The sequence below is a fragment of the Platalea leucorodia genome, assembly GCF_965183815.1.
Source record: "Platalea leucorodia genome assembly, chromosome: 2".
NCBI classification, from domain to species: Eukaryota; Metazoa; Chordata; class Aves; order Pelecaniformes; family Threskiornithidae; genus Platalea; species Platalea leucorodia.
Window position 1 is genome coordinate 12,298,067 of NC_138824.1, and position 72,089 is coordinate 12,370,155.

General features: G+C 44.2%; 1 protein-coding gene across 2 annotated transcripts; it reads right to left on the minus strand.

Annotated features, from left to right (window-relative positions):
- Window positions 1–9,219: 9,219 nt before the first annotated feature.
- Window positions 9,220–19,056, minus strand: SESN3 (sestrin 3; the record flags this gene model as incomplete). 2 transcript variants are annotated; one of them, XM_082304453.1, is made up of 8 exons in its annotated part: window positions 18,859–19,056; window positions 17,921–18,103; window positions 17,297–17,533; window positions 15,608–15,755; window positions 13,250–13,365; window positions 10,651–10,841; window positions 10,090–10,234; window positions 9,220–9,306 (listed from the first exon to the last, which is right to left on the minus strand). In XM_082304453.1, exons 1-8 carry the CDS (start codon window positions 19,051–19,053, stop codon window positions 9,220–9,222), a joined length of 1,302 nt encoding a protein of 433 aa, XP_082160579.1. In that variant the 5' UTR covers window positions 19,054–19,056. The 2 variants fall into 2 exon arrangements, with proteins under 2 accessions (XP_082160579.1, XP_082160580.1); XM_082304454.1 differs by having other exon boundaries at window positions 13,250–13,387; window positions 15,570–15,755.
- Window positions 19,057–72,089: the final 53,033 nt, after the last annotated feature.

Here is a 72,089-nt window from a genome sequence, read left to right on the forward strand (position 1 = left end):
AGGGCTGGGCTCGCTCGAGGAGGGCACCGACCTTCCCTGCTGCTCGCCCGTTCTGTGGGACCTTTAGGAAGTAAAGCAGGAACTCCACAGCAGCCCCTGGCTTTGAGGAATGTTGCAAGTTTTTTCTCTTTTTCACGATGGTGCTGGCAACACGATTAATCTCCCTCCAGTCCAGAGCTGCACCAGTGCCTGGAGGCAACATCCACAGCGGCTGTAAGGGGACGGGAAGCTTGCCTGGACCCAAGATGATAGATATTTTCAGTATTTTGAAACTTCCACTGAAAGCAAATATATAAGCACCTTACATATTTACGGATCTACCTTTTTTATTGTGATAAGTACACTTTTCAGGGCAGGGTGAAGCTGAACCAGCCGAAGATGCCAGTAGGTAATGGCTGTGCTGTGACAGCCCTCGGTCACAGCCCTCCTTGGGGCACACACAACATCTAACAGAACTGGAAACGGGCTTTCTGGGTGTTTTGGGGGTTATTTCCATTGCAGGGCAAGGCGAGGACAGGCCAGCTGAGCACCCAGCAGCTGGAGGGTAAGATACACCCAAAACACCCCAGGTCCCCAGCTTGTGTTAATGAGTTTTGTCTCTTTGGAGGGGAGATGAGCACCTCTCCCAGGACAAACCCCCTGGCGATCCCTCAGCACTACCCTTCCCTGGGGGCTGGACAGGGCAGAGGGCAGGACCGCGGGGGCCTGGGGGCAATTCGGCCCCTCGATCAGCTTGGCGTAGCCCCGAGCCAGCACCCTTGGCACACAGTACCTCTCTTCTTCGTGTTTCCTTCATGGTTTTATGGCTCTCACCCAGTTCTGCTCTGAGGCCCGCTCCAGGCTCCCTGGCAGAGGGAGCAGCTCCTGGTGCATCCCCCTGCCCGTGGCTTTCACAAAACACATTTCTACGGGGAAGGTGACTAGTCCCGTGTCAAGAGCGAACGTCACGATGCCATCGCCCCATCCCTCATCACTGACAACTGCCCGTTTAGAAGACATCCCCTTTGGCAAGCGCTATACATTTTTCAGGACCTATGTTCACACAGATTAAATAGAATTATTATCTATCTCTATCTATGTATAGATTAAATAATCTATATATTAAATAATACCTGGATTAAAAACCAGGACAAGGACACGGAGGGGAAGGACACTTCCAGGACCAGATCTCATCCCGAAACACAGGATGCTCTGCTCCAGAGACGTGTTTCCCAGCACGTGGCAAATGATGGCTCGAACAGGACACAGGTTTTATCCATTTTATTTAACCAATGAAATTCCTACTGATAACAATGAAAGTAATTTCAGCAAGTATAAATGCGATACAGTTTTAAACAAACCCCATTGTTCCGTACCTATAAATAGATTTTTCAAAACCTCATAAAAAGTGCAGATTTATGAATTGCTGTTAAAATGTTAATACATGATTCCTTTGTTTAAAAATGCGTTTTTGTCTCTTAACTCACAAAAAAAAAGTTCCTTCTGCATCTGTTCAGATAAATTCAAGTCGGGTAACTTAAAAACTAACAAAAGTGACACACACACAAAAAAAAAATCCATTCTACTAGGTCAGTCTGTCCTCTGCAAAAAAAAAACAAAACAACAACCAACAAAAAAAACCCCAACCAGCAACAACAGAAAAAAAATAAAAATGATAAAAGCTGCTGTGGAAACCCACAGTGAGCTCCTAGCAGCTGCCTCACCTTGCAGGCAAACCCCCGGCGAAAGCGCGGAGCCCGTGGCCTGCCTCCGGAGCTCAGGGCAGGCGGTGGCCCGGGAGGCAGGCCAGGTGCCGTGCCACCCGCCCGGGGGATGCTGTAGGGACCGTGGCACCCACAGGGCTACGACGCTTCCCCACTTCGTGGTGGTGGGAGGGAGCAGCAGGATCAGAGCTTTGTCCTCAATCCGCCATCCCGAAACACCTGCGGGGCCGCGGCGGGAGGAGGCAAGAAGCTGAGAGCTGCCGGGCTGGGGCTGGGTACAATTTATCCCCTCTCCAGAGGGTGAGAGGTGGGAGATGCAATGAAACGCCACCTGCCCTGCCCTGCCCTGCCCTGCCCTGCCTGCCGCCCCGGCCTGCGGGCAAGGGGGCTCAGACCCACAGCCCCAAATGGGGAGCCAACGCCGCTTCTTACCCCCGACGTGCCGGGTTCTGCAGACAGCAAATCAAGGGCTAATTTTTGCACTCAAGAGAGGCTTGGAAGCTTTTCAGCTGCAGAACCACCGTGCCCCTGTTTTCGGTCCAGCGGCTGGTCTGTCCATCCCTCCCACGCCAGCAAGGCTCGTGTTTCCCCCCCGCACCGGTGAGTGGACGGCGGGGGGCAGCCAGTGGCAGGCTTATGGGCACCGGGGGCCGAAACACACGCCAGACCCCGGCCTTCCCGGCGTTTGGGTCCAAATGCGGCCAAACGCAGGGCGGCCGTGCAGCTCGGACCGTGCTTTTCGCAGAGAGGGGCTCAGCTCACCCATGGTCAAGAGCGGTCTGCCGGCATGCCTCCCTGTATCTACAGTGGTATTTTATCTACAGCAGGGTCTGTTTAGCAAGAGCAGTTTAAAGTGGCTATGTTTATCAAGTTTGCTACTTTATGAATTAAAAAAAAAACAACAACAAAACAAAAAACCAAACCCCAACAACTATAAATACAAAGACTCTCACACACCAGACACTTGCAGCCTGCGTGACTCATAAACCGCATCAATATTCTGTTAAAAAGCTTATTCTACTTAAATCTATACATAGTACAAGAGACCGAAAAGTGGCAGTCGTGTACGGGCACGCTGCCTGCCCCAGGGTGGCCCACAGTCAGGTGCTTCCTAAAAAATCAAGGAGTTACAGTAACACGGCACAGGACTGCAAAGCCGATCACAGCTTCTGCTTACACTGCATACGAAGTACCAAGGGGAACACAAAAAAGAACTGGTGTTAATACTGATGGATTAAAGAGTAACTATAAAGATCAAAACAGACGTTCACAGCATGCTACATATATTGCTCACAAACTTTTCTTTTTTTTTAAAAAAAAGGCTAATACAAAACAAGGAGTTGGCAGTCTGATTTTCAGTTATGTCGGATAGAAAGATAAAGCATATACATTCATCGTGTGGCTTTCCAGCAAAAGGAGAAAAGGGTAAAACCGAGAGATTTCAAGTTTACAAAATTCCTGTTTTTTTAAGCTACAGTTTATATCCAGTTCCGGTCACAGTCGTGAAAAGATTTCTGACTGTGTCGCCTTGCAGAGTCCAAGGGCTGTAGCCTAATTATTATTATTTTTCCCCTAAAAGCGGCCATGTCCCCACCACCCCGAGCAGGCTGCTCCTGCAGCCACCCGGGCACGGGGCAGCCGGGCTGGAGGGAAGAGGTTTGGGTCTGGCGGCACGACAGGAGCGTGAAGCGAGGAATGAGGAACAGTTTTGAACCGTGCATGCTTGGACCTGCTGCTGTCGCTGCCCCCCAGACCCCTCAGCTGGAGACACAATGCTCGGTGATTCACCCATTTTGTCTGAAAACTCCCTTCGAAGGGCTGATGGGGGCAAGAAAATGTAATTCAACAGCAGCACATTTTTCTGGGGCAGAAGTGAATGGTTCCCTTCCCCTGCTCCATCCGTGGAGTAAGGAAAAGGTCCTGGCTCTTGCCCTACAGAAGCCCTCTGGACACCTGGGAAGGATGCATCTCCCACCATCTCCCCTAGCGCAGACATACACAAGAACCTCTTGGACACAACGGTGAAGTTTCTTCAACTGACCAACGTGCCAACCCCTCCTGTGCTGGCTGTGTCCCCTCGAGAGCGCCTGCGGCCTGTACCTTCTGGTGCCGACAGCGTGGCTTGCTCCCCACAATTAGTATATTAACTGGCATCTTCGATACCACCTCAAACTACTGTCGGGAACAAGAGCGGAATCCTGATTTCTATTTTCCACGAGCCCTGATGATGCTCAGTACCCATAACAACACCCAACCCTGCCTATGTCTCCAGCAGCCACTCCATGGCGTGCATTTGGATTTATCCCATAGATAAGGAAAAACCCAAATCCACTTGTTCCAGAGGCTGGCTGTGGTCTGCCCGGCTGCAAGGCACCCGAGGAGCTGCCGACCCAATAAGAGGACCTCAAAACCCCCATTAGATGTCCCTCAAAGAAACCTGCACGGCTGAACAGCTCAAGCACGGGGAGTTTTACCAAAGAAAGCATTTCTTTAGTGGATCCACTGGATTATTACTGTAACTCCAGAGACAGGATCTGACATGCTACTGGCAAATGCTACCGAAATGTTGTAAGCAAGTACTGAGTGTCATCCTTTCAAGACAGATTTAGAATTTTCCTGCCCAGAAATAACCTAATATGGCAATTAAGTGTTTCTGAACATGAGAAAGACCCTCTGAACTCAACAGCAAACAGTGATACAGAAACCTAGCATTATTTTACAAGGTTAAGGCTAGGAGGTTGTCCCTGCATGACTGCAGGGGTTGTGAGTTGGGAAAATAGGAAGCACTTGATGCAGCGTGGTGGCGGCGGCAGGTTGGAAAATGACAATTTTTGCGCCGGTGAGCAGCAGAAGGATTAAATGTTTGCAAGAGAGATCTGCTGTGTGTTGGGGGAGCAGCAGCATGACTGCATGCCAGGACATGTGCTCTAAGAGATAAATTAACACTGATCAAGATGCTCCTAAAGTTTCCTCATGCTACTGTTCTCTCTCCATCTCCCACACCTGTGATGTATGTACTAGGTATGAAATGCTAAGTTCATTTTCATTGAGATAAAAATTTTAATTTACAGTTCCCAAATGTGGAAAAGCTGGTGGATGCATCTCTTCAGACAAACATAGGGCTGGGGGACATTAGGGAGAAGAAATCTGAAGTTCAGATACTGAAAACTGACATTTTTGTCCAGCTCTTGGAATGATCGCTAATGGCAAACCAATTCTACAGCTTTATATTCAGATCAGCTCTGGGAAAGTTCATTTACAATGAATCCACCCCCCTCTTCCTCCATTTTGTGCAACATCACCCCTTATTTATGGGAGAAGGATCCAAACCTCTAAGGAAAGTAACTGAAAGAACATCACTTGAAATCAACATTTGGAGTATTTCTTTCTGCCCAAAATATTTTAGTCTGTGCACAAGCTATCCACTTGCTACTGTCAATAAATCTTTTCTGCAAGTAGAGGTTAAATAATCCAGCTCTTCTAAAAGGGAGTCCAAACTCTGGAACATGAGCCTGAAATGCATGCCTATGTTCATGGAAAACACACATGCATGAGAAACGTCGAGAACCTGTTCTGCAAGAGCAGCAGCTTACAGTTTAACTGCTTTGGGAAAGATTTCTCTAATCCTATATTAAGTCCCCAAAACAACCCATTTCATTAACAATCGCTGCAAATCACATGGATCTGCTACAGAGATTTCTTTTAATCTCTATGGAAACTGATTTTATTCTATTGAATTTAGGTGACTAAGTATGTTTAAAAACCTGACTCAAAAATGCAAGTGGGTGCCTTGTAGGATTTTGCTAAGTGCCTAGGAGCTTAAATTCCCATTGAAATTTAGGCAACTAGCTGCTTTTTCCAAATCCCATGAAAACATCTATCAGTATCACTACGAACAAAAATACTTTTGAAGAATTTGGTGCTTTGACCTTCTGCACTCAAGTAACAGAGAAGCAAAATGTTTTCCTTTTTGTTCTATTCTAAATTTATAGAGACCTACATTTATAATTGTTTACAACCACTGATTTTCCTGTCCTTAAAGTTTTTTTAATACATAGGAAGAGCTCATAGTGGTAATTCTTTAACTCTTAAAGCAGAAAGTACATCCTTTTCATTTTAATGAAGGCTCTAGGACGAAGAATTTATGTTTCAGTTCAGTCTTGATGAAAATAAATCCATTTACAGCTCACCAAAATTCTCATAGGATACCACAACACTAGCTTTAGTAGCTATCTGCACAAACTGTAGCCTCATTTAAAATGATTTCTGTTCCTGTATGATGGCACTCTTGCGATGTTCGGCTGCAGGCAGTGTTCTGGGAAATGCAACTGCTTTCTCCAATTGGCACCTTTTTCACTTCTCTTCATTACCAAAAAAAATGGAGCAATTTCAGCAAGAACGTACTCTATCGCCACACACATTTTGAAGCAATTCTGCAATGATAAGAAACTGTCCATGCTCACAAGCTCTGTTCCCTACTTAGAGCATTCCCTGTGCTAGCTGGTTAATTTGTACCTACCAAGCTCTCTCTTCAGTAGACAGGAGACTGCACACTTTGCTTTTATGTTGGTCATGGCTGGGATTTTGTGGACTAACATTAACGCTGGTAAACATCAATTCCAATAAAGGAACACAGAGGGAGAGCATCTACACTTCCAAAGATTACGGTACTCCTAAGAATAATATTAATGGACAAAGTGTGAAGATTCACATTCATGAGTGCTTTAAAAATGCAAAAAATCCAAGAACACTTGCACATTAAAATTTGGCACAGTGTGAGCCTAAAGCGTGCGTAAAGTGTATGGTAGAGTTGTCTGACTTTAAACACCTATTCTGAACAAACATCTATTAAAAATCATAAATTTGAGTATAAAAACTAGGCTATAAGTTGTTACACTGTAAATGCAATACTTTGAAAAAAAAAAATGCCACGTGGAAAACATTTCCAGAAGTTTCAAGTTTGCATTTAATATTAAAAAAAAAAGAGAAATAGCAAACTAGTTGTACAATGACATTTCCTACGGTGGAATGTCTTGCAGGCCATATGTGACTTCATATGGCACCTTAAAAAAAAAAAAAAAAGAGAAATCACTGGTTTACTACAAATTTTATGAAGCAATCCATTTATGGTTTCTGTATTTCAAATCTGCTCATGTACTTTGCTCAGAAGGCATTTGAGCTGGCAAGTATATTTCATAAGGAAAGAAGTAAAGGCACTCATGTTTCCAAACGTAAAACTCAACTTACTCTAAGAGTCTTTGCATTCCTGAAGAGAAACCAAGCTGTCATATTAGTTACCCAAATCTAGTTTCACCTCCTTTCCAGAGCTCAACTGTGCTTCTTGAGAACTACTTGACTTTTCAAAGCAAAGGAATTTAAAGTAGTACTGTACAGTTCCCATCACTTGAAAAAAGCAAAAGTATTGCATGAAAACTTCTCTCAGCAGAGCTGTTTTATGCACAAAAGCCATTAGGTATGGCCATTACAGTCACAAGAGGGAGGAAAAAGGATCATAACAACTTAGAAAGTTAATCTAAGTTCATACATATGAGCATCTCAACACTTCTGAGAAATCTTTGCAGTTAGCTACACAAGATAAATAAATCTGATGTTTTACCCAATGCTTTCTCTAGAAGAGAGTCCAATGCTGTCTATTGGGTATTTTTCTAAATAGCCAACGTTACGTTAAAAGAAAAAAAAATTACTGATTTCTTCCTCAAAAGGTTTTCACATGCAGAGTCTGCAGTCTGAAAGTGCAGAAAAGTGTACAATCATTTAGCTTTCCGATCTGGAACAGATAGATAAAGCGAAAAAACCAACATGCGAAGTCACAGCAAGGTATCAGGAAAAGGGAAGAAAAGAGAAAACTAACTTTAGTAGCGTACTGGTCCATGATTTTGTCAATGAAAAGTGTTAAAATATGACTGACAGTATTTTTTTAAACTATTCTGCAATCACAAATGGAAAAAAATCCTGTATTAGCTTCTACAATCCAATGGAACATTAAAAATAAACCTATCCACTTAGTTTTGAATGTATGCAACAGAAATAAAGGTCACCCTCCTCAGAAAAATACGAAAAGTCCAAACCAACAGACAGAAGTTGAAGCAGTGACAACTTGCATCCTACCGGGTAAGTTTAAGCATCTCTTTAGGCACTTCACTGGTTCATTAAATGCAATACAAAATAAAGCTATAAATATCAACATTTTGTGCTCTTAAAAATTAGTCAAAGCAACAGAAAACAGCACAAAAGTGTGACATTTTTGGCAGCTTATTTCTTCCCTTCCCCAATATTACTGGTTGTCCAAGAATGCTTTGTTTTGGGGATGCTTTGGCATCTCAGTATCAGGTTGTCTTAAGCCGTAAAAGCTAAAACAAAACTGCTAGGCCTTAGACAATAAAGAAATTTGGTTTTAAAATTTCTTTATGGCTATATAAGAAGGACACTTTAGCAGTGGCATGATAGGGAAAAAAGCTTGCTTTCTTTTTAAATATTGCACTTTTCTTTTGTTCACTCACACTAATGCATAGAAACTTTTTAAACTTTGAATATTAAAATTTCATGCTATGAAAAAGTTATGGGAAATACATTTCTATACATCCAATATGAAAGAACAGATATGCTAGCCTTCCTTTACTTTCCTTAGTTAAAACATTGAGAAAGAAGAGAGTGCAAAAAAACCCACAACCCTATTTTTGGTCAGCCTATGTATTAACTTTATAGGTGCCAACTAAGCAAATTGCAACATGTGATGAGCATGGATATTGTAAGGACAACTGAGGGTGACTGTCAGTAAAACAAGAGTATGCATGATCGAAACACAGTAAGTGTGGCTGAAATGGCAAATAGTGAGGCCTCTTCTCTTGGGAAGGGGCATGACAAAGCAGATGAATTTTGCACTTCAGTAGCATGCTGTAGGATTTATCATGATTAATTTCACATTAAAGTGTGCTCAATGTTTGCATCCACATCTCGCATCACCTTCAATTGCTGTAGTAAGACAGTGACTGGCAAGCAGTCTCCAGGAGACACAGAAGAATCCAGTGGGCAACTCAATGCAACGCAGCCCGCGCGTCTCTGTCACGAGTCACGACGTGGTGGTACGTTCTCAGGACAAGCAGAACCGATCTCCTGCTGGACTCCACTAATCTGAAAAATGATTGCTTGGAAAAAGAAGTCTCTAAGCACTTCACTCCGGTGCTTAAAGAACAAAGCGCTAGGATTGGATATAATAAAAATAGTTTCAGGATCCTGACCACTGCGCAGAAATCCAGCCAGAAACAATGCAGAGTAGTGCTCCTCAGTGTTACTTTTGTTATCATTAGTAATGTTAAGCATCAAGAAAATAAAACACGTCATTGCACATTACAGCCGTCAAGAAGCACGGCTAAACTTTGACACTAGAGAATTGAATAACCTGATGCTACATCACAAACAGCTTCTGGTGTGTATCTATTTCAAAAGGTCTTTACATACTCAGTAAAAACTCCTTTACTCCTGCCCAGCGAATGCTTCAGGTTAAGTGACGAGTTATGGCACGAAGGGCATACAGAAGTTCGGCTTGCATACGAGCTTCCATTAGAAGTAGATTGACATGAACCTGTTAAAAATTAAATCAGCCATTTAGTTCACCTCTGAATGCAACATCATTTATTCATTTAGGGTAAAATTTCTAACCTTTAGTAAAGTATCACTGCAAGAAACTATGTCCTTTCTCCCTGTACCCTGCTGCAGGACTCCAGGTCCTCTTGAGACAGCTGTGTGGTATGCCAATATTAGACAACATCCTAGGACTGCAGGGAACTAGCCTCAACTGCTGCTTTAAGCAATCTTCCATCTGAGAAGTCCCAATAAAACCATTTGTGTATCCTACGGGTATTAGCTCTTTATGAATTATATTTTTTCTTTACTACTACCTGTGACTGCTATATAGGAGCACAGAATAAGGAACCCTTGTCCGGAAGCATTTAACTTGGATATCTGAAGACACGTTGACATTTTTATTGATGAAAAACACCACGGAGATTACATATATATATATATGTATATGAGTTAAGGTCTTTTTTGATCCCCAAATCCCAAGTATTGGCATACTTGACCAGTTCTGCATTCCCACGTTTATCCACTTTTCTTTTACAGTTGTCAGTTCAATTTTATGGAGAAGTCACTCAAAATAATAATAAAAAAGAATCAGTATTTCCAGTACACTAAGAAGTATTTTTGTAAAATTGGTATCTAACACTCAATGAATGAAACTCATTTGTTTTTCTCTGGTTAAAAACAGTTCGTTTGACAGATACTGCCATTTTTAGGTGTCACCATATTTTCATTTTTAAACAGCACGGGGGTCTCTGTGAAGCCAGTTTGGCTTTGAAATACGTACCTTCTCCGAGTGCTTGAACTGACGCCAGTAACTATCGTACATGCGCTTGGTAGTTCTCTCTGGGTAGCAGGTCACTGTCTTTATGTAAACCTTCAGGCTGCGTTCAAGTAACTGATTAACTTCTCCATAATCATAGTCATCATACCTAAATAACACAGGCAATCACTCTGTTGGATATAAGTTTTTAAAAGCATGGTCTTTTGCAGCATTATGTGCTTAAGTTTGGGAACTGGAGCATTTATTATACACGCTAGAAAACCACTTGCTAACAGAGGATCTGAAAGGCTTAGTACTAGGATGTTGTCTTTTCTGAACAAAGGATACAGGCTGGCTTCAGAGAGGACATTTCTGCAATAATTTCCATCCTGATTCATAACCATTTTCTCCACTAGAAGCAAAAGTTGTGCTGATATGCCAGCAAAACCACTCTAACTTCCAGACTGAGGTACCATCTCCACTTTAACACCCGGAGTCTAAAACCATGTTTTTCACATGGTTCATTTTTCATTCTGTTTACACAGTTTAAAATGCACTCCTAAGCCAGGGGATTTTCGTCCATACCTGATTCCATACATACAGTGGACATAGTTAAATAAAGCTCTTCTTAGCGTAGTTGTATCAACATCTTCATGTGTTGCCATAGTGTTATACGTGAGGTTATATACCATCCGAAACTTCTCATCGAGGAGATGCCCAATATCAGAATAAAGCCTGTTTACAAGGGAAAAGCCATGATTTTCCCAAGTATAGTCCTGCGGGAAGGGAAGGAAATATATAAATGTACAAATGAAGTGAAGTCCCTGTCTGATCCTCTCTATAGCTCAATAGTTTTTGTTGTCTGCTAGTTATAACTTTATTCTCTTCAAAAAATTTGCATTTTGAATCCTTCATCCCTATCACCTGCTCCATTCCCCCAGGCTTCCTGGCAATGAATATCATGTTGCAACACCCCACCTCCAGCTGGATATCGTTAGCCTACAGGAGAAAAAATCCCAAGCTTCTCTTAAAGTGTTGAGGCAATTTCCCTCTGTCTGCTGTGCCACTCTGACCACTGTCATTCTATGTGGGATGGGCCTGTAAGTTTAAAACTTGTTCCCCTTGGAGGCTTTGATGCTTAGCTCTAAGCAGAGATGGAGTATTTACTTCCACCGAGAATGTACACTCATTGGGTAAAGTGCTGAACTGTCCTTGAACAAACTAATAAAATCCAGGCTGCTTTGGTCTTAGACATGCACCTGGACTGCAAGGATAAAAGCTTGCCTGCTTGCCTGCTCAGGAATGAGAAATCTTTGCAGAGCGGTGGCACAGCATCAGCAGCGGATAACGACCCTGCTTCAGAGCAGCGTGCAACCGCTCTCCATGCTGCGGTTATACGCAAAACGTTAGTGTGCCCACAGCCTTGGCAAGTGTCCAGTCATTCAGTCACTGATGCCATCCTTACAACGGAGGGCATCATCTCCACGTCCTTCCTGTGCCTGGCTGTTTTCAAAAGGTACTGCTGGGCCAGGGTCCTCACCAGGCGCTTTAGAGCACGTCTGCTGGACTGGCCTCCTGATTAGGATAGCGGGGAAGAGTATGTAGGACAATATCCAGCTGCCTAACAGAGGCATTCGGTGACATCTGAAAACGCACCACAACATCACATTTGGCCTCCAGCTGCCAGTCCAAAACACTGTAAAGCTTGTGAGAAACATGCCATACCTACCAGCCCTGTGAAGGTGTCCAGGACACCTCGGGCATCACAAAAGCCTCTGAAAACAAGAAGCCTCAGGAGGGGGAAAGCACTGTTTACTAACAGCAGTTAATCCATACTAACAATGAAAAAGGGAAAAAAAAATTAAAGACATTCTCTGTGTATGAAATACCTTTCCTGTTACTAAATTTAAACCCACAGAGACAAAGGCAGTCTTCTTTTATCAGAATGAGGATTGGATCTATCGCGGGGTTTTGGGATGTTACTGCAATTTAAATAGCATTAACAGCAGAGCATTTGGGAGGCTGTGGGTAGATACATCTAACTGCTTAAGAGTAGGACGTACTAATATAGTTAAATTATCAAGGTGACTTCTTTGAATGTAGGCCAGAAGCTGTCCTGTTTATTTAAGAGCAGAGATGCTTTAGTTCCAATTTCAACGTCTGTATAGCTTTTTTCCGTGGGAGCCTGCTGCTCCTAAAGTAGTTAAGCAGAATGTTTGATTTACAGGCACTGACTCTGCCTTATTCTTTTTGGCAATATCTACCTACTTTAGGCTTATATAAAGACCGCAGAGTAAATTATCCAGATCAGCAGAGACTGCTATATAGCTAAATACATTTCCTGAGACTGATCATGGATTCTTTATTTTACAGTCTTAGATACATCTTCTGACCATGAAGTTTTCCTGCACCCACTGTTTTTTTAATTTAAGTTCTCTGATTTGGTTTAAGATTTCTTCTATTGCTTACAATTTATTATTACAGACTGCTGATTAATCTACTCTATAAGCTGGAACAGAACCACCTGTAATGTCCCTCCTGTTATATATATCTCATGAAGAAGTTCATGAGTCTGGTCATGGAAAAAGATGCCAAGATGTAAGGCAATGTACAGGCAAAATGTACATGCAACAGCGCTAAAAAAATATATTCAAATATAGCCAAAACCTTCAGTAATCATATTTAAGAACTCCCTTTTCTTTTCTGACATTCAAAGTCCAGTGATTTGGTGCATATATGAGAACGATACTCACGAAATCGTTCTCACAGACATGTATACAACTATGTATTGATAACCACTGGACAGAGAATACTTGATAAAACAACAGAAATAAAGAGTTCTTCCAGTGAATTTTTTCTACAACATCCGGAGGGACAGAAAAGAAAGTCTTTCTTTTCTGCCTTTCACTTTTATTCCAGATTTAGTGATACGCTTTACAGTTTTCAAGCATTAATTCTGGTAATAATTGGAATAGGACTGAAAGCAAAGTATTCCCTTGTCTGAGATTTACAAATAGTAAAAGACATCTCAGGTAGATTTATGGAAGCTTGCGAGTTATTTAATGGATCAGAAGAAGAAAAGGAGCATGCAACAAACATGCCCTGTACAACCGTTTTACACTATTTGCCCTGTCATGAGATATACAAACATTCTTTGAGTGAATGTACTTTAAAGAGATGGTACCTGAGCTCTGAATGTTGGCAGATGGTCTTCTCCTCGCCTTGCAAAGTCTTTGTACCCAAACCCAGGATCTTCAATGTAGCGGGAGACATCCGTAGGAACTATTTCATCATCAAATGCTGTCAATAAAACAGCAAAATGCTTTGCTTTAGGCAAGCACATGAATTAGTGCTGACTTCCAACTACCACTCTACTACAGGACCAGAGAACAATTTTAGAAGTTGTGCAAAGGAAGAGAGCGGTACGAAGGAAAGAAACATTGCAATCCCAATCTGCTTGTATGGGATCCATCCCTTTCGTTGAGCCAACTAAATGTCAGCCTACACCAGATACCTAACGTACTTCTACAAAATGGGAAGAGATGGGCTAAACTTCTGTCTGGAGGTGTGCTGTTATCTCTGTTGACTTCTGAGGGAGGGTAGGTACCTTAAATCAGGAAGATGAACCCTGTTAGTAAAGTCATTGTGCTAGGATAAGACACACAAAAATGTACCCTTGACAACAGGATTGCTATGCTGAGCAGGTATGGTGTCAGGAATTACACCAGCTCTGTTCTCTAACTCACAGTATGAGCAACCAGAAAGCAATGCAGCACTCCACTTGTAAATATCAGTTGAAGATTATATGAAAGCAAAGAGCTCTACAGTACATCACGCTGAAATTCTGCCAGAAGCTTTAGTAACTAAGCATCTTCAAAGAGCTCCAAAACGTGTCACTAAGCAAGCGCAGGTTCTCTATCAGGAATCAGTCTTTCCCTCCTGAATAAACAGGTGGCTGGATTGTGTAACTACCTCTGCAGAAGTTGACTACTGCACAGCTGACTGCATTTGACCCTGATGTTAAAATCCTGGCTTGCTTCCATGTGCATTGACAGAACAGTTGCCATATGTCCACTGTTAGCACCTTGAAAAGTCAGTTAATCTAAGAATTGCAGAAGTGCTTTATCTCCTCTTTGCCTCATTAAACAATCAAAACATAACTGCGTAGGAAGAAGCTCACACAGCATCTGCTACAGCAAATCCTCAGCAAAGAATAAAAAACGTGCATACACACTCTCCTCTCCCAAGGACTGAATTTCACGAAAGGGTAAAGGGCCAACACATACAGACTCCTCAACTCAAACCAGCAAAGGGCAAAGAGGGAGGAAAGTCAAAAAAACTATCAGCAACCACATCAAAAACCCCCTTCTGTCCCAAACAACACCTCTTCCTTATACACCTGAAGTTGCAGAGACTCATGGAAGTCCTGATTTGATAATGAAACTGCAATGGGTGTCAGTTTATCTGCACTGTTGATGCTGTCTGACCAAAGAAAAATAGAGCAAGAATGGACTATGTCCATTTCTTAAAATCCAGCCATGATGTTGCTGGATATATCTCAGTGATTTTGCATGTTCCTAGAGAGCCACAAAACAATCTCTTTGCCAATCCACAATATATTCTTCTTCCCTTTTGGGCTCAGGGCACAAAAACTTAGATACCTTCAAACATGTTTGGTCTGAAGCTACCAAGATCTAAATTCACAAAGAACAGTTTCAGTAAAATGTGAAGCATTTTATGGGTCACACCTTAAAAAGACACCAGCTATCAAGTAGGCTCTACTATGAGGAAACAGTTGGAGATTCTGGTTGTCTTAATAGTATTCTTTCTTCAAACACTTTCTTTGGAAAAAAAACCCAACACCTTCCTGTCTACAGGAAACAGATTTCATTGTATGGTTTGTTAGAGATGAAGGCCTCCAGGGCATCTGAAGAATACTGGAAAATAAGCTTTCAGCTCAGAATTTTGAACATTATTTAAGAATAAAAAAAAATGCTAAGAATCTCTATCACAACACAGGCAGTGGAACAGCACAGCAGCATGATCACTCAGAACGGTAAGTTAGAAAAGTCCTTTCCAGGTGGGCAGTAAATGGGAAAGAAGTTAAGTCTCATCCCAATCTATTTCCTGAACTAAACGTCGTATCTGAAGCCTACTTATGAGTGTCATTGAAGTTCTAAGCACTGTAGAACCTAAACCTGTGAAATGTTACTGGATGTTTACATGAATGAATTAATTTGAAGATATAAAGCATATAAAGAAAGAGAAGTTTACACCAATCTTTTAAAAGAACCCTACAGGCTTTTTTTTTTTTTTTTAATATACAAAAGGTAAATTTCAAGTAGCAAAAAGGATGGTGTTATTTGCCAATCAAGAAACCTTAAGCAGATGAAGCAAGTGACAGGACAACCCTTACTACACTCCTACTAGACCAAGAGCTAGAATAAAGAAACGGACAGAAAAAGTTGTAGTCACTGAACTGGCCTCGAGTGTTTAGTCCTTACAGAGTACAAACAAAAGGGAACTGGAAAAGCACAAATACCTCCACTAATTACTAGCAGACTCTCCTTCTTCTCCTTTTCAAAGCGAGTTGCCATTTCTTCCTGAGAGGCTTCTTCGTCCTCTTTATCTTCTTGTAGCCTCTTCATCCTTTCCATTAAGGCCTCCAGCTCACTTAAAGAATCTGCAATCTGCAAAAACACCATGACATTCTGCAAAATTAGAAGATAGACAACGTGTGTCATCTTCAGATTTCATGCTCGACAACAAACGTTCTCAAAAACAGATAGCAGCAGCAAACATGAAAACTCATGCCAGGATGCATTTTGTCACATACAGCGTAGACAAACAGCTTTCAGACAGCTAGAAGAAGGGAGCTGGGAAGTGTTACTCTAACCTACCGCAGTAATCTACTGCAGTGGGATTAACAGCGGAAGAGGTGGTGTTTGAATGTGGAAACCATAGTTGCTTATAATATATATTCCACCATGTAGATGGCTCAGGAAAAGCCATCTGCGTGCCCTATGTGTATCAGAAAACAACTTTTAATATTAAGGTAACTTTTTTTCAGTCCATTAGTAATGCAAAATATGTTTCTGAAGAGATACAGTGCAACACTGCAATGCAGGAACACAACCTGAGACAGCAAATCAGTTTTTTCTTTTTCTTTTCATTACATGGGATTGTTGGTTTTGTGAGGAAAACAGGCCTCTTTGCTAGAAATACACCAAAGTTTGGGGTTCTGTGATCTGTACTTATCATTCAGATTTTCCATAAGATAAATTGTTTGGTTTTTCTTTTCCATCATCTTTTCCTTTTGATTCTGTTCTTCTGCCCATAGCTACAATTGTTTTCTAGTACGCTACTCACTGCTTAATAGGCAGCACAGAGTCAGCAGCAGCCCAGTGGGCAAACCACTACAAATGGAGACTAAGGCACCCTGGTGATTTGAGCTAGCATGTCTTTCAGTCCAGAAATTTAAGATACAGCAACTGAACTGACTGATTACATGTTCACATTGTACTGCTAATTTTTAAAAATATATCTAGTGACTCTGCTCATAATCCTGATCTTCCATCAAAGGCGATGAGTCTAATTCATCAATCGGCGTTAATTCAAGGACATGTCTTCAAAGCATTATAGAACCACTTTCCGAAAAAAAAAAAAAAAATCCACATTTAAGTTAATTAACTAGTCATCAAAGTTCTCTGTTGGTTGATTCAAGACTGGAACACAAGCATGAGGAATTAAGTAACTTTATTTCAGACATTTCCTCCCATCTACATGCAAGTGTTTCAGAATTGACCTGTTTTGTGATTGTACGCCTTGAAGTCAAAATTATTATTATGACTTCTCGGTTTTTTCCCCCGATTCTTTTTTCATTCCACATGTTAGGAATATGGATGACACAATGCTCCAGTCAGTGACACACTATCTGAAGAAACTGGGACTTTAAGCTTTCAGCTGAAAGCAAAGTTTTAGTCTTGCCAAATGGGTTGTGAGATTAACTATGAAAATCACATTGCTCTGACTACCATCTGCCGTTATAAAGTGGCTTTCAATAGATTACACTGCAAACTGCTAGAGCTAACACAAGGGTTACCAGACTCAAGCATTCCTGTAAAGTAGACAAAAACTTTCAAACTACCCTGAAATTTAAACAGGAAAGAATGGAAGAAAGTTTTCTAATGCAAAACAGAGGCAAGCAGAAGAATCTTCTTGCGACACTAACCCCAAAGTTGCTACTTGTGAGGGATGCATTTTCTATGTTGTTGTCATTGGTGAGATCACAGACACAGAAGTTGTTGACTGCTATAAGTCTGACTCCATTAGATGTATCCGGATCTCTCTCTGGATTAATGCCACTACCAAACACAAAACTGGCCAAGGCATGATAATGTGCCAACAGGACAACAGCATGCACCAGTTCAGGAAGAGACCAATTATTTTCCCCAGTCTTGACAAGTTTCTGAAATGAGAATAAAAGAAGTGTAAATATAAAAATTCTTTCGGCCCCCAGTTTTACTATAAAATGCTATGTATTTTAAAAAGGGATCAATTCCTTTCTTCCAATAATACCATATTCCTCTTGCACACAAACTCTCACTGGATAAAAAAAGAGACATCTAATATATTGCGTCTTTTCTTTTGGGGTTATTTTAGCCAATGCTGTTCCTAAAAAATAAATCTTGTTGGCTTTGTCACACAGAATAATTTATTGGCTTATTCAGTGCTCTAGTACTTCCCTGAATTTTTTAACTCAAGGTAATGAAGCCTAACCAGACACTTGCGTAGTTCTTAGCAGGTCTAACTACCGGACATTTACTGCTATTACAGGGCACGACTTCACAGGTACCTGAATGTGCTCTTTCGTGATTAGCCAGGGCCGGTGTGCAAGGAGTTTGTTTATTTCGTTCAGATTTTTCAGTCTTTGAGGAATGTATTCTAAACCGTTCAACCACTCTGCAATCCCGCCAGTCTTCAAAAACTCATCAACGTGCATATTTATTAGGTAGGAACACTGATGTCTGGCCGCTGCCTGGAATCATTAAACACAGAGGGACAAGGGCAGCACATTAGCGTGTAATCTGATTTTGCTGCAGGTGGAAGACAGGTTACTAACACAAAACAAAAATACAATTTCATTCCACGGGCCATGTTTTATATTGCAATGTATTTCTATACAGTATGGAGGATTCTCCAATAAAAATACGTTCAATTACTTTACTCTGAATCGCAGAATCTAATTTAGGTTGGAAGAGATCTCTAGAGGAGATCTGGTCCAAACCCCTGCTCACAGTAGGGCTGACTTAGATCAGGTTGCTTGAAGCCTTGTCCAGACAAGATCTCCATCCTTGGAGATCACACAACCTCTCTTGGCCACTGTTGCAATGTCTCAACATACTCATGGTAAAAATTGTTTTTCTAGTGTCCACCTGGAACTTGCTGTGACTTGAATCCACTGCATCTCATCCTGCTGCTGCATGCAGATGGTTAAATATCCAGAAATAAGGGTAGACAGTTCTAACTGCTCTCTGTAAAACCTCACTCTTGTGGGCATGTGAGAAGTGTATTGCTGTGGGAAACAGGGACCCATGTACGTTGCCAATTCTTCCTTCTCACTGAAAATCTTCTGGGTAGGCAAGCTTTATTCTGATGAAAATCAACTACGAAAATTCACCCACTGTCAAAACATCACACTAGTCTCTCCTTTCTAAAGTCTTCTTTTTTTCCTCTTTTTTAAATACACAAGTCAAGGTTGCAGGAGAAAATATATAGCCTGTTGGTACATACCATTATAGCAATGTAGTGCCTATAGGGCAAAGGAAGGGGCCCATCCATGCGCAGCATATAGAACTGGCTGCGGAGGAAAGACTCCAGGTACTGAGTATGGATACTCATGACTTGCGTGATGTTGTCCAGGCGCCCAGACGTAGAGTACTCTTCCACAAGAAGATTAGTACGTTCATCCAAACCATTTGCTTGCATAACCTTAAAAACAAGATGGCCAGACTTAACAAAGAAAGAGATTTTCTCTAGCTTTAGCCCTGGAGAGAAACATATTGTGGTATGAAAGGTGTGCTTGTGTACAAACTTAAAGGCAATGCTGGAGATCTGGATGTGTATTTGTAAATATACATGCTTGCACGCGTGTGAATATACACATACAGATGTTACTTCTATACTGAGAACTGAAGAGCACTTTACATTGTACCTCTGTTACTTTAATATGTTTCCACATAAACCAAAAACATTCTTCTGTAGATCTTTCCGAAACGGCTAAACTCGCAGATGCTTACAGTCAAATCTGTACAGAGAGCTGGAAGTAAGCAAGAGCTAAATGGAAAGTGAAGTGTTTATGGAAGTCAGCCTGTATAGACACATACCACCTGAGCATTCAGCCCTAAAACCAATTTCAAAATTAATGGTGAGGAACTGGGTTATGTAACCAAATTATAGAAACAGCCTGGCAATCTACCCCTTCTGTGCTTGTATAATTGAAGAGGAGATCAAATGCTAATTTGTCCATAACATTCAAGTATTATTTAGAATAGGAATTTAATGCTTTCTTTAAACAAAAGCTGTTCTTTAATTATTCCAACCAATCCAAACCTTGGGCACAAGATGAAATGAAACAGCAAAAGAGTAAGTAGCTCTTGCATTGCAAGCCCTGACACAGTGTTAGTGCTATTACTCAGTGTTTATCACCAAGAACAGCCATTCTCAACATGTTCACCACTGAAGGTACAAGCACAAGACTAGAATACCCAGTATTTATTGTGAAGCTGCACAGTATTAAACCAGCCAGCTTACTATTGCAAACACCATAAAATGAGAAAACATTTTAGCTGGTTTAATGCACATGAAGATAGAAAGTGCCTAAAACCAAGACGACACAATGCTTTTGCTGAAATACTCTATTTAAAATATGTTTTCCTTCTTTATGATGGGCTGATGAACGGACTGTGCCTCAAATATTTTTCCATCAAATCTTATATAAAAGTTACATACAAACAAACACGAACAACATACTTCATTTACTTCTCAAGAATTCACTTCTCACCACTGTACTTCCCTGTTTTAATTTGTGGGCCCGGAAAGAAAGGGAAGCAGCAACTAAGCAGTTAGGCAGCTCCATCATTTTTACATGTGTAGCTCTTCACTATGACAGCTTTTCTGTGTTTTGTACCCAAAATGATGCCTCCTCAGTTTTCTTTAAGCATGTTTTTACCATCGGAAGCTTATTCACACATTAGAGATCATTTTATCTCACTTATTACGGTCTATCACTCGCTCCACTCCAAGGAGCCCTGCTTATTCTTCAGCAAGTGTATCGCCCATGTATTTAAGAGATCTTTATTTCATTTAGTAGTTTCTTGGGGAAATCATACTTTTCTGTCTCTGGAAAGGTTACTAATCTTCTCCAACTTGTCAGGAGTTTTCCTTGTAACAGTACAAGTTATGGAGAAGAAATTCTGCTGATAAAATTGAAATATAATCCTGTAGGACTGCACTGTTGCTATGTTAGGTATAGCAATATGCAGCATTATTGCTTCTGAGATTTATCTCCACCTATATTACTATCCTCTTCATACTGTATATGTACTTCCTCCTGATTTATTACCATCCATGGATCCACAAACATGTTTTTTTATTCTGCTTGTAAAGCCTTATGGCACCTTAACAGGAATCTTTCTTTACAATTAAGTTGTTATTGCTCTGTCCATATTCCTTCCATTATGACAATAAAGCAGGCTTTGACACGAGCAGTGTTATTATCAAGATTTGCGAGACATTCAGCGTGTTACTAATCTCTAACTACCTCCTTCCTATCCACTGTATTATTTCATGCCAAGGAACCGGGGAAAAAAGTAGTCATTTGCTTAACAAACAATATTTAACATTTGTTCGTGATACTGAATAGCTGTTTTATCCATACAGGTGGAGGTTCCCTGCTTGTACTGGGTAACCGCTGGGGTTACTCCTTTCTGAGAGCTACTCAGTGATTCCTCCTGCAGCCGTGGCTAGCACCTTTACCAAGTGTATCAGCTGTGAAATAAATTCATTAACAATTCTCTCAAAATATGTTATCATTTTAACTACATTTATTTTTCTACTTTTTATACAATTATTGACTTTATAAGAAAAATTAAGTCATTACAAAGTTTGGCATCTCAATTTCATCTCGTATTTCATACAAAAGGGAAGCTCTCTTCACAAGTTTGGCTGGCTGGAACACATTTTGCTCCCCTCTTCCCAAGTCTAAAAGACTCTTTTTGACCTCTCTTCCTTTTTGCTTCATTATGTTTTCCTGTTGCCAGCCTTTACACTCTCTCTGTTTGTTTTTAGAGTCAAACCTTGCCGGTGTATAAATGGAGACAGACTCAGAGAACAGCAGCTATCTCGTCTTTCAAAATGCCTTTTTGGCCCTTCTAACATGAATGATCTGCCTTTAGCAACTACTTAAAACAAAAAAAAAGGTCCTGGTTTTATAGTCGCCGATCCCAAATAATTAATTGATCAATAAATAAAACTCTGTGAAGACTGAGATCGCTGGAGAACACCACCATAGCAAAGTTTCTACTTACTGCAGCAAGCTGCAAATCAAGGCTTAAGTTGAATGTTAAGTCATGGGCAGAAATCTTGAGTTTGAAGTCAAAGCGTACCTTTCAACCATAAATTCTCTCAAGAGCCACAGTTACAGTGTAAGGAGTTAGTCATATTTTCAGGTTCTCTCAAACTGAAGGTCAGACACTGCTCTGAGAGCTATATAATCATATCGCTGCAATACTGCACAGGCCTCCCCTTAGGCCTGGCATTAAGAGCAATAAGTGATCATCCCCCACGAGAAGAGCAGAGCTGGCACTCACAGCTGTCTCCAGGAGTGCTGGCAATGGAAAAGATGTCAAACGGTACCACTTGTGTGACCGGGCAGGGTAGTTCTTACCCACTGGAGCCTGCTCCAGAGAAACCATTGCTTTTGCTCACAGAGGAGTTCATCTGGGTACCACTGGGCAAGCAGGATCATAAACCCATCCTTCAGTATTTCCATTTTAAAAGCTACCACCCGCCTGGTGCAGCTAACTGCAAACTTACTTCGTTCTCTGGTATAAAGGCACTTGGTCCTCTTGTCAATGGCGGGGAGACTTGTACTCTTTTTTCCTGCAAAACAGTCACATAATTTGGTCAGCGTCAGGAATATCATATTAAATCGCTTTATCTCGCAAGATGAGATCTTCAAGGCCTGGATTAGGTTCTCTTCCCAAGGCCACCTGGGTGTTCTACAGCCCATTGAGGAGATGAAGCCATCACGCCACGGTGGTCAGATCAGCTTTGCATCCTCTGTACTTTGCACGAATGAACGGCACTAATTTTGGCAAGGGATTAAGACAGAAAAAAATCACAAATCTAATCCTGATTGGTTTATAGACCAGCTTGAGGATATATAGACAAGAGCAATAAAACAGTTGGCATGATGCTAAAATTAGCCTTTTGCCGGACTGAATGGAAGTTCAGAAAGCGGAGGGGAAGAAAAGCCACACTTGGGAAATTATAAGCAAGATGCTGCTTTCTTCAGTATCAGCAACTAATGAGATCCTCACTGTGGACAAGAGTGAAAGCACTTTGTGTGCCAAATATTGTCATGAAAAGCATAGTCCACGCAAACCAGCAAGACCCAATTAAAGACTTGTTCTAGAAACGTGATGAAATGGCCGCCTTGCTCAGCTGCTGAGCCTGGAGGAGAACACCACACGTGGCACAAGCCCTGGTGCGCAAACCCCAGCTACGAGTCATGAAACACCCTTTGAGGATGATATATTTAGTACAGAACAGGCTGATAGTGTAACAAGAGCCAGAGGACTTTTTTGATTTATTAGGGATAAGAAATTGAACTAAGATAAACTATGGAGGCTTTCACAGCATGGCCGCTGACAGCCAGAGAGGTGAAGGGGACCCTTGGGGAGGCTGCCTGCTCCTCTGGTTCACCAGGGGCAGGACCAGCACTGTCCACATCATTCTTGAACCAACGTTGGTCCAACCTCCTCTTAAAGACCCTCCTGGAGGTTCCTCCATCTCTCCAGGTCATCTAGTTCCTCAGATCTTTAGAAAGTTTTCCTCATGTCTAACCTGAATTTCCCTTGCAGTAATTTAAAGCCGTTCCTTCTTGTCTTTTCTTCTTTTCCTCTTTAAGGTTATATTCCACCTATCTAGAAACTACGGCTGTGCACTTTCTCCAGTCCCTAATTGCACCGCAGCGTTGGTGACTCCTAATAAGTTATCTATCAACAGCTGTCTCGGATTTGCATACTAAATATTTTGTGCCCCTAACATAAAAGTCCAAGGTTTTCCATAACAAATGACCCTTAAATACCTCCTACCAGGGGCCTTGATCTTAACCGCCATGTGCACGAACAGCAGCGCTGGTCCCAGAAGGAGCGTGCCACCGATTTCCACACAGGAAAATGAAGCCACTGGAGCTGCGTAACTATTGTCCTGCTCCTTAAAAACATCCTGTCCTTTCTAAATTAGATTATGAAAAAACATGCAAAAATCAGCAGTGATTATTCAGGAAAGATGTTCCAAAGCAAACTCTCGCAGGACAATGAGATTTGTGACTTTGGAATAATTAGCTGCTAAAAGATGCAGAAATAAGCTGGATCTACTGTGTGAAGCCCAGCAGCCAGGAGACAACTTACTGCAACTGCTGCCTGCTGTCACAGCCCCAAAATCCCATAAAATACTTCTTATGAATCAAATGTACTCAGTCTAAAGAAGAAAGGGTATAGAGAGACTGGGTATCTGCACATGCAACCCCTTCCTTGCACAGCTACACAAGGCACTGGAATAAGTCTTCTAGCTTTAAATACACAATCTTGCTAGCAGCCAGTCATTTCTGCCAACATTAAAAAAAGAAATGCTTTCCAAGATTACTATTAAGGTTGCGTTTTACTTGTTTTATGAGGGTTATCTGGATATTAAGAGTTTAAAACCTTCATTTCATACCGAATAATCTGGAGGAAGCAGCTTGTACGAGCGAGACAATTTGGAGAGCTGCAAACTGTCAGCTCTCGCTGAACGCAGGTCTAAACCAGAGCTGAACCATTGCCTTCTCCATCTTGCTCTCTGACCTATACCCTGCTTCTTCAGGCTCTGCAAAGCTGGTCTTCGAGGCCAGACCAGGGCAAAAAACTGCATATGCTGCTTCTAGTGGAATCTGGGCTCCGTTCCTGTGTTTCTCCATTCCATGTGACTGCTATTGCTCCTTTGACCCCGCAGATAAGCTACTGCTAAGGAAAGGAGGAAACGGTACTTGGGTGGATGAATGTAGGCAAGTATCTCCGATTAAGTCCTGTGAACGATGACAGAAAGCCAAGGAGATAGTCAGACATAAAAACCGAGGTGTGTTAAATATACTACAAAAAGGACAAAACGCTGCTCCTTTTGGGTGGTGGTAGTTCCAAAAAACGTAAGCCTGGAAAAAACAGATGAACAACCAAAGCAAGAACAAAAAACCAAAGCCCCAAACATAATAATTCAAGTTGGTGAGTCTAATCATAGCACACTTTCAGGGAGCTGGGTTTATTCTATATTAGAATTGTATACTCTTCCCTTCCATCAACACAGAAGATTACTTTGCCTTCATGCCAAAGCTTCTATTTTATTAAAACTGGTTAAAACAAGCTTGTCAGAAGAAAAGGAGCACACATCATCTGGCTGCACAAGTTCTCAGGATGCTATTAATAAAAATATGGGAAGTTTACAAGCATTAAGAAAGATAACATTGGCTTTGTCGAACTGTAGATAAGAACCCCTGCTTCTGGGCACGCTTTACAGTAGTGATTTAAATCTACCCAAGGACACAAACATGAAAAACTACGTATGGGAATTACAAAGTAACATTGCAGATATATGGTCCTTTACGGTGAAAGTTCTTGCAAAGCTTCACATTTCCCAAGAAAGCGGGTTCATTTTCCTGTCCAACTAGTCCTTGCAGGTTATGCTAGCTATTGGTAAGTGAGCCGGCGTCCCTAATATCTTATTTGAAATCGGATTCTTATGCTAAGTGGCTGAAGCAAGAAACAGGTTGCTCAGCAACCAAAATGCCATATGCACGTATACCGGCCATACTCTGCTTCACGTTCCTCCAGGAACGCGTTGCCAGAGTATGAATAAGTTACCTTAAAAGGTTTGCAACCAAGTCCACTTACATTAAAAATAGAGCCTTTTTTGGGGGTGCTTCTTCAGAAGGAGAAAGATGATGAAGAGCTCAAAGATAAGGAGAGAAAACTGAGCCCAAGCAGGTTACTGGGAGAGGGGCCACTGCAAGCCAGAGCCTCGAAGCAGGTTTTGCAGTAGCACGCTGCGGCGTCAGACAGCAGAACGAGATCTCTGCAGACCATGGGAGAGCTGCTGCAGCAATTCATGAAAGAACAGGCCTGAGCAAGCTTTATCTGCGACTTGCTTTCTCTCCTTAAGCTGCACTTGGAATGGTGTCAGGAGCTAAATATCAGGAATTTTAACAGTGATGAAGTGGAACCATTTCCCATTTGCACGTCTATAATTTGCAGGAAACACCTTCATCCTTGGGCAAGCTCTGCCCAAACCCCCCAGAGCCAAGAGCTGCGACTTGCTGTCTTACAGGTTTATTTTTAGTTGTGGCGATGACCGTGCACGTTCCCTCCAGAGCCAAGAGGCCGCGGGCACTGGGACATGGCACCTGCATCTCAAATAGCTGCTGGGCTGCCATGGCAAAGGAAGGGATGCCAGAGCCACTCGGCTGGCAACGCGGCCGCGAAGCCCAAGCGGGAGCAAGCGGGAGCCTGGCCGGTGCTGAAGCAGCATGGCGGCCTTCCTCCCAAAGCCTAAAGCAAAAGAAATAACCCTTCTTTCTCTTCATGCTCACATGAGTCACCGCGGCCTCAGGCTTTAAAGAAATGACTATTTTTAGCAAGCTGTAAAAGGAGGCTGTTTTATTTGAGAACGGAGCCGCTAGCTGGCGGGGCCGATCGAACAGCTGGATTGGGAAGTACTTTTGAATACCCATGAATGCAGAAAGCACCGACGAGAAGCAAGTGGTTGCACCGATGCGAGCATATGGGGGCTTCTCACGCACGTGGCGCATAAAAACTAATTCATCCTGAACTCGGCATCAAGGTGGTCATGCTGCGACCAGGGAAAAAAAAAATCATTGGGAAGAAACATTTTGCACCTCCAGAGGGAATTTTGCGAGCCACAGCAACGCTGCCACTTGTGTCCCCGTCAACTCCTAGAGCAGTGCAAGCGGCTGGGAGGCACCCAGAAAGGGGCTCAGAGCCTCCACTCCGACAAAAACTGCCGCCACTGTGAAGACATCAGGATAACAAACAGCACTAGATCAAATATAAATCCTAAGGGCAGCCTGAAAGTATCCTCTCCTGAGAACAAACTCTTTTCCCTAAACAAGCAGGAATTTTTTTTGGGGGAAGGTGATGCGTATGTATTTCTTATTTATTACACTTTTTCTTATAATATAATCTACAAACAATTTTGCTGCCATCTAGCATTTCTAAGGATCTTTGTTATTAAATTCAGTGGTCTATCTCTTTATAACACATATTATCATCTGCGTCAATAATCTGGAATCAAGTCTGTCACTGGGACACCTACATGGAGGTGTCTTCATTTCTGTGAGGTGCCTAAAATTCTCCAGCAGAAAGCAAGAGTAACATGCAGCGTCATTAAAAACAGGAGTTGAGCGTCATTCAAGAGTCCCTGGAGCCTCCTGCTTGGCATCCAACCACTGCTCCAGAAGGGAATGGGCTTTCCATAGGTACGTATAGTGTCTGCCAGTCCCTATGGATGTCCTGGATACCCTCAAGCATCCTAAATGGTACTTAATGCAGGTGTTGGGCACCATGGCACTGGTCACAGCAGCTGGAGTGCGGTTTGGGTTACCCTCAAACCTAGTGACTGTTGAGCCAGGTTACCTGCTGGGCTTTGCTGGCTGCACCGGGGACGCTGAGGGTGGGAGTAGAGAAATGGGTTTAGGACTTCCTATCTGGGATTGATTTTGTCCCAGTCTCAGGTTTATCTTACAGTTCTTCAAAATACACCAGTTCAATCTCACGGACCTGGTGCTACAGAGCCACTTTTGGTTTTCAGTCTGGCACACACAAACGCTTTGTATTTTAGTTCACGTGGTACAGGCAGCATTATTTGCTGCTGCTGGTTAAAACCCTACCTACAAACCAGCTTCTCCTACCCCCGTTATTGCTTACTGAACACATTTCCACTCTTGGTTCTTGGATCCTGGAGCAGGGTCCACCTTCATTTGCTCTCATCACAGCCAAATGCTCCGGGCTTCATTAACACCTAACACAATTTTATAATTATACTGGACTGTCTGCTCATTCTACTCTCACTGAAGACATGAAAACATGAAAAAAATAGTATCTGAATGCTGATTGTATATTAGCTTCTACTATTATCCAAACCCTTCCTTAGGATGTGAGAGGCATTTTGTTTATTTCTATGTATGCCAAATTGCATTTTAATTTATTCACCTAACTTTGTCGGAGGAAGAGCAGTTTAGAAATATGGCAGAAGTTCAGGACGCATACAATTCCTTTCAGGTGGAAACTTTAATACTTTTCATGAATTTACAGAGGATTAATATAATATTTAAAGCTACACATAGTCTTGCTGACTAAAAGGAAAACCAAATAGACACAGTTTACTTGCCTTCACATGTCAGTACTCCTGGGAGGTTCTGATTGACAAGAACAAAAAAGTATATTCATCAAAGCTGTAAAATTTTGAAATTTATTGACAAACATTTATTGATGCAAAAATCTATTTATGGCATCTAAGGTAATAAAATAGGGAGCTTTATAGCTTCAGAATGTATCTGCAATTCATCTCAACTTAAGTTTGTGTTGCAACTTCAAAAATTTGGATACACATTAGAAGGATAAACTTTGGTGTCATGTTTTTCAAAACAATTTCCGTAGAGAAAGAAAAGTCGAAAGACAAAACAGAAAATGTGAAGAGGAATAATTTGAATGATGCACACCATTTTATTTGCTGACAGTGCAGAACTCCTCTTTATGACTGACCCATTCCTATAATTAAACCCAGGACATACCTCCAGAAGCAATAAAAGAGATGTTCAGAACAAACAATGTCAAAATGTTAAGAGTTCATAAAGTAGAAGTCCTAGCCTACAGTCATTTGTTAAGGGTATTTCAAGTGATTTTGCAATGGTTTCTTCCTCTTAACAGACCGTACAACTCCAAAAATGCAAACTAAGCGATAAAGATGAAAATTAGCAGAGGAAGTCAAACAGTAGAAAATCTTTTCTATGGAACAGCATTTCAAAATACTTAAACCAGTCAGTTTTAACATTAAGAATTTGGCATCTTTGTGCCTAACAGCTGATGAAGTGGTGCAAGGAGCTGGGAAGAGAGCCAGCGCCGTACAATTGATGGGGAGCTTTTGCTTTGGTAACAGGTTACAGCCCTTTTGGATTTCACACAATAAAAGGAAGCCTATCCCAAGTTCCCATCCCTCCACCAGCTATTACGAACACAATCCACGCTAATTAGAAACCAAAGGGCAGCAATTTCTACCCAACCCAAGATGGATGGCCAGGCAGCAGAAGTCCAACGGCGGTTCCTTGATCTTTGAAAGATGGCTGGTACGCTCAACCCGAGGGAGAAAAACTCAGAAGTGAACATGCAGTTACTGACAGAAAAGCCTATCTCCTTTTTTTCATAAAGAAAGCCTACATCTACATCCTCTTTTAGTCCTACTTGTGTCGCATCACTCTCCTTGTCCTGGAGATAATTTCGAAGTTATTTACAGCTGTTAACCAAAACCAACCTTCAACTGCAACTGGGAGCAGACAGGCAAGGACTGCAAGTCAAATGTCAGAGTAACAGGTATGCTGCAAAACACTTCTTTATTTAAGAAGTCGAACTGTGTTTTGCATTTTTGTCAGAATAGACCTCAATATATCAAGTAAAAGACACACCTGTAACTTAATCTTGATGTAACTGAAGTACAGAGTACGTCTAACTGAGAAAGTAAGGCTGAGGGTCTTGACTGGAAAAATGGAAAGATCTTCATGAGAAGATTTGCTCAGCTGAAGATTCTAGCAGTGAAACCTAAACATCGATTATTAATACATGAAAACGATGAGAGACAAACAGCCACTTCTTCTACTTCCTTGTTGCTGGAGATTCACTTCCATCTAATTTAACCAAAACCTCAAAATCTGAGTTCTTATCCATGCCCCAATCCTTATCAGATACCAAGGCTGAAACTCAACTGACCAAACACAGACACCCGAATCAGAGTTAGCCAGCTGGACCTTGGTTACAACGAAAAAAGAAAGGTGATGTCTAATTCAGGATGAGATCAATTGTGCCATGGAAAGGCTTGGTTTTCCTCCGTAGACTAACAGGAATCCACGGTAAACAAGGACAAACATAATGGTCTGAGGCTAGGCAAGACGCATACTACCAGCAGACAACAAATGGTCTTCTGGTCTACTTCAGCCTTCAAAAAATAAAAAGGGGAAAAAAAAGAGAGAGAGAAACAAAGCTTCCCTCTTATCAGTCCATGGAGAACGTTGCCTCCTTCCCTCCCCGCGCACCCAACAGTAACACTGGAGTTTGTGTGCTTCCCAAGAAATGCCCTCAGGACAGAAGATCTTGTGATCATCTAGATGACTCAAAATCCTACGAGACAGCAGAACAGCATTTTCTATGTTTCAACAGCATCAGATATCAAGGGCAAAAGTTAGAGTGGAAAACTTCAGTGGTTTAAGCTGGGACTTGTTTTATCTGTACCTTGGCCCACTTCCACCTTCAGATTTAGTCCAAGTCTGACATACTGAGACAGACCAATATTATCTAGCTTGGGGAACATAGCCTTCAGCCACTAAATTGGCAAAACTGCATCGAGTTAATCTGCCTCATCATCAGCCCGGACAGCAATGCTGCTTGCTAATGAAGAGCCTCTGAAGCAGCACGGCACATCCTTTAATCCGCTGCCTCCCATGCAGAGGGCTGCCTCGTCCTGCCCGAGCACAGCCGATCTAACCAAGGCTGGTTTCGCTCTGCCAGCGGGGTCCCATGTGCTTGGGAGGCTGCGTGCTCAGCATGGGTAAGGGCAACGGCCGTGGTCACGCATGTGGTCTCTGTCCTCCTACGGAGAGACCGTATCGACTTCCCCATTCAATCCACACACCAAACCACTGCCAACAGGTAGAACAAACGTTTGATAGAAAGTACAGATAAAACAGCAGCTGCTTTGACAGGCCTGAATTAATACCCAAGTTTACTACTGATAGCACAGCCTCTTCACAATACAGTAAATGAATGGTTAAATACTTCAATTCATAAATGCACACACGTTTGATTTATTGGGCATACTGCCAACCGGAGAGGCATAACTGGTGGATATTAAAAAAAAAAAAAAAAGAGAAAGACCCCTAGGGTTATGTAAATCTGTCATGTATCTCTGGCAGAACTGCTGCCCAAGAATGCTCTACCGAATTTTTAATCAAAGTATTGTCTGAAAATACATGCCTTCTAAGCAAGGAAAATTGAACGGTATTCATCCATACTGTAAATGCATAATGGCATCCTTCTACTGTGAAGAAAGTGGCTTAGTTTTTCTTTTTTAAAAAGTATTTCAAAGATGCTAGATGTTCAAAATATTAGACTAATATAAGAGCAGTACACAGTAAAATACTCCAACAATACATTTTAAAGAAAACCTTTAAAGGACTCCATTGCAATTCATGCTGGAACATCCTCAAGTGCTACAGTATTCCAGCAGAGATCATGCTCACCAAGGATTTATAGGAAGGAAGATGCACTTAACTGCAGGTTACTATAAAAGCAGACTGGGAGAATTGTTTAACCAGGGACTGGCATCAAGGCTGCATTCTCTCACCTCTCCTCTTTGGCACTGCCGTCGCATTCATTATGACAAAGAGCACAGAGAGACACAATTCAGGTGCAGTGTGCCTTAAAACATTATATTTTTACCAAGGGTGAGACTCTTAAGGTTGTGCCTGCACTGCAGCCACTAGTGCAACTGCAGCTCTTCTAGAAATATTGAAAGCTAGCTTTAAAGAAGTCCTTGGCCAACAGTAGTTTTAAAGAAGTCCTTGGTTAATAGTTCTTAAGTCAGGCAGGCACGTGGAGCTCAGCTGCACAACCTGCTTGAGAAACCAGACAAACGTTAATTCAGCCACTGCTCAGTTTTCAGTTGAAACGATGCAGCTAGACAGTTCAGACTGAATAGTACCACAAAGAGATCTGCTCACAGCCCGTATAGAGTCCTACCTTTGCACTTTAATGGAAAAAATAATAATAATATCCTCCTCTGATTAGCATCTCAATCCCCCTGCAGTTGCAGGGGAGGAAGTTGGGCTCTGACCTCTGCACCAGCTCGCTAAAATTGTTTCCTCCCCAGCTTCAACTACCTGCACGATAGGCTATCATCGGAAGCAACAAGGCTGTGCTGGTGTCCTGGCCACACAAGGTATTTTGCTGGCTGAGGTGTTAGTCAAGCACTGCTCGTGACTACTGTCAAACACTACATGTTTACTAACTACTAAACACTGAAAAATCTTTACTAGCAAAGTGTGGAAATCCACCAGCGAGTTTAACTCAAGAAGGCAAAGGTTGAGCATCTTTCCAGTGTGAAAAGCTGTTTGACCTGTAGCTACGAGACCTCAAATCATACAGTCCTGCTTTCCAGGCACTTCCACTACTTTTCACCCAATATTTCACCACGCAACGTCACTGCTTGGTTACAGCTCTCGCTTCTTGTAGCTGTTCTCTTAAAACGCAGGAGGTGATGCGCTCTGTCTGCTCCCCGGTTCAGCCAACTGGTGAGAACCATCGAACCAGGATGTTTAAGTGGAAAGTTTGAGTTTTAGCAGAAGAGCAGCACACCTGCTGCACAGGAGCATTTCGTTACCTGGAGCGTATCACAGGCGCTTCTTCGCTGCATCTCAAGGAAAAGGTAAAATCGCAGAAGCCCCGCACTCCAGAAATAAACTCACCACGTGTCCCTGCCGACACTCCCTCTTGATAAGTCTGTGTCCTTGCAGTGTTTTCAGCTCGATAAAGACTACTACTGAGCAAGTAAACAGTGTCCCAGAATACGCTGCTACAGAAACATGCTCCCAAGCACCTTTCACTTACCAGGTACTATATAAAACCAAATTCTATTCTGAGACATAGGAAAGTCAAGCAGATGGCAGAAGCATGGGTTTTCAAACTGCTTTTCCCACACATTTTATGTACAAAATGATCATAGCAGCTATTTTAAATCTGTGTGCAGGAACTATCTTAAGAGTCATGGAAGTAACTTGCCAAAATTCAGAAAAACAAATCCTCTCACCCAGATAAAAGAGGGAAATGTGCTCGGCTCAGTCCTGGAGCCTCCCCAGCTAGCTTTCTGCCATCTTTTTCACATAGGATTGTGAAACACAGTAGCTTGAGTCTTGGAAAGCTACTCTGAACTGCTGAGCTTGCTGTCACAAGCATGTCCAGATATTTTAATTGATTGCCTCCTGGCTGTCACAGTCCATGCATAGTGTGCTTTTACCACCTCCAATAAAAGGCTTAGGGACCGAACAGTGGGTGACAAGCTCAAGCAGAGGTACTTAACCTTTTCCACAATGTAAAACTAAGCTGTGGAAATCCCTGCTGTAAGATGTTGTGGACACCTGAAGTCGGCATCTGTTTAAAAGTGAATTGTTCGAGCTTATGGAAGAGAAATGCAAGAACGGTTATTAAATATGGAGAAACCACCTCCAGCTCTGGAACTTTTCAAGTTGCAAATACTTGAGACTGGGAGACAGTGCCGAGGTAGTGCCACAATGAACTTGCTCGATTTTGTGTCCTCTTCGTTAAATACCTTCCCTTGGCCACTGTCAGAGACAGGACACTGAGTTTCGATCTGACCCACTATACCTGCTCCAGTACCGTTATGTTATATATCCGCAGCAGACTGGTTCAAGAATACTATTTATTCTATAAACGCTATTAAAAAAATGAAATATATTTTCCAGTATAGATAGGAATTGGCATCACCCAAACAAAGAGACATTTCAACTAAACTGGACCATTGTAGAAACAAGCATTGTGCTAATCCAGCCTAAAAGATGCAGCCCACATTATGGAGCTCCGCACTGCCCGGGTGAGCACACTCCTACGCTGTCTGTTCAACGCAGGTGGTATCACATCATGTACTTCACAATCTTGAGTACGTTACACTTCAATTATTTACTAACACTGTTTTTATGAAGTGAATATTATTTTTTCCCCTTTTCTGAATGTGCCTCATCAGAAGTTACATCAATTTAGATCTGAAAAAGGTTAAGGAAAAAAACCCTGAAGAGTTAAAACATGAAGACAATATAACTATGTACCCTCCCTACACACTTGATGGGCAGATGATGTTTGCTTAGATTGATGGTATCTACCTGGAACAACATAAGCAGACGTTGGCTATGCTACCTCACCATGAAGCACTTTAGCTAAGCCGTTCACATTAAAATTCAAGCCGACATAAAAATATTAAAACACGAGGCTGACATAAGGTTTCTAGTTTACAGCAAACAACTTGTGGCCAACGTTCCTTAAAATTTTAAAAGTGAATCCGTTGAAAAAAATGAGAAGCCCCCTTGGCGCACGTTTCTCAGACAAATGCTCACGTGCAATTGATGATGACTGAGCGTCTTTGTTACAGTTCAGATAACGTAGGGAACGCCGATGCTGTTCTCACAGCTCTGCCTGCAAAGGGACAGTCCCTCTGGACGTCCAAAAGGAGCAATGTCCTCCTTTAAGAGAAGCACCTTTTTTGCCATCTTTCTTTGGTCAATGACTCAAACAGAAAGAACGTGCCAGGCGAAAAATAAAATCTCCCTGACTAACATGCTTTACCTCTAGCCTAAAGGTACAATTTCCAAGAGCAAGCGCCTTGCTGTCTAAGCCAGGAGTTTAAGCCTTTTTTGATTAGTTGACTCATAAGCATTTTTCAGAAGGAGGTGGTATCTACACCATGCATGTGACTTTACTGAAATAAGTTTTCTTACACAGTCTCCTTGAAAGAAGTCCAGAGAAATCTCACGGGTGCTAGGGCCACAGATGGAAAACCACGGGTGAGCCCTTTTGATTCTTCACCTGATAGGAAATCCTGAAATAGTCACCAATTAGGGCAAATTATTTCTCCAAGGAGCCTTATTTGCAAAGGCTGGAGACTCTTTTACAATGAGCAAGGAGCTGACATGCTAACTGTTTTATGTTTGATTAGTCTGGGAGAGGTTTGGGCAAGAGACCGACTGAGGAAAGGCTTCATCTCAGTAGCACATCCGAAAGCCACCAACTTGCTGGAACAACCGTAACAATGCTTGCAGTCAGGCAGTTTCTTCCTCTTTCTTCTTCTTTTTTTTTAAAGAACATTTTGCATCTTAAGCTACATCTTACCAAAGTGAGTCATTACTGAGATAGATACAATCTCCAAAACACAGTGACTTAACGTGGCTGAGCTGGTGGCAGCAAAGACCTAAAGTACAAATGTATTTTCCTGACAGAGCTTGAAAGAGATGCTGATTTTCAAAAATGAAGACTCGTAACTTATAGACGATTTAGTGCATGCAAATACAGAGCCATGTCCAGAGACAGATCAGCTATTCCTGTTCTCTTCAGCTGTCCAGGCCAGCAGATGGGCAGAACTTCAGATTTGCCTCCAACCTCAGAGCTAACAGGCGCTACTGGCTCCTCAGATTACTGCCTATGCTTTTTCTAAGAGGACTTCTGGCTACATTTTAGTGACTTAATGACTGCACAAAAAATCACGAGCAAGTACTACAGAAATAATAAACCCACGTATTTTATACCTTGCCTGAATAACATCTTCTGTAGCTATGGAAGAGCGATTAACACGCATTGCCTAATGAGACCCGCCACTGCGTTCCAGTCTACTTGCCCTTTTTCTGCATGAAGTCACCAAACCCAAACTAAGACCTTTGCATCAGGGTAAGCCCAGCTCCTGAGACAGTCACAGCCTTTATCTGCACCCAGCTTAGCTCTGTACAGACAAAAGTTAGACCATGCAACGAATATTCCAGTTTTTCTGGGAAACAAGAACCTAGCTTCTCAAACAAGACAAATTACTCATGTTGGATGGCTGCATCCTGCCTCTAAGCATTCGTGAGGCACAGCTTAACCCAAAGGAGTGTCCCTACAAAACAGCAACAGCACTGGATAGTCAAACTGCTTCTGCTTGTACTGCAAGTTTCTGTTGGATAAATAGGTCAAGTAACTACAGCTTTATCTAATACCTTTTGCCTAAGTGACCTAAAGAGCAGGGGCATGGAAGGAGACCTTCTTTCCATCTCCATTCCCATTTTGCTTTCCTAAGCCACATGTGAAAGACGGCTCCAGCATACCCTCCCTCGGTGCAGGCTGCTCTCTCTCCACTTGTCCTCTGCTCAGGTGTAACAAGCACCAAGCTCCATCTCCCCTGAAGGACTACAACACCGGCTGCAGGCTCCTTCACCCTTTAATTACGCTGCAGTTGACCTTCTCAACCAACACACCTTTTCTTCTACTTGTGAAGCACCAGCGCTGAAGCGAGACAACAAGTTTTAAATCGCTGTAATAAAGTCTCTTATCTCAAAGCAGGTTCTACCTGCATGATCCCTGATGTTACTGCCTCGTCCAATCCTTCCCCAGTAACGCAAAACTTTAACTATTAATATAATTGAACAGTTTGCTTCGGTTTTCTGGAAGGAACAGAAGATGAAGATTTCTGGAGTCTCCCGAAGCATTAATACAGCATAAACTAGTTGGAGTTCTGGTTCAACACTTCCACTGTATTTGTTCCAATGTGGAGACTGCAAAACATAAAAATATGAAATATGGCGGAGAAACAGAATAAAAAAAAACTACAAGGAAGAAGACAAAAGGCTGTATCTGATTCTAGTTCAGATGCAGTAGAGCTCATCTTCTGCATTTCAGAGGAAGAAGCTAACCCGTCAAAATGAACAGCTGAACAGTGTACATCATGCACCTGAAGCGTCCTTTTAATGTGTTTCCTACCACTAGGGACGAGAAGTTTCCACCGCAGGATGGTAATGAGGAGTCCTGATTTAGAGTTTTCTGGCAGTAGTGCTCTTGAGTGAAAACTGCTGCAACCAAGTTAAAGAGGACTTAAAATACGGGTGCTAGAGCAGCTGCCACAGCACCTACGGGTGTTTCGAACAGCCTTTGGAGGAAACAGAACAAGCCAGCTCATAACGGGGAGAGAAATGTGATGCTTTAACTTTAAATTTTGATTTATAGTGTGTTGTTATCTACTTATTACTACACAAGAATAGTGACGACTTGTGAGCTTTAACAGCATGTTTCTACCTCATATACACTTCATATTACGTATAATGCATGTGAGCAGCCTACAGGGTTAGTAGTATGGGTGCTTCCACATAAATAGTTGCCTTAATTTTCTAACTCTAAGCTAGTTACTGCAGTGAGGCAATGAGTGCTCAGTGGAATAATCAAATCCTGATGCCGATTTCCAGGGAGGGTCAAGGTTCACTCTGCCCGCTGGACAGCCAGGGGGTATCTGCACGCAGGCAGCACGGTTGATTTCAAGACACAAAACATAGTGTAGTAAAGGAACATTTCAAGTGTTCTTCCATGCTGGATGAAATCCAACCGGTGTCAGGTAGAATATTTAGACAGTGTGTAGGCGCTCCATTTCATTAGAGGTCTAATCAAATTTCTAAATGCTAGAACAAATTACTATTTCCACACCTCTAATCAGCAACGAGGGTGCTTTACTGAGAAGAACGTCAATCAACTCGGAGGGAATATTTTTTATTTTTTCAGTTAATAAGGATAATTACATTAAAACAGATTTAGAACCATATGGCCAAAACCCCTCCAGATACATTTAGCCAATAATGTAACTATATTCCCTTCACCACATGCCAAGACAGGAGATATTAAACATATTTACAAGCACATGCTATTAAATTAGGTTCAACGCTGTTAAGATACTGTCTTATTAAATAGTTTTTAACTGCACAATTCATATAGAGGGGAAAACATATGCTGGCTTTCAATTGTTTTGCTGATATCAGCCAGAGCAAATCCAATGCAGTAATAAACAGCTCAGAGACAGATAAAAGATGATTTTGAGTAAGCAGCCCTGACTGCTCTAAGAATGGCTTACACCAAGACAGCTAGTACTTTTTCACTACCATCAACATAACTCTGTTTTACTCAGGCTGTGTGGAATTGCTCAGAAGCACGAATTCTTAATTGCCAAGTAACCTACAAGTCACATTTAACGTTCATTTTTGTGTGAAAACGTTAAGTGAGGAGTCATCCTTGCAACCATTCCTCCCTTCTAACGAAGAATTTAATTGATCCTTTAAAGTATCAATTGGCTCTAAAAGAATTTACAATTCTCTCTAGTTTCATGCCAAAACCAAGTTCAAATTTAATACACTTTAAACCAGATACATAGTTATGCATTTTGATTCTGAAGTGCAGCGGTTGAGACATACTGGTTGTATTTACGAGTTTATTGCTCATTCTGAATAAATGAAAATCTGATTTTAAAATCACCTTTTACTTTTCTTCCAAATGCCTTCTGCACTTGAAGAGATAATAGAGACCTATGGCTCCACGTAATTCTCAAGAATATGATTTCTCCTGGCTTTCATACATGTTAACCTAACATTTGTGTACATGGGAAGACCTAAACCACAACCCAAAGGGTGGTCCACACACTGGTCACACAACACGGAGCAAGTCCACGAAGAACTTACTTCTTGTGTGATGCAGGCTTATCCCTTCAGTTCCGGCCTACTCACAACACATGAAGCCAGGAATACTTCATATTCCTCTCCATTATTATTTTTTCCTACCTGATCCCCTGAGGAAGGGGATTGCAGGTAGCCTCACACTGTTACCAAGTTCACTAGGTTGGGTGCCGAGCTCAGAATCCATTAGAAATCCATTGCTGGTCTAACAAAACAAGATGCTTACCTTGAGAGAAATACAAGAGTCATTAAGAAGGAAAAAAAAATAGGTGTTTAATCAGGAGGTTGTGTCTGTTTATTTATCTTACTCTAATTCAGGTAACCCGGGACTTTCAGGAAAGATTTAAGATGTCCTTCTATATTAAGAGCACCAACTTCCATCTCTTACCCTCAGCACCATTACTTATACCGTGTTCAGCCCCTTCCTAACTTAAGTCCCGGATTGTCACAAGCACTATGCCCTAGAAGAAAAAAGCCTGTGCTTCAAAACATCTTACGTTCAATTTAAATAAGATGCGAGAATGAAGATATTTGAATAAATCAATAGTTGATATGGTCTATACCAAGAACAAAATAGTTAGTTTCTCAGCGTCCTAAACATGCAATATTAACTATCATCTACGCTGGTATTTTGCCGCAACTGATGATAGTTATCCAATGTCTGATATGCAAGAAGCATCCTATAATAAACATTTGAAACTAGTGGTTAAGAGAGACATTTAAAATTAACACCCCTTCATCACAGCCTCCCCTATTATCAGTAACGCTAGTTTGCCCAGGGTGGCATACCAAGAACCCCATAAAATTTCTTGAACTATCCCTAACACATTCAATGGACTGACTGATAGATAAACAGTCAGAAAAAAATTGTTTGCGGAGAATATCCCTACCTCCCTGTAATGGAATTTCACAAGATACTTGAGTCACCTGCATTATGCTCCCTATAGCTTCTACTTAAAGCGCACAGACTACCAGGCTGGGCTGCAGAGCCAACCATGGGAAGGACCTCTGCATACAAACAGGAACACCTGCAAAGAACAGAGAAATTAAACAGCATACATTATTTCCATACAGGTTTTTCCAAAGCTGATGATGTGCAATTTCTCATTAACTGAGGTCTCCCTCCTGACAACTCGAATTTCTTTTCTGCTGAAAACGCCCCTTTTCCCCCCAGTCTATCCTGACCCACTTAGACAAAAGCCAATATTCAGCCTGGCCAAGCAACCTATTCTTGTGATCCCTTCTTATTTTCCAGCCCTGGAAATGGAAATCCGATAATAAAATTTCCAGACCAACTCCCCTAGCTATGCAAAGCCAGGGGAGAATTATACCACTATCTTCTCTCGCTCAAGTCTCCCTAGCCAGAAAAAAAGGTTCAAACAAGAACCAAACGAGTATTAACAGCTCCCTTGCCAACGTGGGAGAGAGGAAAAACCAAGGATGCTTAACAAACCATATTATTTTTTTTAGATTTCAAAACACCGCCATTTAAAGAGATGTGAAATTTGAAGCACTAATTAAGTAATATGCATAAATTTAAAGCAAATGCTCACAGAGTCCACATCTCCAAACCACAGCCTGCGATTTGGCTAATGCAATGCACCACTCCTACCAGCAGCAGTAAGTCTTAACAGAGGACAACCTCCACGCTTGGCTAACTCACTCCCAACGCTAAACCTCAAAGTTTCTTTTGAAGAAAATCCTCCTCCCCACTTTCTTTCCTTTCTTGCCTCCACTCCCTCCCTGTAATTCAGGGAAGACTGTGTTTTTGCTTTTGTTTTTTTAAATAAAAGTGACTATTCTAAATGAGCGTGGTTCCTATGAGGCCACCTCTTACACCTTTTCATTGCAAAACAGCGCCCTTCACCAGAGGTTCATTTCACTCATGCCACTCTCATTACAGGTCTAATGAAAATTTAATAGTTGTGCCTTCTCATTTTCCGCACATAAGACTAGAAAGGTACAAGGAAAATTTTTTACACTAGTTTTTAAGGCAAAAGTGGAAGAACCCAGTAACCCTCAAGACCAGTATACAAGTGCAAAGAGCAATAGTACTCTGATTCCAGGCAACGAAGCCAATAATTACACAGGAGGGTGGGAGAACAATTATTTAAAAGGGTCAGACTCTGAAAAGATACAAATTACTGCAAGACTCGTGAGGATGGGGAAGGAGAGAAACCACAGTCATCTCTGGGTTTTCACTGCATTTATTTCGCAGGAAAGAATCCTGTTCTTTAAGTTGTTTTTTTTCAACGAAATCTTTCCAGAAAAAGTAAGAACAAATGAAGGTGAGGGGCCCGTTGCTGACAATCCTAACTGCCCTAAAAGGTTGGTTTGTTGCTCTTGGTTTATAGCTTTACATTTTGGACCCTCAAAGACCCATCTTCTCCCTCGAGCTCTGCACGCAGGATTAGTGGATGAGTGACCCGAGCTGGTTTCACCACGGCAGTGCTCCAGGGGACTGGAAGACACAAACACGGAAGGCAGACACCACGTTTTACACAACAGAAAGTTGCTAAAATTAGAGCCGATAAAAACAGAGCTAGGTTTTCATGCTAGAGTTTGCAAATGACTTTGGGAACTCCTTTAGAAAGAGGCACATCGGAGATTTAAAGCCATCTAGGCAACTGTAAATGAAGACAAACACAGCATGACGAGACTATTATTAAGAGTGGTCTAACTATTGAAGACATCATTTGATTTTACAAAATAAGATTCTCTGTGACAGTCAAGTTTGTTGATCAGGTTTCCAAAGCCAACTACACTATGCAACTCAACGACAAAGATGCTACATTGTGGAAAACCCAAGGTGTTTTCCAAGCAAAGGCATAGCAACTTTCATTTGCTTGTGTGCAGAATAGATTGAACCAGGTTGACTTTCCTCAAAATAGTCGAGACGTCCTTGAAAGGCCTCTTGATTTCTACAGAACAGGTAATAGCATCTCCATGCACCTTCATGACTCATGGTGACACATATTTTAGCTTACACAGGCTTATGAGACCTGACATTAGACTATTTTTGGTTCACTTTGGGCTACTTTCTTACTCACCCACACAGAACAATAAAGTGAATGAAAGTGTCTCTTCTTTTTTTTTTTTTTTTTTTGGATATGACCTCAGCTCCCTGAGTCTAGGCTAGTGCTACTGTAAGCACCGCATCATTTAATGACGTTCACACATTTTTCTATCTTAAAAGTAGGTGCTTTTTTTGACAGCACCAGACCTAGAACAAATTCTTCCAGAACCTCACACCTCTGGACACTTTAATTTTCCAGGCTAAATGTATTTATGCCCATTTTACATCCATCTGCTCTTGAGCTAATTTCTCCTCACTGGCTCTTACCATCAGATATATTTATAGACATGGATCACATCCCCTCTCGGCCTTTGTTTCTGCTGGATTAAAAAACCAAACTCTCTTAGTTTCCTTTTGCAAAATCAGTACTCTGTTTCTCCCAGCACCCACCCAGCTCACCTCTGCTCCTGTTTCATTAGGGTCCATCCTTCCCAGCTTCCCTCCTCCCCAACGACACTGCCCTGCAGGGTGACAGCAGGCTGCTGGTCCTCCTGCACGCTGGCATCCTTCTCCCTGCTCCTTCCAAGGAGCTGCTCTTATTCAAAGTTATGAGTAACACAGAGCCAAGCCTGTAAGTCTTAGATTTCGTACCAATGGATGTCACCCCACCCCACTACGCCAGCACGCAAGGTCTCCCAGCTTTCTATGAAACGTTCTGCTCTTTCCCTGGACCAGGAACATTGGCCACTTCTGCCGTGTGTACGTCTTTTAGAAACAGTCACACTCATATCGTGATTTGGGACAGCGTTAAACCAGATTACTTTCAGAAGTGATCCTTTGAAAACCTACTGGTGGCCTCCTCTCAGCACAGTGACTTCTCCTTTCAGCATGGCCCACCACCATCCCTGCTCCCCCCAGTTCCCGATCACTCCTCTATAATTAACAAGAACAGAAAAATACACAGAATGTGTCAGATCAAAGGTCCCTATTGCCCAGTAACCCGTCAGTGCCAGGGGGCAATAGCAGACGTGCAACAGCCAGGAAAGCATACAGAAACTGTACCGGAAAGTGTTGCTATTTCTTATTTACAAGTCTCGTTTAATTTTTCTGTTACAAATTTGCCCAAATACTTTTCAAACCCACTTAAACTTTCTGGTATTTAGAACAGTTTGTGTTAGTAAATCCCAAAGTTTAATTTGAGCTGACTCGCTAGTGCAGCAAGGAGTTCAACCTTTGATGTTACTTCAGATGTTTAATGAATGAAGCTTAGTTTTAGTCCATCCAAAGCTTTCGGAAGAGGACACTCTAGCAGATGTCTTATCAACAGAAGACTACTACATTAGTGTAGCGTGACCTACTTTTGGTGGTATCATGTCATACATATTTTTTTCATTTATCTGCATGCTTTTCCGTCAAAATTTGCTTTCGTAACTTGTATAGTATTGAGACTCGTGCTAAAGGAGGAGACTGGCATGGGGGGATGAGGAGCACTGAAATTATGTCCATCATATTGATGGCTATTTCCCCTCTCACAGGATCAACCTGATTGGGTAGGTCTATGAAAAACAGGAACAGATCCTGGATTTCATATACCTTTATCCAGGACTCCAGCACAGAGACTGGCTCAAGCCAGGAGGATCAGCTAAGCCGGGTTCACTTCCACCTTGCCAACAGCGATGGATGCTTATAAACCGCACTCCCCCATCACCCATTTTGCTGTTGCCCTTGTATCTCCCTCACTGAAACCTAACACAAAACAAATATTTAATCCTGGCACCACGTTTATACTCATTTTCTTTTCTATCCTACTGACTTGTATGTACATGTAAAAAGAACCTTTGACTTCATATGCTTTGCAATTTGCAACTAAGCTTGAACAGTTGGCAAACTCTCCCTGTTCCTACATTTCCTGACATATCAGGATTTTTCCATCCCCTGAAGACTTTTTGCTTATTCCTAAAAGCCTTCCTGAAGCAGTGATTTGTCCAAAGAAATACTGAGCCCTTCCTATATATTCTCTCCTTGCTTGCTTGGGCTATTGATTCTGTTTAGGCAGGGGAACCCTGGGTTTCCATCAGGCTCCAGACCCCCTCCAGACTGACACCCCGGAGCTCCCCTGACCACGGACTCCTCCACATGCTGGATTTTCAAAGGTGAGAGCTGGAGGCTGTCCTGGTTACTGCAATGGCAGCGACTCTCGGCCACCTCTAGCAAAGACTTGGCTACAGCACTCGTAGGCCATTTTAAGCACTTTTCCATATTGATATGCCACAGTTTTGTTACAAAGCCTGCCCATCAATCCCACGAACCGGAGCTACTCATCTTGTTTTGCTCATTATTTTAAGCTGAGTAAAAGCATTAGCCTTAGTTGTCTGTTCAACAAGCTCGCTCGCCAAATCCAAACCAGCACCACCTATTACTGGTTGTCATTTTTTTTGTTTCTAAATCAAATAATGACGTAGCTGTCATATCTATGACTGTCTAGGCCCTTCTGATTAGCAGCAATTGTTCTGCAAGTAGATCTGGTTATTTAAAGTGTCCCGTAACAATAAACCCAACCGGAAATCGTAGCTTTTTAATATGAAAAACCTTCCTCATAGGCAAATTTAACCCGTGGATCCTTATCAAGTTTCTAGCGCTACCCTCATAGAACTTTCTGTAATAAAACACAACTTTGATTAATTTGACATTAGGTGAAAGCTGAAGTGCTGCATCTAGCTTTTCCTGTTTCCCTGTTGAAAGGGAAACTTACCTTCACCCATGAGAATCCAAAACCTGCTAGACTATTTCAAATTTCATTATATGCCACTGAGTAGAAAGCTTGCTTTGCCCCTTATAATTTTGACAACAGCACTACCTAAACTGCGAGCGTTCAAGTGGCTTCAAATAAAGACTGAAGACTGAGGAGGGCAGAAGAGATTCAACATGTTTTAAGGCCAATGATTTTTTCAGTATATTATCACATGAGCATTAAAAAAAAGAGCACCACCATCAAAAGAACAGATGAGGCAGCACTTATCTGAAGATTATTACTCTGAGACTCAGGTCAAATTTGCATCTCACTTCCACCAAGCCTTTCTTTTTTTTTTTCCTGTTTTCTACTTGCATGCTTGCCAATGAAGTGCAAAAGGTTAAAATTTACAGTGACTTTTATTATACCAGCTTTTAAATAATTACAGATGTAGTCAGAAGCTTTGTACTTCTATGTTTATTGTCCAGCCTAAAACACAGATGCAATGATGTCCTAGCACAGCCGCTGCAAGCACAAAACACCTACATTTCAAGAGGGTTTCACAGGCTGTCGCTCAGTTTCTTTTTTCTTTCCCCAGTTTTGCAATGAAAGTAGCTGAAATGACCACAGACAAAGCAGGACAGCGCTGAGCTGCCTTCCTCAACAGACCCAACCAAGCACCTATGTTTTAACATCATTCTCCCTACATTACTTAAAAAAATTAATAAAATAAAAAATAAATCCAATCCAGCAAGTTTCCTGTTACCAGAAAAGTAACATCTAGTCCTGTCTCTCCCCATCCCCCACTGATATTAAAGAGGTATACAAAAAAAAGTCCTAACCAGCAGGATGAGACTTCAGCTTCAAAAAAATTCCATAATTTAAATTTAATTTTAGATCTACAAGTGCTGCCAAGCACCACTTTATTTGTCAACAAAACGTTTTGATTATTTGGCAGAACAAAGCAAGCTCCCTCCCTGCTTTCTCCACAGACGTATTTGGCACTGGTTAATTTGTATGTCTTTAGACATATGTCAAGTCTGAAGCTGTTTCAGGCTTTAACCCCACAGAACTTCTCTCTTTTAAGTACTTGTTTTTCTTAAAGCAGTAACAGCAACAAGTTAAAGCCAAGAAGGGATTCGATTCTGCAACGAAATGGTTAAAAATCAGACTCTGCTGATGTGTGCTTCTCTGATCCATTACATTTCTCGCAAGCTGAGCTAAGAGCTGAGCACCAAGTATCAACTGTAATATGATCCAAGAGTTTATGGAAAAAATAACTGCACATACCAAGCATGCACATTTAATAAGATTTTATTTCCATTAAAATATTCGAGAAACACGATTTTTAAGATCTGCAGCTCTCTCTGACCGATTTTTAACGTTTCTCCTCCCCCCTCCCCTAAATACACACCTCCTTTCCAAAAACCAAACCCTTCAAAAAAAAAAAAAAAAAAAGAAGAAAGAAAAAAGCAGTCCTACTGCAGGGAAGAGAGGCTTGAAAAACAACTTTGATTGGCACTTGGCCTGACCCACAGAGGAAGAAAAACAGTTTTTGGACAAAGAGCGCAAATATTTGAGCTCATTGACTTACAGGCTTTCTTAGCATTTGCAAGAACCAACCTGGTGCAAAAGTGTACCGGGAGGGACTGAATTAAAATAAACCCCAAAACGGCATCGCATTCATCTCGGGCGCTCGGACTCGGCGCGTTTGCACAGCTCAGCAATTTTAATTCATTTGCACTGGACAAACAAAAAGCACCTCAACTAATGCTCCCCGTTAAGCAGATGTCGGGAGGAGGTGGTAAAGCGACTGCACCCCTCCTCAGGCACGGAGGGTCCCCGCAAGGGAGCCGCTGATAACTGTGGGGATGGGGGTGACAGGACTGGGGGGGGGCAGGGGCTTTTTTGGTGCTTTTTTTATTTTTTTTAAAGCTCTGATTTCGGATGCCGCCGCACAAAGGCTTGACGGAGATGGCGGTGATGAATTTTGCCGGTGAGATACGTGGATAAACTTTCCAAGCGCCGCTGTGCCCCCAGTCACCCCCCCCCCCCCCGTGGCATCGGGGAGGCCATCCGCCCCCCAGACCCTCGGGGCGGGCGAGGGCAAGTGACAGCCGTCCCGGGGGAGGGAGGCGAGGGGGGTGCGGGACGGGCACCCCTCCGCACCGCCGGCACACCTGGGGCCGCATCCCCCGCGCCCCCCCGGCCCCCACATCCCGGCAGGGCCCACCCACACCCCGCAGCGCCCCAGGCGCCCCGCAGCGCCCGCCCCCCCCCCGCCCCACCGCTGCCCTACGGCCCCTTTCTCCTCACGCCGCTGCCCCCGGGTCTCCGCCCCGCCGCCCCGCTCCCCCAGTCCCCCCTACCAGCCTCCGCCTCACCGCCTCCCGCGGCGCCCCCCGCCTCACAGCGGGTCCCCCCCCGCCGGTACCTGTCTCGGCACCTTCCGGCAATTGCCGCACACCCGGTACTGGCCGGCGGCGGAGGCGGCCGTGGCGCTGCCCACGGTGCCGGAGCCGAGCCGGTTCATGCTGGCGGGGAGCGCGGCGCTGGCCGGGCGGGGAAGGGTGGCTCCGCGCCGCTCAGCAGCCCGCGCCGCCGGCCGCCCCCATCCTCCAGCCGCGGCCCCAGCACCCCGCTCCGGGCCGCTGCCCCCCGCGCACACCCCTGCGCGCTCCGCCAATCCGCGCCGGCCGCCCCGCCCACCGCCGCCGCGCCCCGCCAATCCCGGAGGCCGCCCGCCGCCGACCAATGGGGAGAGGCTTCTCCGGCTCCCATCTCCAGGCAGCCTCCGGACGGGGGCGGGGGAAGGGGCGTGGCCACCGCCGCGGAGGGGCGGGGCCGGCCGCGTCTCTGGGCAGCGTTGGGGAGAGAGGCGGGGCCGGCGCGCCGGCGCGTGCCTTCTCCCGGCCAATAGGGTGGCTCAGCGGGCGCTATGCAAACGAGGCGCGGAGGCCCCGCCCCCGGAGCGGGGGGCCGCGGCCCGGCGGGGGCTGCGAGCGAGCGGCGGGCAGGGGCGGGGGCGGCGGGGCCGGGGCTCCTCCCCGCCGGCCCGGCCGGTCCCCTCGGGGCTGCTCCCCGCCGGCCCGGCCGGTCCCCTCGGGGCTGATCCCCGCCGGGACGGTCCCCGAGGGGCCCAAGTTTGGGGGCGCGGAGCGGAGCAGGGCAGGGCAGGGCAAGGCGAGGGGTGACCGGTGCGATGAGGTGCGGGCCTCAGCCTCCCGCCCCGCCTGGCTGCCGGCCTCGGGCCCGGGCCCAGGCCCAAGCCCCGGCCCCGGCCCCGACCCCGGCCCAGGCCATCCTGCCGGAGTACCCCCTCCCCAAAGCCGCGGATCCGTTAATCATGGTGAGGGTGCTTGCTGCTGCCGGCCGAAGGCGTCCGGGGCGGGGGGCTGCCTGTGCGGGGGGCGAACCGCTGCCTGCAACAGCAGCCGCTCCCAGGCGGCAGCGCGCACGTGTAGGGCCAGGACTGCCCGGTGCCGGGCAGCGCAGGGCGAGCTGTTCGCTTAGGGGGGGGAGTCGGGGACGTTGGGAGCGCGCATGCGAGCGTGTCTGTGTGTCTGTGTGTCTGTGTGTGTGTGTGTGTTTGCCTCGGGTCGCCGGGATCGTTAGAAATGATGAGTCAGGTTTTCTAGGCTCCATGCTAATGCACGGAGATGGAGTGTATAATTAGCACAGAAACAGATCTATAATCTGCAGCCTAGGATAGCTGGGGTATAAACCTCTTTTTTACATCATAGCATCGCTGCAGTTTTCCTTGTTAGTGTGCTCTTTAGGTTTAGATTTTAAATATGCATATACGGGCTTTAATGTAGTACCTCTGACATCAATAAAAGTTTGTTTATTAAATGTCGAGCCTTATGTAATTCCTGTCTTGAAAGATGATGGTATAGAAGGATTTGATTTTGTTATGGAAATGGAATGCTGTCACCCTATGAAATTTCTAAGAAGATTTGGGGTGTTACATACATTGTTTTCAAGGTTTCTTCTGGCAAAACAATTGTAAATCAGCTGCTTGAGAACTGTGATCTGCTTTGCCTGGGAATACTTTCTATTTTTGCAAAATGAAGCGTTGTGTAATTTAGTCAACTGGCTGGCTAAAAAGGGCACAATGCAATTAGTAATTTACATCTCTTAAAGGAGACTAATTGAACCGAGATCTGACTGTCTTTGAGAACTACTGAAAAGTTTCTCAGATCAGACTTCACCACTGTAAGTAAAACCGCATCCACAGCAACATCCTCCTCCATCCCTCCCCTTCCATCCGTTTCCAAAGGGATCTTTTCCTGAGGCAGAGCTGCCTTCAGCAGATGGGCACACTGTGGACTCTGCTACTGCCAGTCAAGTCACTGTGGAATGCATCCAAATGTTACAGGCAGCCATACAAAATGCTTGGAGAGAAATAAATGGAAGAGTTTTTTTTTTTCCAAGCAGTATAGTAGAAATGACATCCCAACGTGAGAAAACAATTTGCTAGAGTGGAGGTACTTGCTGTGCCATGTCTGCATCCCACATACTACAGCATGGTGCTGTTGCAGCTGAAGTGACAAAGGAAAGCCAAACGGCTTAGTTCCATCTTCTAATCTGAATGTAATGCTAAAATGTAAGTAGGCAACCTGAATGATGTAAATGGCTTTTTATTTATTGCTGAACTCCGTGATAATGTTATCTGAAATGAGAAGTTTTAAAGCAAGCAGAAGCAGTTCAGAGTTGTTATAGCCACAAGTAATGGAGCGGTGACTCTTCAGCTCAAGTAAGATCACTTTGAGTCATTTGCTGTCAAGGTGCCTGGTTCAAAACTCAAACCCATTGGCAAGGACAGTAGCAGGCAAGTTTGAAACACAGGTATGAGAATGGTTTCGGTTGAGTTGCTCAATATTTAACTTTGGAACATTGGCAAATATTCAGATTTCAATAATAGCATCCATTCATTTATTTTATTTCCACAGTTGCAAGTACACATGACTGGACATCATCAGAAATGTGGTTGGGTCCCATTCCTCTCCACCGAAATTATTCCCACCTTAAGTGACAACTTCAGACCTCTAGCAAAGCCCATTAAAAACAGGAAAAGTTTCCATTAGCCAAGTGTGAAAGTTAAGCTGACTTGTAGAGCAGTTTAAAATTTGAGAAATTTGATATCTGGTCTCTGTTCTGCCACAAACTTCTTGCAAAAGGGGGCGGGACATGTATGCCCAGATGCTTGAAGTATGTGGTTGACTAACCCTACTTAAACCGTAAGCAGTTAAGTACCTTTGTGGCTCCCAGTCTTGCCTTTCAGTACTTCAGTATCTGACAAATGTCAAGAGAAGCATAAACTTTGGAAGTGTTTCATTGTTTTTGGAAACAATACAGCAAATGGAAGTTGCCTAAAAGCTTTTTCTGCACCCAACAAAAATTCTCTTGGATATCTTTTCTGAAGTTCATTTTTTCCTCTACATTTTCTTTCTATAAAGAGTTTTCATGCCTAATGGAGATCAGAATTGTACCTAACAGGGCCAGATGCAGTGCTTATCCAGCATCAGTATTTGATAATTAGTGTGTAGACTAGAAACAATACCAGAATTTTCAAAGCACCTGAGCTCTGTGTAGCTGAAGTGTTTGGAAATGAACTGTTGGGATCCCTGTGGCACCAATCCTGTAAAAAGCCGTGTATGTGCTCAGCTTATGCCACCTGTGGAGCCCTGCTGCCTGCAAAGACTTGTGCGTGTGTGCCTGCTTTTAAGCTTTTGGCTTGTTCCATTTTGAGTTAAACATGTGCATAAGTTCTGCAGAGTAAAACCCTCTCTTTGTACCAGCTGGCTTCTTGGTGAACATATCCACATTCTTGAAAGTTCTCTTTGTAAACTTATTTCTCAAAAGAAGTATTGCAAAAAATATCCAGGGCTCCCTTCACAATTGTCTGGCAGTTTTTATGACCCAACTGTACCTCACCTGCCATCTGTTGCTGTGGGTTTCCTTCGGCTTTTGCCCAGTTACTGAGTCTTAAAGGAAAGCAGAATCCTGAAATTAAGAGGTAATTGAATTACAAGCAGCCTGGCATCTTGACCTGCCTGGAAATTTTAAGGCGATGGTCAATTCTATAAACGCAACCCGTCCTCTCTGCTGAGGTCACCTAAAGAGGCTGTGAGTTATTGCCGTGTATGGGAAAGGTGGAGATTTTCTTTTTCTTGATCATACGGAGCATACTGACTTGAGACCATCACATCCTTTCAGAGAGATTACCGACGTGCTGAGACAGAGTTGCACAAGTGGTTACTGGTTTAAACAGATTTTTATCATCAATGATCGTAACTTTTGCAAAGTTTAAAAAACAAACACTATGATGAAACAACAAGGCAGGAACAAACTTCCAAAGGAAGTAGGGATTTCTCTGCCTTCTGAAATCATCAGATGCATTTTGGGCAGACACGTTGCAGCCAGGTGTGGACTGCTCCCCTTGCCGTAGGATTGGATGAGATGTGACGGCCTTTGCTAGAAGGTCAAAGTTCTCCTAATGGCTTATGCAGCCTTCAAGCTAACATGGTTCAAGCGGATCAGCTAAGAGGCATAGCGCATCCAAACATCAAGCTGCTTTCATCCCCCAGAATGAGCACTTATACCACAGTTTAGCAGTGTGATACCAGCTTTGAACTCCTGCTGGGGCTGCGATATTTCTGCCTGGAATTTCCTGAAGAGAAGGTTGAGAGCTGGACGCAGTGCATCTCCACTGCCTTCCAGAAAGCATCACACCCAACAGCCATCCGCTGTACAACCAACCTGTGAGAGAGCATCAGAGCAATAAGCATTCTCTGTAGATCGACTGTACAGCACTGACCATGCTGTGTGTCCCGGAAAAGTCAACCTGACTGCAGTGTGCTGTGCAGGTGCTACAGGAGTGCTCAGTCAGTCCGCATGACGCTTCTCCAAGATGTGCACCTACTGTACGAGCGTGCAGTGCTTTTGTTGTTCATACATTAATGCAACAGCTTGATGCTTCCTGAAAGGGTTGGATTGACAAGATCAGTGCTTTAAAATTGAACTCGTTATGCAGTGAATATGTTTGTGATTCATAGACCTCCAGCAGCTTGGAGAGAGAGAAAGGGAGGGGGCAGCTGCCATGCAATAGCTCTGACTGGATTGCTGCAAGACTAGAAATCCTGCATGAAATTAAAAGATCCTCAAGTTTTGCTCGGAGCACAAAAAGAGGGCATGCCTGAGCACTCAGCTCTGGAGCCCTACCCACTCTCCCCGTCTGACTGCCACAATAAAGTGCTATGCGTGCGGTTAGGCGAGGTGATTGACACATGTCACATGCCTTACATTTCATGAGTCCATGAATCATTCAGTAAAGCCATACTAAACATGGATACATAGGAAAATAGATGTAGTTTCTCAAGGCCAAAAATCCAGCCCATTGCCATTATGCCAAAAGAGTGATAGTCCTGCCTTCATTATCATAATTTTTGTTGCACCATTTTAATATCACTTGCACAGGGTTTAGATTACGTTGTTAGGGGAAGGAAGGGCAGCAGATAAAGTTTGTGCCCTAAGTGATGTTACACACACTTTGACACTACAAAATGACTTCCCATCCTGATTTGCAAAGTGAGTGCTCAGATAATTATGTGAGACAGCGAGATGTGATATTTTGTGAAATTCTTCCTCGAGGGTGGGGGTACATGCCTTTTTATTTGCAGCATTTAAACCTGACTAGATAAAGCACTTGAAATTATGTTTATTGTAAGAAACAATTACAGCCTGGCCTAGGAGAGCTGAGCTCACTGACCTAATAGGCCTTTTTAATGTCTGATTTCTTTGACAGTTAAATAACTCTAAAAAGCATTAAATCACTACCCAACCAAGAAACCTCTTCTCCTCTCTCTCTTTATGTTCTCCTGTGGTTTGCATGATAATTCTCTAAATATATTTCAACATGTTGTTTACTTCAGTTCAGCCTTCTGAGACCACACTGGCCAATGCTGCAAGCCTGTAAATAGGGATCATCTGGAAAAAATAGGTTATGCTTCGAGTTAACTTTGGAAGTATTTTGGCCTGTACAATTTTTGGGAGTGATACAGCAGGGAAATGCATTAATTGAAAAAAAAATCTGAAAGGCAGGACAAAGGTAGCCTGGTTTTACTCCCTGCAAAAGGAGAATTACAAGTAATCCCTTGCAGTGTATTCATATTAATACTGAAGATAGCCCTACCAAGCAGATTTAACGGCAGCAGCAGGACTATCTTTGGTAACCGAAACGCCTCTCCCCTCCAGGACTGGAGGTAGAGTTCATGGGGCGGGCACGGATGCCTGGGGTCGTACACGTGGAGCAGGGACAAGACCTGTGCACCGGCTGCACAACCGTGATGTGAGGCACTAGCAGCACTGGGAAGGATGCGCCTGAAATTTCATCCCTCTCCTAAACATGGGTGCCTGCATCAAAGCTGTGGTTATTACATCTCTGTGAGATGTAGGTGCCCACCAGTGCCTTGGGCCTGGGTCCAGGTGCCAAGGTTTCCTTGAGAAGACAGAGAAGTGCTGCTGGCTCTTGGCTGGGAAGTGGGAGCTTCTGCCTCGACTCCCAGCTATATGTCGCACCTCACTGGAGAGTCCAGCCAACCATGACACTGTAGGTCAGGCTGGGTAAAAGCACCTCGAGCCCTCCTTTTGCAGCCAGGACACCGTGAGGCCAAGAATTCAAAAGCCAAGGAGCCAAAAGAGGGCAAGCAGGAGGCAGCTGGCTCAGATACCTGCTGGTTGGGGAGGTGAACTGAAAACTGGGGTTTTGCTGCCTGTTTCCTTCCACTGCTTTGGCTCAGTTCCGTGCCCAGCCAGTGCAAAGCGCACAAATGTCAATGTCTTTGGCTGAAAAAACCTAAAATTTCTCAAGCAGCAGAACTTGTCTGTTCGTATTTTGCAAATGAAACACACGATGCAGCATGATGCCACATTAAGGATGGAGCTGATCATTGAAATTAGCTTCCTGTATTCACTGGCATTGTTACGACTTTCATTATTTTCAAATACAAAATACAAACACAAAAATCAAATACAAAACTCAGCAGCTTTTGGGATATGGCACATAATTTAAGTCCATTTCCCATTGAAGCCCCCGAGATACAAGTATGTTGGAAGATCAGGCTGAATTATGGCAGAGTTTTATTCTTTCTTTGTAGACAAAGGAGAGATGAAGTGCTGAAAGATTTGCATCTGTTATGGACTTGGCTTATTTTGATTTAAAAATATTTTTACCCTATTTAATTGTTTTTCTGATGGTTACACCCTGAAAAAACAGAGTGTCAGTGCAAGCGGGATTTTCTCAGAAGGTATCACACTTAGAAGCAATTAGGCGTGAGTGAAGGCAGTTAGCACATGGGATCTTCCCCAGCAAAATAGGCTCAGCGCTGAAGGCTTGTTTGCATGTCATGTTTCTTCTCTCATCAATCGCCATCCAGATGCCAGGGACATCCTTGGACAGGAGAAGTCCCAAATTTTGAGATTCAGCCTTAAAGAAAGACACCTGCAGGGGAGCTGGCTGACCGAATCAGCAGTGCAGCGTGCCCGCACGGAGCCATGCAACCCGCTAACCTTGGCACTTCTGCTTGCCTCCCTCCTGCGCGGCCAAAATACAGCAAGCAGGATGGGCCCAGCCATCTGGTGCTGCAGAGCAAGAGAAAAGGAGCAGCAGCTTCCCTGAACTAACATCCGTCAACTCCTTTCTGCTCCCGCCTCCTCTAGCCTGCCTGTTTGTCTGCCGCCGGATGGAAATGCATGACTCCTGCATGTAGATTTTCCTTTGAAGACTCTCTGACCTATTTTAGCCCAGCTTTGCAGTAGGCATGAGCTCTGTTTATAATGTCAGGAGAAGGGAAAGGGAGGGTCAATCTGGAAGGGAAAAAAAAGGGTGTAAGCAATGCACCTTGCTGTGCTGGTGAAACCCTGGCAGTCACAGCTTCAGCGCTGGAGCCCCTGGGCTGGAAATGGCAGAACCCGACTCCTGTTTGGGCAAAGAAATGAATAATAACAGAGGTCATATTGCATCTTGCTCTGCTAACTGCCGGGTCCATCTGGTATACTGAACCTGAGGCACACAGACCTGGCTATTTACTATCGCCACTGAAGCATTTGTATTGATGAAGATTCAGGAGAATGCTGAACAGCAGAAGCAGAGAAATGACTGTTTTATAGGCAGAGCAATGCCTTTGTACAGCACAGGAGCACGATCTGAGATGGAAAACATAAAAGGATTGTATTTCCACAGCAAGGTCATGTCCTAAGAATTTTATTCGCCCACATTTCTATTAAAATGTCCTGTTACAGGGAGAAATAACTTCTTTTAGTCATGTTGTATTGCTCTTGAAACTTAACCTTCCTCTAGCTGGGTTCTATAAATCACTGGAAATCATGGATTTTCTTATAAACGGGCTACAGATCAGCTTATGTTGTTGTATTATTTGGCTCCCTCATTTCAGAAACAGTATGGGCCAAATTCTTCCCTGGCATTACTCCAGTCCTAGTACTCTTGTTTTGAGAATGCTGGGCCAAATTCCCGCTCCCTCTTCTGTTGATGCATGTTCAGAGCCACTCTGCTGTAATCACTGGAGTCACATATCATTAACACTAATGTACTGCTGAGCAGAATGTAGCCCTCTCTTTAAATATCACTTTGGTGAAGTGAAGTAAGGAAAATAATGCTGAATGTAGCCTTAAGCATATTACTTGTTCTGTTGAAAGATCATTCACTCTTGGCTTAACTTATTTCAAGCATGACAGTCTGGGAAAAAAGTGTATCTGTGAGTGAAATGAGACTCGGTAAGAGTCAATAACACCCGATGTATTGCGGTATTAATAAATGTATATTTGTGCTGAAGCATGCTAAACCTCAAAGGCTGGATATAAATATCAATGTCTATTGAATTTCAGGAAGAGATGGCTAGCAGTGACCGTGCTTGATGTCATTCTGCAGTATGTAATCTGTGTTTACACAGGGGCTATTCATAGGCATGTTCCTGTTGGTAGGCAGAGAATTTGTCTCTTCCTCGTCAGTTTATGAAAAGTGAATTTCTCCCCTTCCTTACTTCCCTGGCAGGATAGTTGGATTCCCTTTCAGTAAAGTAGTAGTGATGTGCTACTGTGCAAGTAGCGTGTCAGCTGAAGGGGCTGGGGAAAGAGTGCCGAGAAGCCCACCATGGGATAAGGGCAGTGCTTGTTTAAATGCAAAGGGGGTCCTGGTGCCTCGAGCGAGCTCCTGCAGCCGGTGGGCAAAGCATCCGCCGTGCAGACTGGGGATCCTCCGAACCTCTGCAGCAACTTCTCCCCGCGATAAAACATGGCATGCATGCATTTAATCAGAAAACGTGTCATAAGCGGTGGGGACAAGTCATACTGCAACAGAAGGATGTGGTTTATAAGCGGTGTCTGTAATATGACTAAGCTAGGGGAGGCAGAAGAAAGTGACTGGTAACTGTTTGTCAGTGTGGTGAACAACTTGCGACCATGCCAGGTAATTTCATCGGTTGTGTTCTGAGCTGCCACGTGCAGCTGTTGTTAAAGCATTGCAAACTTGTTTGGCTATGGGTGGGAGAGAGGGGCACAAGTGAATAAATCACGTCTTTGGGTTTGCAGACCTGTAGCTCTCTGCCCCAAAGCAGAGAAGCTGACATTTAATCTGAAAAACACCGGACAAAATAGTTGGTGTCTGGTAAAAAAAAAATCGAGGCATGTCCTTTCTGCAGCATGTTTTCCTTTTGCCCACTGGGATGATGGAGGTGAGAGATCATTCAGAAATGAGAAAGGGTGCTGGCCTGCTGCTGTGGAGGCACCTGCCCTGGGTGGGCATCTTGGCAGCAATGAAACTCCTCAGTGCTAAAAATACGGTCATCTTCCCAAGCCGCCTGGTACCCAAGCCCTAGTCTCCACTGCCTCTGTGTGCTGAGGTTCACTCTTAAAACAAAGTGCTGGGAGCTGGGACAGCTGAATGCTGTCTTCTGGGGCTGCCATGAACTTCTTGTGTCTTCTGTAACATGAGAGTTATTCTCTAGAGACATGATGCTCACCGGCATCCAGCTTCATCGTGAAAAGCAGCCAGAAATTGCAATTCTGTCAAACTGGATTGTCTTTTCTTACACCTGGAATTGCTTTGGAGGTGTTAAAGCTTTATGTAGTTACTAAGGACAACATGAGACACTGGAGAATCAGACCCCATCTGCCTCCTGATACTCTTTTTCAGGGCTTCCTGAAGTATGTGGAGATCCACTTATGTAAGGAGCTGAATGGTGAAAATAAAAGTCCAGAAAGAGCAGTTGTCTGTGGAGTTATCAAAGAACAGCGTCTACACCTGATAAGCTGCAGAGAAAGTAAAACAGGAAAACACTCAAACTGGCGGCAAAGCTGATGTGGCTGCTCTGCTCTTGATAGTGGCATCAATGGGAAGAGCTCCACAGAGCATGCACAGCGTATCTGAAGTTATCTGAGTGACAGACGGAAATAAATTTTATTCTTCTCACCAAGAAAAGCAGTGTGATAGTTTTAGTGTGATCTCATTTTCTTCTGCTATTGACACTTTCCTGAAGTTCATGCTAAAGTGATTAGCCGAGGCAGGGTTTCCTAGGAGAGCTACAAGGCCTGGTGGGACATTCACCATCTAATGAGCTGCCACTGGTTAGTGCAGGGGAAAAACTGAGTGCAGATTTTTCCCTCCCTCTCGGTACTGTGGTTGCATCCATCCCTGAAAGCTGGTGTGTCAGAAGAGGAGAATACTTCTTTCCTTGGATAAACCAAGGCATGGCCATAGCCTGTTCGAGAGCACGGTGCCCAGACCTCCAAGCTTGTGTTGCCTAGAGTTTGTACTGACACAGAGGACAGTCGTGTGCTGGAGCTGGTCCATGAGCAGAGCCGGTTAGCTTCCCCGGCGCTGGGCTGAATGGCTGTCCCACTTCCAGCCCCGGAGCAGAGCTGGTGAGCAGCAGCATGAGCCTCCAGCCGCTGTGCCATCAGGCAGCCTTTCCCAGGGGACAAAGAGCTGCCTGAGAAGAGCCCGTAGGAAGGCAGGTAGGTCCTGGGCCTCTGACTTATCTTAAATGCCTTGCCTAATTGCTGCAAAATTTCCAGGGGGCTTGGAGATAGGGTGACCTATTCTGATGCCAGGCTTCCCATGGGCACTGCGCTGGGATACCAGCATTTGGGTGCTTTACTGATCTGCACAGTTCGCATTTGGACTGGAACACACCCACGGTGCGGCAATGGTGTGGCGGGGGTTTCCAGCCCAGACTCCCATGCACTGCAGCTGAAGTGTGATAGCTGAAATCAAAAACGGACCTACTTGGTGCAACAGCATTACGAGCATGTGGCAGGCTTGCCTTTTTTCCACTCAATCTGTTGCGGAAGTATTAACACGCTTTGCTCTTCATGTTTTAAGAGGATGGTAGAAATGCATGCTGCAGACTCCTTACACTACTGAAGACATCGGCAAATGTGTGGAGTTTGCTGAAGAGCTGAGAGAGGATGTTCACGACATAATGAAAACCAAAGCTGGCGTGCATCTAGCAGAATATCCTGAGCAGCACCAAGAGACTTGCATAAGCTCTTGCATAAATATGCATTGGAGGTGAGAAATCCCCAAATAGTTGTGTTTAATGCTTTCCTTTGCATTTCTGTTATGCCTCTTGCCCATAAAGATCCACAGTCTAGAGTGGATAGCGACTTTTAGATTAAGAAGCCAAAAAGTAGAAAACAAGTAGACACTCCAGAGGTGAGGACGGGCTCTCTGCCATCACAGGCAATATACAAATGACATAGCAATCAAAACAGTACTTCACAGTAAGTGAGGTCGCAGCAGTGAATTTGAATGAAACTGCAGCAAGAGCTGGCCATTTTAGACAAACTCTGTGCCCTTTCTAGGTCTCCCATGGCTTATCCGTATGGCCCCTGCTCCAAAGTTTCCCCATGGCCAGAGGCTGCAGTGCTGTGGAGCAAGAGCCCTGCTGGTAATTGCAGAGGTCAGGCAAGTGCAAGGGTTTTGGCTTCTGGCTGGTGAAAATGGGACTCTCAAGCCGCCGATGAGAAACAGCGATACTGAAACTTCATCTGAGACAATCGCTACCAGGAAGATGAAACCAGCAGTTAAGGGTGTCGGCGTGAAACGCAGCAGCCAGTCAAAGAGGCATGTCGGCTTCAGGCACCTATGAACAAAAGGCCGTTTCATGAAGACGATGCCCTGGGAACAGCGCTGATGGGGGGAGGAGGACAGCAATCAAAGAGCGGGCAAAAAATAAGGTGGCTGGGTATCAGTGGACAGGGTGACTCCAAAGGCTGCCAGTCCTCCTAGCTGAGATGAATGGTTTCTTTTTATTTACGTAGATCCGTATGCAGAAAAACATTATAAGTATGATCTAAGCAGAGTCACAGACATTTTGGCGCCTGGGCTGGTTCCCTCCTCCCCCTCCAACAAGCAGGGCTTGACCCGGGTGGTGAAACGCATCCTGCAAGCCCTGCATGTTGCACCCCACGCCATGCCGAGCCTGCAGCACGGACTGCCCTTCACCCGCCATTTCGCAGCCGGGCTGCTCCTGAGAGGCTGCCTGCAACGAGGTGACCCCATCACTCAGAGGGAGAGTACGTGGGCAACGCATCCCCCCTGCTCTACCAGTGCTACAGACCTCGACCGTGTCCCACACCCTTTGCCACGCATCTCCGCATGCATTTTGCTTTGAATTGAACAAAGCCACCAGAGCCTCAGCTGCCGTCCCAAGTTGAGCATGTGCTGAAGTGCTCTGCGAGCAGCCAGCTGAGTCATAAGCCGATCCAGCAATTCCCATTCAAAGGCTGCTGTCTCTGCCCTTGTGGAAAATGCATTTATTGTTTTGGTTTTCTGCTTCTTTGTGCTAAGGTTCAAGCAGTGCTTTACTTGTTATTGCATGCAATGGTTTGTACGCGGCACATCAGCACAGCGAGATCTGATGCCAAGATGCAGGCAGTGCCGGGACCATGCAGGTAACCTTGGCAGAGCTCAGCTCAGCACAGCGGCGGCTGGCACAGGGGAGCTGCACTGTGCGTCCCCCCCAGCATGAGATAAACTGGGAAACTCATAAACTACCAAGGTGGGATGGATCTGAGCGTAAAGCTACTGAAGTGAGCAATTTGACTTGCTTACCTCAAGACTGAATTTATCAAATTATTTGTAAGATAACAGCAAGGTTTTCCCTACTGTGCAGTCTCAGGGCATCCTGTGCAGATGGGTGAGAGCAAAGGAGGGTCTCATCTCCTCTCTCTCCCTTCACAAATCTGGCTGCAGGCTGGTCTTTGCTGAAGGCTCCCGGGGTGACCGTGGGGCAAGTAATTTTGCTTCCCACCTTGGGAGGGGTGATGCGATAAACCCGCTTTTGCATTCTATTCACGCAAGTGAATACAATGGGAGGCGTCTGCCTGCAGACTGGCTTTCCACCTCTCTCCAGTGCACCGCACTGCGCCCAGCTCCCTGGGGTAGTGCAGCACCTCCCCAAAAGGCCCATGGATGAGGTGGCTTTTGGGTGCTGTCACATGGCTGGCGTGGTGTACATACACCCTCCCCAGACACCCAGCGCTCACCCCAGCTGCTTGACAGTCGCTCCCTGTCACCCAGCCTGGGCCATCTGCATCACCTGCTGGCACCCAGCACGCCGGGAGGATAATTAAATGAAGATACGCATTGTTATTGGCAGGATAATGACTCGTTATCCCTATTTTAGAGATGGGCTAGCAGGCCATCACACACCATAACAAGCCAGCCATGGAATCAACAACAAAAAAATAGAAAGTCCAGGTTTCCTCCTTGCCAGCCCCTTTTCTTACTCCCTGCAGGGCTGCCCTGCGCAGCGCATAGGGGGCAGGCGGATTTTGGCTCAGCAGCGCTCTTTGGAGGAGGGGAGGACTGCCGGGCTGCCAGCATCGTGTGCGGCAGAGTGCAGAGGAGCGTGGGGCTGGCCTGATAAACAGGGTAAAAAAACCCCACTGACAACCCCACAGTCTTTGAATGGCAGCATCTTCCTTTGTAAACAGAATGTGCAGACACATTATGCAACCCCTGCTAAATTAACTGTGTTTCCATACTGTTAAAACATGGTAATTAGATGTTTGCTTGTCTAGTGCCTTTGCAACAGGAGCATTTTGACTCTACTAATTTTACTATTGTGGCTATGCCATTTGTGCTCTTTCTGTGTTATTGCCACGCTGCTAACACCAAGTGTTAAAAATAATGATTAGCACACCCAAAATACCACCGCCTCACCTCCGTGTTATTTCCATTCTCAAGGATGAACTTCTAGTGCTTACCTTTTCAAGCTTGCCTAAAAATGTACTTTCTTTTAAAATGAAAAATTAATTCAACACATCATCCCAGGAAAGGAGACTTCATGAGAGCCACGGAACATGCAGACGTGCAGTAAATCCCCAAGAACCGGTAATGCTGGCAGTGCCAGGAGGCTGACAGCTCTGGTTTAGTATGTATTGTACAAACACAATGAAACTCATCTGCCCAGCTCACAAGCCGTGGAGGTAAACGTGAAAAGGTTGGAGTGGAAACGGAGGCACGGGAAGATGAAATGTATTGGTACAGGTCACGGCGCAGGTCATGGGCACAGCTGAGAACTGAACTTTTGAATCTGTCTTTCTACAACGGCACACTCCAGAAACCATTTGATTTGACTGTACTCTTTACTTAGGTTGTACTGCAAGCTCTCCCCCATCAGCAGAAAAATCAATTGCCAGCAGAGATGCTCTTTAGCTAAGGGCATTGTGCAGGACATCCCGGTGATACTGCAAAATCATCATTTAAAGGGATAGTATCCAACAAGTGAAATGAAGATTTTTTACTAATGGTACTTTTAGAACAACCACTATTATAAGAAGTCCTTATGTTTCTGCCTAGTTGTTACAAATAAAGCAGGTCTTTGGATGTAAACCTTATTTGAAAAATCTGTAAAGGAGCAGGATGTTCAAATGGCTGCTTTTATTAAGTATGTGCAACAGACAGCACTTTGCTACGAGCTACTGTGGTAGGCATCTGGTCACTTCTGCCATAGTTGCTGAAGTGTAGAGTATGGTGAGGGACATAAATGGGCTCACAAAGTATTCAGAGTGTGCTGCAGTTCCCCTGTTTGCCCCCTACATTTGTCCATCACATAAGAATGAGTTAGGAAAAAAAAAAAAGATGCCTAAGCAACTTCAAAATTGAATTAAAAAAAAAAAAAAGGCTCAAGCTTTCTTTCAAAAGCAAACTGCATCTTCCTTTGCAGTTCATACCCTCCTTTTGCCATCTGTTTCAAAATGCCACTGTATCAAGAGCCTCTGTTTGGCACACAAAGTTAATCTCCACTCCTAGTCCATCACTATTCTTGAGCTGAATTCCTTGGCCCATTTTAGCGTTTGCAGTGCACCAGATAAGGAATCAGGGAACGAGCAAACATTTTCCTCCCAGGAGTTCAGTGCATGTTTGCACTGTTTCATGAACAACTCTTGGGCAGGATTCAGCTCACCTAAGTTACGTGCAGAGCAGAGGTGTTTAAGTTAGGACCACAGATATGACAGACTCCCTTTGCAGTGGGCTGGGAGGGACGGACCTTTCCAAAGGGTAAATCAGCCCATTTGACATCTGAAGCATCACTGGAAATTTCTATAATTGTCCATTGACAATGCAGAGAGTGAAGGGAGCATAATTCAGGTATGTGGGTGATATAGGATGAGCTTAAGCTTTAGGGTGTGTTGGTTTTTCAGGGTTTACTTGTGTCTGGTCCTGAGCTTTGGGTTCCCCTGTTAACCTAGGTGTGAGTATCCCTGGTACTACCGTGGATGTGTCCCATGCAGGTAGCTATGCCCTCCCTGTTACTGCAGTCGGCGTGCTCTGGGGATGCCCCATGGTTCCTGGGTAGTTCCACGGCCATGTCCCAATGCCCAGCGCTGTACAGCACAGGAGAAATGGCTGAGTCTCCCCAGGGCTCTGGACAGATCAATCCCTAAGCTTTAGCTCAATAAACATAGACATTTGAGGTCATTATTGGTAGCCACTCTCCATCCATGAGCCTGGGGCAGGAAAACAACCCAAGTCTTGGTGTTGGTGAGAGTCTTGTCTTGGTATAGGCAGGAGAAAGCAGGAGCCACACCGCAGTGGAGACTGTTTTGGTAGCCACTTAATGCCCTGAACCTTGGTGGCCGTGCTTCAGTGAGGAGGTTACTTAGGCTGGTAAAGTGGAGGTAATTGGTATAGATTTTGACAGACATAAATAGCACAGTAACGTAGGACGAGTAGCAATGAGCCCCAAACCCCTGTGTATCGAAAGGAGACTGTACAACTGAAATCCTCCATCGGTGTGATGAGTTGAAGATCATCAGCTGACCCTCCATGCCCAGCCTGACTGCCCCAGCCCTGCAGGAGGTGATGAGGATTCAGGATGCTGCAGAGGCTTAAAGGATGCCCCACATAGCTCGCCTGGAAAAAACACTGCTGTCTCAAGTCTGTCCTCCCATTTCCAGCTCTGAGTACTAGTTCCCATCCCTTTCGTGATCCTGGAACAGCCCTTTGTCAACTGCAATAGTTATTTATACAGACAAATGAAGTTAGGAAAGACCTTGATATCTTTTAGATTGCATCTGATGAAATCTGCCTGCAAGGGACATGTTGGCAAGAAAGCCCCGGGGAACCCTTTGGCTCTCAGTGCCGGGCTCATCCATCACAGCCGCTCCATCGGCCCTAGCTCAGGGCCCTCATAACTTCATGTGGAAATGTCCCTGCCCTCTCAGCACTCGTTGACCCTTTCTCCAGCTCATCCCACGTTCACCATGAAGCTGGTGCTTCATCCACTGCAACGCGTGGTGACAAACTGATGGGCCAGGGCCAAAGCTGGAAGCCTCAGAATTTGCCTCTCTTCTTTTTGTTTTGTTTTGTTTTGTTTTTTCCTTACATACACAAAGTATCTAGCATTCTTCTGAAGTCAGTAAAATACTTTCAGGTGACCTTCACTTGCTTTGATTCAGACCCTAGATGTGGAATTAATTTTTGAGCCAGTTCCAGTAGCGTCCAGTAAATTATTTACTTCCTACAAGCTGCTCATCCTCAGCACAAATACACACATGCAGACCGGGGGCGGGGGGGAAGAGCAAAGTGAATATAACAGAAGCAAGAGCAATATGGAAAAATAAGGAATTTATCTTAACTTCAAACATTATTAGAAGTAGTTTGTAAAATAAAACAAACCCACCTAACATGGAGAGGTGAAACTATTTTCCTTGCAGGCAGCCTGGAGACAACCTGAAGATGACCAGGTTGTGATTTGCCATATGTAATAGCCTGTTAAACTCTATTCATAATCTGTTAATACCAAAGAGGTTCAAATGAAAATGGAGCCCCATTTTCTTATGTGCTTTTCAGACCCCGAGCTTTCCCTGAACTGTCTGCTTGCATTTCCAGGGTGGTGTGCTGTAACCCAGAGTGCCCAGGCACTCGGTGGATGCTCCTGCCCTCCCTTGGTGCCAGGATGGGCACGTGGCTGTGCCCACAATGACCTGAGCCAGCAGGAGACAAATCTTGCTCCTAATTCTCTACCTTGCTGCATGTCAGCTAATTTGGGTGAAATTTGTGTGTGTTGTTATACCTAATCCCCTAGTTGCTCCAACCTGCAAAAATTCCTGTGAAGCTTGAGGCATGGCTGAGACCTGACTTTCCAAAGTGACAGGTACCAGCAAGTTTTCTTGCTGCTCAGTGGATTTGGGAGTGCTGAATATTTGGGAAATTATGGGCACAGATGCTATGTCCAGGTAGAGGGTAGGATTCGTGTCACCTGGCTTTTGTCATCTAAAAGCGAAGTGCCACGTTTTTGTGGCTTGTCTTCTCTGGTCACCTGCAGAGGTAGGAGCTCTCAGCAGATGTTTTGTTTCCTCTGTTTAAGATGCTCAGGACCATGTGAGTCACCATTTCTCTTCATTGACTTGAGAGGGCTCATGGCAGATTACTCCTTCTGCAGCACCATCGCTGTTCCCGATCGCAGAGGGACGTTACGTGGCTCTCGGGACAGCTGCTTAACTTTGGGCCAGGCCACATCAGGGGAGACAGTAACGATCAAGAGCTGTGCTGGCCACGGCTCCCAGTGGCCATGCAGACCTGGGAAGCTGGGATGGTTTTGTGCTGATGCGAAAACAAAATCTGCTCTGTTGTTACTCTCTAGGACTGCAAATGACGGCACAGGCTGTGCTCTGCCTGCCTTCGCCGAGCAGATGCAAGGTCTCCATTTTCTGCTCACCTTACAGGAGTGCTAAAGATAAACATCTGCAGTTTTCTGGGCTGAGAGTGCTAAAAGCGAATGCCACCCCTGCTCAGCTTTTCAGATGGTTGACGAAGCACTTTAAAAGTCCAAGTTATATTTGGAAATGAAAAGAGATTTGTACCAAAGAGAATATAGCTTGTGTGCTGTTGAGACCGACAGTCACTAAAAGCAAGCACATCTGCTGATGCAACCTAATTGCTGTTTTGATTGCCCAGCCATGACAGGGCATAAAAATATTGTCTGCCTACAAAAAAAGAATGAAACCTCACTTGACCGTTTTGTGCCCAAATACCTTGGCACCCAGCCCTGCCGAGCTAGAGTTGGGCAATCTGAATTCCAAAATTCCCCAGTGGAACCAGCTCCTAACAATACAAAGCTGTGCCTGTCTGACTGGGTGGACTGTTTTCATGACTCTGAATAAAAATCATGTCTAGAGCACTGCACGTTTCTGTGGGGGCCGTGCGAGCAGGCGGGCACTCTGGCCTGTGCCCGGGAGCTTTCTGAATTGAGTAGGCAGAGGATGGGCCACTGCTGAAGGCCAGTCTCTTGAGACTCACGGGCTTTCTGCTTGCCCATGAACAAGTACAGGATCCTTGCAGAAGGCTGATTGATAGGAACATTTCTGAAGCAACACAGCAGGGTTGAAGCTAATCTCCAGTTAGGAGAGATGACACCTGCTTACTGAAGAGGTTCTGGACCCATCTCATGAAGCTTCCAGCATTGCTCACTGTGGGAAACAGGAGAGTGACCTCCTCGGCCGCGGGTATGAATCATAACGACATCTCTCTTTCACTTGGTTCTGATCAAACCCAGGTGTTATACCTTACCCTGTTGTTAAACAGTATGACTTTTTACCAGTATGACTTGCTAACTTCCCACCTCCCTGCCCTGAGCAACGTGGCCATTGCATAGCCCCAAGTCCTGTGCAAGGGGCAGGTGAATACCAACTGGCTGGACTGGGATGGAGTGGGGACCACACCGCAGCCAGCACAGCCCAGCAGGATCCTGCTCCAGTGCAAGCTTTCTGGGCCAAATCCAGCCTCCCACAGTCCAGCTCTTCCGAATTTGCCTGGCTATAAGAAGTGAATACAGGGGAGCAGGGGTAGCAGTAAGCCATGCAGGGAAAGAGAAAAGATTGATCTTTTCTTCCCATTAAAAGAGCTATTGATTGATCTGTCCATTTAATAGGCTTCAGCTGCTAAACCCCAGCTTGCAGCCTGTCTCTGTCCCTTCAGCCAGCTCCTCATACCACTGCTCTTGTGTTTTTCTTCCCCCATGGTGGAGCCTTTCAAGTCTTTCTTTAGAGAGTGAACCAAGTGCTTTCGATCAGCTGCCAGCCCAGCCCTGTACCAGTGAGGGGCTCCCAGCTGCTCTCTTGCTGTGCTTGGCACTGCAGCATGTGAAATCCCCAAGATCCGCCCCTCCCTCAACACAAAAAGCCCAGACTGGCTTAAAAAACACGAGATTTTTTTTTTTTTTTTTAAATTTAGATTTTCTTAAATTCCCCTTGAGAACCAGTGGGTTTCACGTACTCAGTTAGCGAGACGCTGCTGTGGAGCAGAGCCAGGCTCTCGCAGGGCTCTGACTGCAGCATCCATTGAATGCACTGGGGCATTGCAGCCACCTGATCGCCAAGTGAGAAAAGGATGAAGAAGATGGGCTGCCTCTTTTCACAACCTCCTGGGCAAATCCAGGTGCTCCAAAGCTGGCTGTGTCACTGCTGTAGTCGAACCAGCAAGGAACAAGCAGGGAGTCTAAAATTAATTCTGAATTACAGGAATGTGTAATCCTGTAGCCAAAAGAGCTGGCGTGACTTTAACTATGTCTCCAGGCTGCCATAATCACCCTCATCTCACCTTTGGGTTGTCCTTGGCAGTGCACCGGTCCCAGGTAGAGGCTGACCTGGGTCCTCCAGCCCAAAGAAAACAGCGACAGGCCTTGGACCACTGTAGACCTGATAAAAAGAAAAGAGAGCTGCATCTTGCTGAATAGCCTTTCCTCATGGCCTCGAGGAACAAGAGAGGTTGACAGGGTTAACACCTTGTGGTGCCCCACAGTTGAGAGCCCTTTGGGAGATCTCCCAGGGAGAAAGAATGAAGCTGCTGAAGAGAGGTCACATCTACTCCCAGGACCGTTTGCAGGCAGTGCAGCAACACCTCCGTGTTGACAGAGGTAATCGGTAGTTTGAACAGATGGATCTACATTTTATGCCATGCTCAGTTCCACAGATGGGACCCCAAAAAAAAAGTTTACTCCAAAAGCAAATAAAACTTTGAAATGGCAAAGTTCCAAAAGTCATCTGAGAAAACTTTAAGATGGTATTTTGTGTGTCAAACGTTTACAAGGATTCCCAAGACTCCCAGAGGGGAGCCTCAGGGAGGATGGCTGTCTTAGCACTGCAGCCCTGAGATCGGTCACCTTTGCTGGGCTCTTTCGATGCAGTAGTGGGAAGCTCCGGGAACTTGCTGTACCCACGAGCCTTGTGCCTGGGATTCAGCAGGGCAGCCTGCCAGGGGTGCTGTGCGTGAGCCGACAAGAAACGAGGAGGGTTTGGAAACCCACCTGGCAAGTGGGGCTGCACTGGAAACTTGCCTGGTTTCTGTCAGAGTATTGTCAAAATCATCCCATTCCCAAAGTATGTTTTCTTTGTGTCAGATCAGCATTTTTGGGGGGGGGGGGGGGGGGGGGAAGAAAAAAAAAGCTCATTTGGAAAGTTTGCAACCAGCAGTCAGTCCAATGGCAGTATGTCCCTGGTGATCACAAGTCTCCAAAAGGCAGTTTCTAAGCCAACTCCACATTTTAGACACGGCTCACGGCTATAGTGAGACTGAGGAGGGTGAGGGAGAGCAAAGGCTCTTGGCTCCTCTGAGAGCTGCCTCTTCACAATCTGATCCCAAAAGAAAATGCTGTAGCTGAGAGTGACCAGGATTAGCAATATTCAGCAATGACTTATGAGCAAAAAACACTTCACTGATTCCTTCAAAGCAAAATCAGCCCGCCTTCTTCAATAGCAGTGCTGACCATCTCTAAGTCAAGGACCTGATAGTTCTCCACCAGCTTTCATCCACCACAGACGACATAGATGCGAGATAAATTCTGTTCTTCCAACATGTACACTATCTTTGGAGTACCTATAGTCCACACTCCACAAAAGAATACAAGGACTGTGTTACCTTGTGAGTTTGTTCCACCACCAGATCAGTCCTATCCACAAAAAAGCAATTCCCTCCTGATTATAGGCACCTGGCTTTGCTGTGAGATCAAGACCATCCAGACTTACCAGTCTATCTAAACCCAGAAGAAACCTCTGCCGGGATTCTGGATAATGAAAAGGACACAGCCTTAGCATGAATGGAAAACAGGTGGTTTCTGGAGGGATGTGCCTCCACTCTGAAATGCTGAGGTAGTGGTTGATGCATGATGTAAGATCTAGTTTCCTATACTCCACTCCCAACTCAAAGATGAGATCCAAACACTCAGCTGCTGGTTATCGCTGAGACATAGCTGCTTTGATGACCAGAAAATTCCCAGCTGCCTTCTCAGTTCCATCATCTCCAGGCAGGTGGACACTGCCAGGAGTGACCATGTCCAATGTCACTGCACTGAAGAATTCATTTAAGTTGTGAAGTGATGTGAACTAATCTGATGGTGCACCTGCGGAAATGGCACACTAAACCCAGTGTCGTTTCATACTGAAGTAGACATTTTCATCTTCAAAGAGAATCTCCTGCCAGTGATCAGTACAGCCTCCTCTTCTCCCTAATGGCCTTAAGTCATGGTGTACTGCTGAAGGGCAGCTGTGTTCAATACTATTCTCATGCATAGGTCACACACTACATTTATTTTTTGGATTGCAGGTGGCTGATTTTCCTACCAACAGAACATTTCTTGTAGTTAACCAGGATCTTTTGGTGGTGTTTATCTCACCCAGCTTAAACGTCTACAGAGTAATAATCTATATCTGAGCTGATTACTCTGGGCTCTTTATATAGTTGTTGGAAGAAACAAGCACTTTCAGAATGCAATGCACCTGATTTATTTTAGACCTCTTATTTAGGATGACATGAATCGAAACATCTAACATGATCTAAGTCTCCAGGTGAATTTCACCCTTGTGTCCCAAGAATTTGAGGTCCTGAGAGGATGAACTAGAAAGGACCAAAATTAAACTGTTTGTCCAGGATCTGTATTGTCTCTGTGGTTTTCCATTACCTAATTTCAAGATGCCACAGGGACTGAGGACACGAGACTCCCCTGCTGATGTTCATATTGGGTCCCTGTTATTGCACCGATGCTGGCAGCCACTGAGGAGATGCAGCTATCAAGCAGAGAAGTGGGTAACAAGAGTGACCTCCTAGCACCATACCAGAAAAGCACTCTTATTTCCTGCCCAGCTCCTGCTCCTTGTCTCACACTGAAGGGCTTTCCAGATATTATTCTACAGCCCCTCTTATGTCTTCCTTAAATCCCCTTTTGTCACTATGGCCAAGTGGAGGGAAATGTTAACGCAGTCACTCCCCAAGCTGGTCTCTGGGTAACCCCTAAGTCCCGCTTCCAGAGTCCAAGCAGTGGGGAGAAACCCAAAATTGTTTCTTCTCACATTGCCAGGGGTTTCACCTATTTGCAGTACAAAGCCCTTCATCTATCCTCTCCCCATGATAAGACCATCTTTCCAGAAAGAGAGGACTCCTTATGTAACTGTAAGGCTTCCTAGGGTCTACCAGTACAGGTTGCCCCCATTTCTGATGTTGCTGTTTCTCTCCCAGAAGCCAGACTATATGGATCACGTTAAGAGATTCAGCCCTTACTGAAGTCTTATTCTTTCTGCTTATTTACACAGCAGAACCATCACACTCTATCCCACACCTAAATCTCTCAACATAACCAATAGGTACTGAATGGGAGAAAGGAAATTTTACAGCCAGGCAGGTACGAAGGTAAGTCCTCATCCTAGATCTGAGTTCCCACTGACCAAGAAACACCTCTACCCCCAAGAGTGGTGGTAGGTGCAGAGCAGACAACAGCAAGAGCAGGTCCTGAGCTGGGTGATGAGTCCCCATTGTCTGGGAATGGTCCCTCTTGCAGGCCAGGTCCCTTTACCCTCTCTGTTAGCAACAGGGTGGGTCTGCTGTGTAAGGTGAAATGAATTTAAAAATCCAAACTGGTATTGATGCAAATGAAAAACAGGGCATTTTTTTCTTCACAGCTGTCACCTGTTTGAATTCTTGCAAAAGTCTTACTGAGTATCGGAGCTGAGTCACTCCTATGGTGCATGGCCAAACTAACATTTTGTGGGGATATGTTTGGGGAGGGGAGTGGGAATAGAGGGGAGGGGGCTAACCATACTTCATAATTTCTCATCTTCCAAAATGATCTGTTTTCTAAATGCATTGCTAAATCCTTGTGCTAGCAATCAACCATCTGCTCCTTCTTTCAACACACCCACTATGTAGTCTGCTGTCTTGTTATACTGCCAAAACTCTATATACTGCGGGTAGAAGAGAGTCTGTACTTTCAGATGCTTTTCTTAGGTGACAGGGAAAAAAAACCCTTTGCAATTAGCACCAAATAGAAGTGAGTGCATTGCCATGCAGCTTGCTCTTATCCTGCAGTCTGTGATGTAATCTCAGCAGCAAACAGGCAACTAAATTTTATCCCTCTAATTCCAGGCAGGGGCTCTGGTAACACCCTCCAGCATCGACTGGAGCTGGAATGTTTTGGGTAATCTCTGGAATGCCTCAATAGAATTATAAATCCATAAATCAAAGCAGTCATTATGTATTTGAATAATATGTGGATCAAAGTCTCAGATTGAGGGCCCCTTTGTTCCCATGCTCTTTTTATATCTTACTCAGTGAGCATCTATTCAATGAGAAACAATTACAGTGAATTTAGAGCAAAAACATACAGCGCTAATAGAGCTCTGAAGACCTCATCTGGCAAAGTATTTAAGCATATGCTTAATTTTAAGCACATGAGTGGTAAGAGTGGAATTGCACAGAAACGAGCGGCATTTGGTTCAGCAATATGTTGAATCAGTATCTAAATTTAAATTCTTGACCTCTCCAAATTGAGCCTTTTTGAAAGTAAGTCATCTTTACTCTCCCACCCAAACACTTTCCTAGCAGCATTTCATACCAGAGGTCTGTGCAAATACTGCATTAAATCCTGCTCATCCTACTCTGGAGACGGGTCAGTCTTCAGTAGGAGCAATTAAAGAAAGAAGAGCAAGATAAGGGCTGCTGTCTCATTAAAAAGTGCAGTTATCCTGGGACTGCTGATTTTTTGCCAAAGGGAGACTGAGGCAGAACAACCAAGTGAGTTACAGTGTGTGGTGAATCAGTCGGTGCCATGGCAGACACGGGACTGAACTGTTGGATCACCAAATGCCACCACCAGAGACGTCAGCCAAAAGCCTCCTGCCTCCAGTCTAGGATAATCCCAGCAAGTCCATGGCTCCCTTCTCATCTGGAAGGACATTTCTTGGGATGAAAGGTAGTGTTTACAACACTGTGCTGGTAAGCCTCTGAAAAGTGGTGCAAACAATTACAGGTATGACTGCACCTCCAATACGGGAAAGAGAGGCACTGATGGATCTGGAGGGGTTCTTCACAGGGCTGTGCTAATGCTTGCTAGGCAGTAACGAGGTCGAGAGGAGAAGGACTAGAGGTGCATTTTGTTTATGTGCTGGGAAGTAGGAAGATCCTCCGGCTTTAAACTACCTGTGCCAAACTCCGGGCAAAACAAGTCTGACATTTCTTCTCTGCCATGCTCCATAGAGGCTCCGTTGGATGCCCTCTGACTTTGGGATGTAGTGAGGCCTTGGGCCAGCTTGCACAGATGTGTGGGAAAGATGCAGGTTGTCCTCCAGCATGGCCCCTGCTCCAGCGCCTGAGGAGCCTTCTAGCTGTTCAGGGGCCACCTCCGTGCTTCAGCCTGGCTTGTGTGGTGGCCAGGCTCGGTCCCTAGCTGGAAACCTTCCCCTATGTGACTCACCCTTTCGCGTCGGCAAAAGCAGGAATTGTGAAACATGTGCCAAGGCAATTGGGAGCACAAAGGAGGTCTGCTCACAAGGTGAAAATAAAACGTTATTTTAAAAGATAAATGTTGCAAGAGACTACAGAATACCACCAGACTGCATAAAGAGCAGTGAGAGGAGCTCACGTTGCTGAGAAAATGAACCACATTTTTGCCCCACGACCTGCTGGATAGCGTGGGGAGAGTTGGCTGGAGCAGAAACCTTTCCAAGGGGAGAGAGGGAGAGATGGAGAATCTTTTTCCCTAAAGAGAAGGACAGTTTTGCTCCTGCTTCAGCACACACCAACTCACATACATAACTTTAAGCATATTCTTAACCCTTAAGGACTTTCAAAGCTGCCAAATCCCAGATTTTCTGATTTTATTTAAAAAAAATAAATCAAACCAATTGCTTATGTATCAGCTCCAAAATCTCTTACCACACTTCTTACAGAAAGGCCAGACCAAATATAAGCCCCAAACTGGGCAGCAAAGAAGAAATGCTTTCTAGGCTTGTGGTTAACAAACATACTAAGGACTGCCATGTTTTGTCTTAGAGAGAAACTCCATGTGCGGATGCTGCTACGCACCTTTCCTGGTGGACATGATTAAACTCCGATGAAAACAATGGTGAAGACTTATTCAGGTCAGCTACTGTAATTTGAGAAAATGTTGTTTATGTCCAAGCTCTTTTTCCCTTGTACTTGCTTCCCCCTCTTTAAATGCTCTTCAGTTTGGCCCCAACTGAGTCACAGATCAAAGCATTTCAGCTTTTGAGGCCAAATTGCAATTTATAATGTCTGTGGTTTTAGCTAATCTGTCTCTGTGTCATCTCATTTTAAATCAACAGAAAGCAGTACCAAATAACTCATTTTGGTATGCCCTGCTGAACTAGGGATTTTAACTCAGGCGTCCTGTTACCAGTTCTCCCCACAGGTAAATGGGGTTTTCTTGCTTTATCTGAGGGTGCTTTGTTCCTATTGTAAACATCGATTTTGTAAACAGCTTGTGCTCCACTGAGGTGAAACAACTACATCTCCAAACCCGAGCTAAGATTCTGGTTTGTCTCCCTTCTTAGAATTTTAACTGTATCAAAGGGTAGCTTAATGCTGTAAAGAGCCTTTCATTTTTAATTAAGAAGGTCCT